This window comes from Phymastichus coffea, unplaced genomic scaffold (assembly GCF_024137745.1).
Source record: "Phymastichus coffea isolate CEN01 unplaced genomic scaffold, Cenicafe_Pcof_1.1 PCOF00059, whole genome shotgun sequence".
Lineage (NCBI taxonomy): Eukaryota > Metazoa > Arthropoda > Insecta > Hymenoptera > Eulophidae > Phymastichus > Phymastichus coffea.
In genome coordinates, this window is record NW_026706870.1 from 1,368,347 (window position 1) to 1,423,380 (window position 55,034).

Here is a 55,034-nt window from a genome sequence, read left to right on the forward strand (position 1 = left end):
AGCAAGGTCATGGAGTGCATCATCCTCACTCGTCTCAACAAATTTGTTTCCAACAAAGACATCCTTCCTGACTTCCAACGTGGCTTTCGCCACCACCATGGCACCTGCCACCAACTCCTCCGAGTTTCCGAATTCATTGCAGGCAACCGCAATCTCGGCAAACAAACCTCCATGCTCCTATAAGACTATCTCCCAGCGCACCAAACTACGTGCCTTCAACGCCATCATCCGCAGTATCAGCACTTACGCTATTCCTGTCTGGGGTACAGTAGCCCATCTTGATAAACTCAATAGCACTTACATAAGAATCCTCCGTAGCTCTCTGCAGTTTCCCTGGTTCATCAGAAACGCCTAAATTCTGAGGGAAACTGGTCTCCCCTCTATCCGCGACGCTGCGGCCACCTACTCGAATAACCTTCGCGCCTCTACCTCATTATACGCCAACCCATCTATCAACTACCTGGCCTCCTAGTTAGCAAACCATCTGACAGGGTCAGAAGACCCTGCTCTCTCCTCACCCCCTCTTCCTCCCACCTTACTTTCCCAGCTGTTTTCTGCTCTCATCGTCCGGGCGCCCTCTCTTAGCTAGGATATCCTGCTTGACTGCACCCGTCGGTGATCACATCAAGAGTGCATCATCATTAGATATGATTAGTCTATCTGCTCGAGATACTAGAGTATCAATGAGATAGATTTCTTCAACAACCCATAAACAAGATAAAATTTGTAAATATCACTTTTAGCGTTAATTTACCATTAAAATATATTAATATTTTAATTTATATAAATTGTAATAATTTAATTAAAACTTAAATATTTATAATTTGTCATGTTATCGTTATTTTTGAAAATGTAACTATAATAATGATATTTTGTTCCTTCATGGTTGGAGAGCTCTTTCGAATCACTTTTATATAAAACAATAATAATGATGGAATCCTGACGTGTTGGAGCAATTTGTCAAACATACAATATACTCGCGGAAGTCCGAGTAAATTGAGCAAGTTTCTGTGGTCCTGTGATAATTAGAAATAATAATTATTATTATACAAATGATTGTAACAGAGATGATAACTATTTATAGAAGTTTCTAATATATTCTTAAAAACATTATAATTCATTAATTCATTGAATAGCTATAAGTATTTTAAAGAAAATAAGGGTGATTAATGCGGTGCTCGAGGATGGCTATTTAAACAATCTTGAAAAACGTTAACTTAAATATTCGATATAGTAATCAGAAATACTCTTCTAAATTTTTTCAAATTCATAACTTGGTTTTCAAGGAAAGAAAAGAATAAAAATCTAGTTTAAAAAAATATAAAATAAGGATTGAAACCTTCTGGGTCATAAATACGTCTAATATCTTAGACTTCTTACAGTAAATATTCTCCACTTTGTTTTATTAAAAAATATTCATTACATGTTGTGGTATAATAAAAAAATGATTTTGGGGGTAAGATTTCTACCTAATATCATTTTATACAACCAAGCTATGAAACAGTTAATTTTTTAAATATGTTCATTTTCATGCGGCTATCGGTCTTTTCAAATGGGATGAACGATTGTTGAAAAACTATCTATCCTATCAGCCTGAAAATTGATTGCATATCTTGAAACATTAATAAAAAGTGAATTAATTCATTAAAACTGGAAAGGGACCTATTCTTCTTCACCCGATGAAAAAAATGTTATTCCAGAAACATCTTTTTCTTCACTAAGTAAAAAAGAAAAAGTCCATTCTCTTGTTTATTCAATTTTATTTAATTAATTCAGTTTCTATTAATGTTTTAAAATCTTTATTTAGCATTCCCTAGGTCGATGACCCTTTCCTATCTGGAGGATGCCTCGGCCCTATTCGTCAACTAAGTCTGTTCTGTGATCAATTGAACGAAATTCGACTTCAAAAAGTATGATACTATTGGAGATTCGTTCTTTTTTTAAAATGAAGCTTTTGTGCTATCGTCAATTACTTTTCGTTCCGTTCACATTTCTTACTTCAATTATTAATATTTGTCAAATTTTCATTAGATTGAGTTATAGCATTCAGTTGTATAGCCTATGTTTCAATATTGTCAAATTAAATGAAAAGTATTACTTTTTTTGTTAATACGATAGATAATTTGCCTCGTAAAAAGCCAAATACCACCATCACAAAATTAGCAACGGTCGTGGCCTTATTAACACATAAAGTTAGCATATGTAGTTTACGTACTTCTATTTTTTACATCAATATTTTTTGATAAATACTCGAAATAATTTTGCTAGTGACATATTTATTATTTATTATTAATATTTATTATTTAACGGTAACTTCAATTGTTTCATTTTAAGGATTTTTTAAGGGATACGTAGACTTCAAATAATTGCGTAATTTGGAAAACGTTTTATTTATTAGCTCTGAAAAAGAATAGCTTAAAAAAAGAGATTCGGGCTATTGCAATGTATATTCGGTGATTGATATAACAGTATTGAAAAAAAGTAATATTACAGTACCCGAAAAAATGATACGTATTTGTTGAAATAACCGTAGTGAATCAACATAGTTAACGCGGTGTGCCGCACAAGAAACTTAAAAACTTCGATATCGATTGTTGTTTCATCAACCACAATTGAAGGGCCGGATTGAATAAGGCCCGAGCCGACTAGCCCCTGAAACTATGCAATCGCTACTGTGCGCGGAACGAACTCTTTCGATTAAGAAAACATTAACAAAATGTTCGGAAAGTGCAAAACAGTCAGCAAGGAAGTTGTTCATAATGATTTAAAGTATCCACTTGTCAAGTTTCGAGAATTATCATCGTGTACTTTTAGCATAATGGATAATTTAGTATCGCATTTACTTGGATTAATCCGAGGGTGGGCAATGCTGCTGTATGTAATAATATATTCAGGCCTAAAAGATATTATTTTCATGCGAAGAATATAATATCCCTACGTATTTTGAGTTGCTGAATATGAATATGTCCGTCGTTTGTCCGTAAAAATAGTACGTTCGGTTCAAATCGTAATTGTTTAAACAAATTATCGATAAATTTATTTTTTAAGCTAAAAAATTGTTTTCAACAAAGCCTAGCTTCTTGTAAAGTGAAAATGTCTCTAGTAACATTTCCGTAAAGGTGCAAAGCAATAAGCAAAAGATTCAAACCGAGGGGAAAAAAAATTACATAAGTAACGAAAAAAAACGTGAAGAGTAATAAGCAAAATATTCAAACCGTACAAAAGAAAAAAAAAACTGAAGAAAGGAAAGAAAAATATAGATGGTCATAATGATCGATCACGTGAACGCTATTACGATTACAAATAATTTTTTATAATTTTTTTTGTAAATAAAAATGGAAATCGTTTTCTGGTAGAGCTGGAAATTAAATCTCTCATTTTTTCCGAAAATATAGCATGCAGATAGTTATAAGTTATATTTTACAGGCATATACTTTGAAGGGTAATGAACAACTTTATCGTTATAAGTTAGTTGGGAGAACGATATTTTTCAAATTAAACAGACCGAAAGTGAATAAGTCAAAGTTGGTGTAAAATGTCAAATTTTTGATCTTTAAAAATTTATAACTTTTTGAAATGTGGACTTTATGAAAAAGTTACTGGAGACGTTTCGTCTTAAAAGATACTAGGCTTTATAGAATAAAAATTTTCTTGTTACAAAAATTAATTTATCGATAATTGGTTTAAACAATTGCGATTTGAACCAAACGTACAATTTTTATGGACAAACGCCGGACACATTCATATTCAGCAACTCATAATACGTAGGGATAATATATTCTTTGCATTAAAATAATATTTTTTAGGGTTGAATATATTATTACATACAGCAGCATCCCCCCCCAGACTAATCCAAGTAAATATGACACTAAATTCTCCATTGTGCTAAAAGTACACGATAAAAATTCTCGAAACTTGACAAGTGGATACTTTAAATCATTATGAACAATTTCCTCGCTGACTGTTTTATACTTTCCGAACATTTTATTAATGTTTTTTTAATTGGAAGAGTTCATTCCGCGCTTAGCGACGATTGCATAGATTCAGGGACTAATCGGCTCGGGTCGAGCGTCGAAGTGGTTATTCAATCCCGGCCCTTCAAGTACCCTAAAGATATTTCGAACCCGAATCTATGTACAGATAATCGTCGTTAGATGTGAAAGTAAATATAAAAAAGAAAGAAAAAAAGTTCATTTCAAAGTATCAACCACTCACAATAAAATACAAAAATCAAATGAAACGATACAAGAAAAGTTAAATAATCGAAAAAAAGCGGAATAAATGAACTGAATGATTATTCATCTAGATCTAAAGTTTGTGAAAATGTCGAGGAAAAATTGATGAGAAAAAACAGAAGTAATAACTATAGCAAGTGTAAAAAAACTACTGAAATAAGAAAAAAAACATCTTAAACGAAAGTTCATGCCGAAAATAAAAGTCTAAATAAGCAACCAAGATGACGAATTTTTAAAAATAGCAGCTAACAGAGAAGACAGAGTGTTCAAAATTCGTCGTTTCAGGTTAAGAGCGTGTGCATATATATATATATATATCTGTGTTCTCTGCGAGGTGCGGCGAGCGAGCTAATTGGTGGGCCGTCGGTTGCGGTATAAGGACGGCGAGCGCAAGGAGCGCAAAAGAGAGAAATAGAGAGAGAAAATTTAAAGGGCCAATTACACCTGGATTGTAGAATAGCGCGCGTCGTCGAGTTTTGGCCCCATTTTCAACAGTTTTAAGTTTTCAGTTTCGGGCGCGGCCTCGCCAGGTTCTTACTTTATACTTTTTCGCGAATACTCGTCTGGTGCGAAGGTATACTAATTTAGTTTTGTGGCAAAATTTGCTCTATACCGATCTATAGCAATGTTAGCTTCAAGAAAAATCACCGCTCACGCTTCAATATTTTCCTAATAACATTTCAGAACTCAGATTCTCAAAGTGTGGATGTACTTACAGATTGTTAATGCAGTAAGGGTGGTTTTAGATGGTTAAAATTAGTTTTAGACATAATAATTATATAATGTTTGCCTTTTTTACGTATGCTGAGACTAATAAATCATATAAAATGTTTCATTTTTAAATTTCACTTTTTTCGTTTTCCGTGTACGTTCCAAACTTCAAACTCACGTCTTTAAATAAACTTATCGAATATGCTTATAGACCTATAGCTGATATTCAGAACATTTTTTCAAATCTACAAGGTAGAATTGAACGCGATCTACTTTTAAATCGACTCATACTAATATTGTCACTTAGCTTTTAAAAGTTTAAAAGCGGTTTGTTCTTATCGAACTTGCAATTCGATTTGGATGTTTCGGGGAAGAACGTGATAATATTGAACATTAATGTTCTATTTTGCGCAGGTCAATGATAATTAATTACCGATTTGATAATTAAATACAATTTTTAATAGTAATTTTTTTTATTAAGAAAATCATTTTAAATAAAAAGGTAAAAAACAATAAAAAAGTATATTTAGGATGTTTGCTTTAAAACTCAGCATTAGTACGAGAACTTTGACTTTGAATAAATAGCCTTCGACTTGACCGCTGAGTATTATTCTCTGTAGTAAAACATAAAACATAATTAAAGTATCATTTTACGTTAACTGCATCTGTAGTAAAGTATTATTCATTTTTTGAATACATAGGTTCATTTTAACTTAATCTAAAATTTTAAATTGATTGTTCCTTAGAGTTTAAATAAAGAAAATAGTATGAATGAATGAATACATATTTTGATTTCTATGAAAGAAAAATGGTTACAATATACAAAAAATTCTTTTAAGACTTCTCTTTATAAGCATGTTATACTCAATTTCAAGTCTTAGAAATATAGTATATTTTAAATATTTTTTGTAAATAATAAAATAAGTTGTTGATTATTATATCATGCCTCATTTAAATAAATTATTGTATATAAAATCTAAAATACATTCAAATAGATCTCTAAAAACCAGAGATTATTTTGAGATTTGGAAATAAGACTTTTTATTTTGTTTTCACTTTAAATCTGTATTTCATAAAATTCTAAAGTTTAAAACAGGTCAGACAAATATGCGCTAATCTTATCATGTAAACTTGTATTTGGAACATTTAATATATTTTCAAACAAAACATATGTATTCTCATTCTCTTTTGGGCTATAATCACTGATACTTTCATTTACCGCCGATTCAAATTCAGGTGAAGGAATTTCTTTTTTGATTGATTTGCTATCTTCCAAACACCTTTTCTTAGTCCTATAATTTAGTTTGACAGAACAATCACTACATAGTCTCAGTTTAACTAATGTATTGAGATAATTTCCATTTTCAAAATATTTGAAATTAACTTCCCATGTTTTCAAAGTTTCTATATTACTACAATTCTTATCGCCACAAATTCTTTCACCTTTTCCTGTGATAACTTCTTTTTTAGTACGCCATCGAAGAGCTACTTGATTAGTTTTATAACCAGTTAGATCACTGATACAATACTCTTTAAAAAACTGGTCATGATATTGCTTCAGTGCTTGGCGTTCTGCCTCGGTCAATTTATCATCTTTTTCATTTAATAAAAAGGTGTGTTGAATAGTTGACGAGCCATAAGGAACTCGAAAATCCTTCTTATCTTTCAAATTCATATTCATTTTAAAATCCAGTAAAACAACAATTGATTTCTGGAAATTCAAAGCACTTTTGATAAGAAGTTGTGATATATAAATATTAATAATGATTAAGATCATACCCGTTTTTAGCAAATATTGTACAAAAGTAATCTCGCATGTGTAGTATAACATTTTTTGTCAATGGTAATTTATTCTTTGTCTAGACAAAGCCTCATTGAAATCGGTAATTCGCAGAAAAATAAGTTAAGACTCGTAAATTATAGAGTATATTATAGAGTATAAAAACAAACCTACACAATAAAAAACATAACCTAATTATGCTGACTGCATTCAGCTGCGTTTCTTGCCACCTATTGGTGCCTTTACAAACAATACGAAACCTAATCGCAGACGAGAATGACGAGAGTCCAGAGCAGCGGCGAAAATGAAATTGATAAGTACAATTGATACGAGCTTACGCTATCAGGTTATTTTTTTAATTTTTCTTATTTATAGCACTCTATTTAATTTATACATTTGTATCGTAAAAAACGTATACTCATTGACACATGAATATCACAACAAGAATGCTGCTCTATATGTAACATATTTAAGGAACTGAATGCACATATATTGGAATTACGCTCCTCAAAAAGTATTGATCATGTACGAACAATTTGATAGAGTATTTATTCAACATTAGATGTATTGAACACTGCACGATATATCTTTTTTAATTTTGAGGAATTATTGTTAATTTTTGAGGAATACCGAGTGTTGATTTGCATTATAATATTTTGTTATATAAATTACCGTTTTCAGGTATTTATAAGTCAAGTATCTTCATGACAGCTTCACAAGAAAGTATTTTATGAAATAATTAGTATTATTCCAATTCATTTGTAACTGCAAAACTTGCCAAGAAAATTGGCCAACATTAGACCAATTAATAGTACGTTACGATACAAGTACGGGGAAGTAGATACTTGTCTCGTGTGGGGTTTACGCCTGAGCAAAGCGAATGGAAAGTAGAAAGTGCGATTTTCAACGCACGTTTTCTGCCGAGCGTGCGGGAAAAACGCACTTTGTGCATGGAGTATCGAAAATAGTTTTCTGAACTCGGCCGTTCTTCACAATAGACATTATCATCTTGATAAGCTGTTACTATCTAAGAATAGCATAAAATATCATGCTATTCGTGCTACATGCAATGTTTATCTGCCACAGTAATATCTTAATGATCATATAGTATTCTATACGAAATAAATATAGTAATAATCTTTCTATAATAGGAAATTTAATATAATATAATAGGAAATTTCTTTGTGATTCTTAATGTACAAAAGAAAGAAATACCATATAAATAACTGAACTATTACATTTAAAGTATTTAAAAATTATTATATTATTAGTATTTAAAAAAATGTTAAACTATATCCCATATGTTATGTTGATTCAATCGTTCGCACGTTAATGCAGGATTTTGCACAATTTAGCATAACAGATTTGATTGCAATTGGTGTTACTATCCTGGTAAGGAAATAAAAAGTAGAATAAAAGGTCATGAAATATTCACTTCTAATAGTGTCCCGGAAAATAGAAATTCTATTGAAATGTTACGACACACGGAAACAATATTTATATCTTCGACACCAGTTTTTGGCTGAAAAAAAAACGTTCGCGCTAGTTCTCATCTTCTTTACGTTGATTTCGTAGATGGCTTTGTGCTAGACGTTTTGCATGACAGTTTTTTAAGAATTGGTCCTCAATTTGTACATTAGTGGTATGAGAAAAGTAGAAATAAATTTTATATAAAAAAAGAAATTAGTTCAATTAATTCAATGAAAAAATTATTTGAAAAGGAAGAATTTTGAGTATTGGATCTTAAGACTGTTTTTAACATGCACAGAATTTTTAATAGTTAGCTGAATAAGAAGTCAGACACGTATAATAGTTCTAAACAGATACAAAATTTTTCATTTAATCTGTTACAACAATAATTATATACAAAAAGATTCTCAACCCGTACGTAAATTTGTCTAACTTCTTAAAAATGGACGGTTAGTAAAATGTACGCAGTGAAAACTCATCTAATATCATATTTTATAAACGCATATGGTTCATTAAAGTTAAAAACCTTAATTGTAGATAGAAAGGATGACAAAAATAAAATAGTTTTTATTGATGCTATATTTATTATCATTTTTGCAATATCATTATTCCTCTTACCATTTTAGACGAATGAATTAAAAAAAGACGAAATAACTTAAAATTGCTTTGTGCGCATTTCAAAACATTATGAGATTCAAATATACAATTAATGTTTGACTTGACTAAGTCTGAACATTTCACACGCTGCTATTAATCATGGATATTATAACATGAAATAACAGAAAGCTATTCAGTATTTCATGTACATGAGCGAGGCAATATTCAATCCAGGAATTTCAAAATGTTACATAAAGTACAAATATTTCATTGCAACAGATAACGATATAATAAATATATCTATTAAAGCATTCAGTAAAACGCAATGTTACTGGTCGGAACAGAAAAAAAACTTTTGATGAGATATATACACGAAAAGAAAAATCTCAATGCCATTACTTTTATAGTATTAGAAACGAAAATACAATTGGCAAAGCACTTAAATTAACAAGAAAATATATCATTTATATCGTTTTTCCATTCCTCAAGAATACAATCAACACTAATTTTAGTAGAGAGAGAGAAGTACATTTCATAAGTTAGACGTCAATCAAAACCCATTCTTGATGTATATAATTCGAGATTGAAACTTGAAAATAGCGAACGCGCTTTTCTCGAGCTTCTTAATCGACTTGTTCATTAGTGCTTTGAGCAACATCCAAGAGTATCTCGAAGGAGAATGGAGTGAAACTGTAGCCTTGTCCAAGGTAGAATTTGCTCTGAAACTCGACCCTATATCACAAAATTTACATGTGTTTTAATACGTTATAGAAAATTAAAGAGAACATAATTAAGTTGTAATTACCAATGAAGCCTAAGAGTATGAAGGAAAGCTGAAAGTCCCTCCATAAGTACAAGAATTCCGATGGTAAGGACAGCCCACATGGCAAATATGGCCCATAAGGCAATACCTCCGATCCAGCCTGGGGCAACCAATCCATTCTTCATAACCATACTCCACAATACCTCAGACAATTCTGCAATTGATAATAACTCAAAGTCAGCAAAGCGAAAATAAAATATTATATATAAAATAAAAAATTCAACAAAACTCACGTGCATGGGCAAGAGATAACGCCCACAAACGAAGATAAGATGCAGTATGCGAGACACTACCAAGGACGTATTCGATGGTGTGAATACCCTGATGAATAAATATTTCACTCATCTCTTCTTCTTTATCATGGCCACCTCTGGCTTGACCAGCCGCTTGAACAGCACCATCTATGTCGCCATTTTCTGTGCCGTGAGTATTCAGCTGAAATGAACGATAGGAAAGGATCAGCAAAATTTATATTTATTTTATTGAGTCACACAGTAAGCCGAACTATTCTACTTATACACATAAAAGAATTTATTTCTGTCATTGATATACATACATTCTGCTCGAAGGCAAGACGGGCCAGACAGAGAGATAGACAGTTAAGAATCGACAATAAACGTCCAACATTGAACAACGATAAAAGAGATAAATATGTTGAGTGGAAAAAGTGTAAAAAAGAGCGTTGAGAAAGAAAAATACGGAAGTGGACCTACCTGTACGTGTTTTTTCTTTCGTTCCTGCATTATCATGATAGGTTTCGCCAAAAGCATCCATGGGATGCAGAGTACGGCAAGGATTACGAGGAATTTCTCGAAGCCTGACTCGCCACCGTACATGCCTGAATCGCAGTAACCTGTTGCATCGTACTTGCGTTCCACGGCCGGTTTGAACAATACCATGTTGATGAAGGACAGAAGTACCGATGGCGCGCAATATGGACTTGTCTTTGGATCTGAAAGGCAAAATGGTAAAACTTAGAAAAATTGCCAAACGTGCACATACGTAAATACTGTGCTTTACTCACCGGTATTGTATATTGGGTGATAAGGTCCATACTTGATCCATTTGATAAACATGAGGAGGGTCATGTAAAAGAAGAGGAAAAGAAGGAAAATGATTTGCGGTATGAATTCACAGACGATGTTGAGTTGGCGCTTGAAGTATGTATGATTGAAGTAGCCAACGATTACGCCAAATAACATGTGGATGACGCCGAAGATAATGGAGATCTTCATCTTGTAGGAGTTAAGAAAGATAATCTTGTTACTGGCGAGCTGCCATATTGGATCCATACCGAACGGATAAGGATCCTGCTTGTAACTCCATGAAGGGTCTAAAGTCATCGGTGTATTTAGCCACATATTTTTTCCTGAGTAGTTGGACGGTGGAATTGTCCAATGCGAGCCAAAAATATTTAGCGACTTTGAGAATATGTCGTTGTAGATGAGACCTGTCGAATGAAATAAAGATTGCTTGTGTTTTTTCCTCTTTTTTCGCGCAATCCAGGTAAAGCATATCCGGCGTACGCACCAGTATACATGGAGAAAGCGCCCATGAGAAAGATGATATATCTGCCACCGAAGAAGATATTCCAGATCTCGTTGTCGCTCTTCCGAGCAGCAAGTGGTTTCTCCTTAATGATCATCCACAGTCCGAAGAGGAACATCAAAAGACCGTGGCCAAAATCACCAAACATTACGGCGAACAGGAAGGGAAAGGTAATAATGGTGTAAGGCGCCGGATTCATTTCGCGATAAGATGCCACACCGTAAGCGTCGATCAACGCTTGGAAGCCCTTGGTGAACTTATTCGTGCGATTGTACGTGGGGGGATCCTCGAATGTCTCCATACGATTCAAAATTGGTGGCACTGAGCTGCCGCTGCGTTCCTATTGAGCAAAATTCTTTCGTTATTCGCATTACCCGATGAATTTGTAGAACTTTCGCCACTCCAAGTACCAATAATACTAAACTCGAGATGTCAAAACTGTCATAAATGTTAAGCTCGAAGCGATACTTACAGTTCCACGACGCAGGGCAAGTTGAATGGTCTCGATATCGAGCACGGGCACCCAGCATTCAGCGATCAAGCATTTTTGGGTGACGTCGAGATTGAACAGATTGAGCGTGTGATAGATAGCCTTGATCTTGCGCACCTTGACGAACCAATTCTTGATGTTTTTCGCCGCGGCGACGAGCACGCGATGCCGGTGATCTTGCGTTTGACCCAGAACCTACGATGAACCGAATCTCAAGTAAAATGAAAGCCTTGAAACGCACGCAAGCGAATACTCACGGTATTGAGATCTTCGATGCGAGTCATGACGCCCATAGCCATCTCGCGACGATCCGCCGGTGCTTCGGGACATGGGTAGAGAGTGGCACGGAATCCCTCGCAGATTTTCTTCACTCGCGTCTTCAGCTGGTCGCCTTGGAAGAAGATGATGAACACAGACTTGTAAACCTGGTCGCCCTGTCAAGCGGAAGAAAAGAAACCACTCGATCACTCGGTGAATTCAAAGCGAAAGCGTGGCTCGCTCGCGGCTTCAAGACTCGGACTGACCGTGGATGGATCCTCGAGCGGAGTCTCGATCTCAGCTTGCCTCAAGAACACATTGCCGCGGCAGGCTCTCCACAGCATGCGCTCGAAGGCGGGAATGCGCTCGCGTAGAATGACTCCAGCGACGAAGCTACGTTAGGTCGTAGAAGGCAATAATGGACACGGGGTTAAATACAAGACAGCAGCGTCGTACCATTGATTAGCAGTTCGCGCGCGCACACACACTTGGGGCTTTGGGAGCTATGTAACGTTGGATATCGGTTAACATTCTTACTAACTACTGCTATTAAATTATATTGTACAAGTTCTCCAAAGAAAAAAAGTAGATTTGGGCTTTAGCTGGGTTAATATTCACGTCCTTACGTTCCTTGTTAATGATTATCAAACGACTTATTTTCTTTTTATTTTTCGTTCAATCTGTATCGACAACGACTTGTGTGCGGTCGAGGAAAGAAAAGAAAAAAACAACAAACATAGATGATTTCTGTAGCCATGGTCTCGCTCTCTTTTTTGGTTACGTACCTTGGCGAGAGTATTAACTTTCAGCGTGGACGTGATTTCGGTACAAAGAACAATAACAACAAATAAAATAAGACGTAACACGTGGGCAGGTAAACGAACAATAGCAAACAAGGCGAGCGAAACTCTTTGACAACACAAAACTCTGGTGGCGTGTTGATGTATGTGTGTGTGTGTGTGTGTGTGTGTGTGAGAGTGTATTTAAAAGTATCCTGCGCGGGGACAGAACACAATTGTTTGCAATCTTGTGGTGGTCTAATAAAAATAAAGAGAGAGAGAGAAAGAGAGAGAGAGTGGAAAGTTGTTTTTGCAGAGAAGAGTGCGAGACGGTAATACAGCAGGCATAATGTTTACAGACTACAACGTATCGGGAATTTATTGACGCGGACGTGTAGGTGTTTGTCGTGTTAATCGAGGGTTAATTGTATATTTATGGGTGAAGCACATAATTAAACAAATTTTTGTTTTGCCTACTTATTCGAGAAAATTGCAAAGGAGGATAAGAGAAAATAAAGTGACTAATAGAGGAGGGTTTACGAGACATACTCCCATAATCAATGTACTTGAAATCACTTGTATCAAACTGTTAATATTCAACTCCGTATGTATGTAGCTAAGAACATCGACTGGTATTAAGACTACAGTACTGCTTACTGAATTTAGTTCATGCAAAATTCGACTATATTTATAGTAAACTCATTTGGTGACGCTGGCACGCGAACGAGCACTTGGAACGTCTTGAAGTGCGATCAATCCTCTGGCCTCCCGGCAGAAGTAGATCAGTTGCATTTTTGAAAATTTCCACTCAACGATGGCCTCAAAGACAGACTTAGCCCCGGGAAAAATTATTCCCTACCAAGTTGGACAAGTCAATCCTGACATGACCAGTCCTTCCAGGAAGGCAAAGCATTGCACTTTTTCAACTTCAAAGTGATCCGTTGCAAAGTCTCGTGTGGAGCGTGCCAACGGTCAAATTAATGAAACAACAAGTTAATCCATACGATGTATATGAGTCTCCTAAAAGAACAAATCACAATGTATTCCAGCATTGTTATGATCGTTGAAATGCGTCCAAGCCACACGAACATTGAAAACCTGCTCTTTTGCATTATTATTGCGATGTGTCGTCCTTCAAAAGTCCTCTGAGGCGTAGAGACGAAAAAGTGAGACGAATATATTATTGCGACGGCTACACGTTAATTGTGTGCTTCGAGGGGAGGACAAGGGTTAAAGATTTCAGTAGATTCTTTTTTTCAGAAGAAGTGTTAGGGGGTTAGTAGAGGATTTCAAACTTATTTCGATTCCCATCGTTCGTCAAGTTTTTCCTTTTGCAAAACAGTTGATTTCTATACTTCTATCTATTTTCAATATTTACAGTCTTACTTGTTTTAAAAACCATCTGCTTTTTCGTCGGTGTTACTTATTACTTATAAAAATTAACCTATGCCCAATAAAATAAAAAAACTCCCACGATATATTTTTTACCCATCATATTAATAAAATTGTATTAAAAAATTCATAAATATAATCAAAAATCAAATCACACCCAAAAGTAGACAATAAAAAAAAAGAATATTTCACGTTCAGAAAATAGAATAACAAAATTATTTTGCGGTAAATGCTCAATTAAAATAAGCAACGCTTAGTGTTAATCATTGGCTAATCATCAATGACTATCTATCTTTACTCCTCGTTATCAGTCGGTATAGATCTTATTGTCAGTAGATCCAAAATAAATAGGCCTTATCACGGAAGTAAAATCTATTTTGGTGCATTATTTTATTTTATTGAATATTTTTCATTTTCTGAATGCGAAATATCGTCTTGAAGAAATGCAGTAACTTTATCATTACATATCATAAAAAATATAAAATGCGACGTTTCCTTATAATGAATCGATTCAAAAATGTAGATTGCAAAAATGGAATCAACGTTTTAGCGATCATCAGAAATTTAGATCAGTAGACTTTATTGCATGACCGATTACTGCACAACTTCAGAAGTAGAAATACAATGGAAAAACAAAGAAAAGGAAAGAAAGAGAGTGTGAGTGGAGTAAAAAGACATACAGACAGAATGAGAGAGATGGTTGGGTGAAAGAGGAGGTACGTACCCGAGTTGTACGGGGCCGAGGGTTGGCTGGCGGGCGATATTATCGTCGCTAATCAATGCGCGTGTCATGGACTCGGTGGAGTTCAAGCCCGCGTGCTCTTGCTGACAAGACACAACAGAGACAAAGACACTGGATTATAACCGCAGCCACGCGAAACACTTGATTCTTATGCTTTTTTTCAAACTGCGACACCTTGCTCGTCTTTGGTTCTCGGTGCGCATCCGTCGCTTTAGACGTTTTTTTCTCTTTTGGTTTTTGCATTGCCGTTGGTCCGAGACGCAGCCATCTCGTTTCAAGCGTGTTGTTTTTTTTTCAATGTCAGAGCAATGCAAGAACGACGCGAGCGTCTTGGACCAATTGCAATTTAGGTTCCATGCTAAATATGAATTGCCAAATTAGTCGATGCATCGGTATGTCAATGTAATTGTTACTTCGAGGCGCTCAGTTCACTGAGTTTTGGACATTGTTCACGATATCAATGCATGATAATGTGACAGACAAATACAATAAATGGTACAAAATGAAGAAAAAAAAAACAGATGCAAATGGCAATTCCTATTTAAAGGATCGAGAGCAATCTGAAAAGAAATTTACAAGTATAAATGAGTTAATGCGAGGCTCCCCCTTTATCGTGTCCATGCTGATTCCTGAGAGAAAAAAATGTATGTTTCTTGTTTGCTTGTTTTTGTTTGATAATAAAACAAAAAAAACAATCTTACTCTCTTTTGGCGCTGGTGAACAATACAGCAAACACACGCACGCACACAAGCCAAACATACGTACAACAACAACAACAACATAGCAGTGAAGCAGCTTGGCACATCAAGACAAAAAAAAGCACAGTAATAGTCCGAGATTTGCGTGTAATGAACATTCCGACAATACAGACATAAAAGAGTTTACATTGAACAGTATACAGCAGGCATAGGCAGACGTGAAGCACAAGCAACAATGACACAGTGTCGACAAGAAGGTGTATACGCAGTAATTTGTTTATACATACCCATGGCCACACCATCATCATAAATGCATAATGAGTATTTAATTATAAAATAATAATGTTGTTATTCACACGACCTAACAGTCTGAGTCGAGTTTGAAATTCGTGCCGTCGTATATCATTGTCGGTCGATCGTTCGATACAGTTTGAATTGATCTATCAATGTATATGCTGGGTCCAACTGTATCAACGGTTACAAGAACTACGGCTAAGATGAATTTTTGGTTATCAACACAAAACAGAAAAGAGCAGATAAACGTTATCTTAATCTCTCGTCAGGGCGATTACGTTCTCTTCGTTGTTTTGCTGGGCAAAAGCACAAACGCCAAGAGAAGAACGACTCGCGGCAGTTTTTTAATTCGACTAACTACGTTATCAAAAACACGTGTGAGAGCACAATCAAAGATTAATCGAAACCAATTATAAAAAGGAAAACGAAACTCATCGATGTATAATTGGCTTGCCTGAGGGGATTCCTATAGTGCGACGCACCGAGCGACTCTGTGATGGTGTACAGGTGCTGTAAACCAAAGAACAAAGACACTTGCCTTGAGCTTTTTTTTTTTGCGTGCTCGCTTTTTTCTTTGTATAATCGCTTTGATCATATAAATACGACATGTATATATATTATAAGCAGCGTTTGCAAAACAGACATTGTCGTAAGCTCAATCGAACAAAAGTGTTGCTTTCGTCTACTTTTCTAATCAAAAGAATGCACATCACAGCTACGACGGTTAATCAAACGTTAATTTGGGTTTTGTTCATCTTCTTCGCAGACGCCGCGAAAAGACGGCGACTTTGCTTCGCGTACAGAGGCAACATCAAACTGCACAGTGCGATTTTGCGATTTTTGTTTTGCGGGTGCATTAGTGACTGTGATCACCGGAGCTTTTCTCATATTTCGCTATAAAATAATCAAGGGCATGCGTTGCTCTTTTTCGCTTTCAGTCTCGCGCAGCTCGCATTCCAACTGTATGGAGGGCAATTTAGCTCGAGACGCATTAAACAAAGTCAGTCGGGCGTGTAATCTAATCGATCGCGATGACAAGCCGACGGCACATCGATCAAAGAAACAAGAAAAAGAATGCGAGCTGCGACGATGAAAAAAAAGAAAGAACATCATTTGTAGGTTCGTGTGTGTGTGTGTCTGGGGTGGGATGGATGGGAAGAATAAGGTAAGTGAGAGAGAAAGAGAGAGAGAGAGAGAGAGAAAAGTTACCCGAGCTTGAGAGCCTGGCCGCCGGCGCGGAGGCCCTCCTCGCCCAGCAGTGTCACCTGCTCTTCCTCGCGGCTTGGGTCCGCCATCTGCGACACGACACTTCCATGCTCAGCCTGCCAACAGACACTAGTCACACATTCTACTTCTGCCCTGTCTCGAACTTCTGTTTTTTCCAGCTTTAACATACTTGTTTCTGGATTTTTTGTTTTTTTTTATGCTTGGCATTTGGAACGAGATAAACAAAAATTAAAGGATAAGGGAGGATTTTCGTTGGATTAGAAGGAAACGTACTACTTACAATCAGAATTTAAATACAATGAAACGTCTGCAGCATAATACATTTTCAACCGCACAAGCTCGAAATTCGTAAATGTCTCAAAAACTTTCTATATTCGTGCGTGGCTCACTGTTATTTCTAGCTGGACCAAAGTATGCACGACAATTAAAAGTCGTTGCGTAACTATAAATTTCGCGACTTTTTCTACTTGTATAGTAGTACGTTCATTATTCGAAGGTAATCAATAGTAATTACAACGAATAAATAAGGAAAAGTAATGTTGTGGAAAAGAACGTATTAATTCACTACTTTTATACATTTATAATTCTACATTGGTGCTCATTTAAAGTCATATGTGGAATGATTAATCATTGAAATCAGATAGTCGGTTTAGCGATTGCAAATTACTTCCATGTAAATTAATTATTAATACGAAACTTATAATCATAGCGTGTTTTATGTTATTATGCAAAAGTGCGATTGATTAGTTTGCTTTGTTAATTAACAAACAAACAATAAATGTAAATTAAATTATAAATAACAGCTGAAATCATAAAGTGTTACAATAGAAATTGCCATTATAATTTGCATACATATGTTATTAAAATAAGATAACGTAAACAAGCTGGTAAAAAATTAAAGTAAATCGCAAAGTAATTCAAAAATATCCGTTATAAGCCATCACCTATGGATTAAGAGCATATCTTACATAAAGCCGTCACCTGTGTGTAGTGCGACTATATCAAGGATGTGTTATGTCACATCAAACGTGCACTTGTCTGTCAAGTGATACACGCAAAGAAGTTGCATAAAACAAAATACCAAGACAAGTGGAAAAAATAATTTTTTAGTTCCAAACAAGGCGAGATGAATTAAAGAAAATTTCAATAACATAATTAATTAAATAAAAGTCGTTAATTATATGTTCATCCAAAGAATTGAAGCGAAAGAACAGAGGTGCAAAACTGAGTCAATTAACACTTTGTGGGAAAGCTACAAGCATGCTGGATGTTCAAGTGTCTACGACTCTTTACAGAATCCAGTGTGTGTAAAAAATTACAAATAATGGTGATTGGTTACACAGTAACAGTTACATATCAGGAGTTGTTTTTTGTGTTGAGAGGAACTTTCTACAGTGGAACAAATCGATGAAACTTTGGAATTTGTCATAAAAAAGAAACATTACCTCTTGTAAAAATAATCAGACGAGAGAAATGAAAAACGCGACTGGAGACAGGGCAGATCTGCGTGAATTGTGTCAGTCGCAGTATCTGCGACTTATTAGTTGACAACACTAATTCATTAGGTATAGAAGTAAAAAAATTCAATAAAACCCTAAAAAATCACTAAATAGTATCATTAGTGACATACAGAGAAAAAAAGGTACACACATATGGTGCCACGAGTCATTACATTTTTTTCATTCATATGAAAGCAGCTTCATTGACTCAGTGAAATTGAGCCTTAGATAGTGAGCTTTTATATGTTATCAGCTCGTTTCTCCCTTATTATTTTTCTTCATCCAGGTTTGGCTTGACTCAATGACTCATAAACACTGCAGAGAGAAGAGAAATCTAGTTTGTTGTTCTTGCAATTTCGCGCGGCAAAGCAAGTGCAGATACAAAATTAATTTAAATGCTTGTCATGCTTCTTTTACTGGCAGAAAAATTTTTATATAGAATGCTTTCATCACAATTAAAAATTTCACTTTTGACTTGTGCTTCGTTAATAAAAAAGTTAAGAAAAAAATATAGATGAATTCTTCTGCCAGAACCTGGATCATTCTTATATGCTCGTGGCTTAATTTGCCTAATTTAGCTACTCATAGCTTGTGCTCTTAATTATTACAGCCAGCGAGACATGTAAATCAGACTTTCATCAATTTCTTTACACTTAATCTTAATTCACCCAAGAATCTCAAACAAAATTTATACTTTTTCTCTTGTTACTCATAATTTACCAGCTGCTTCTCACAATAAAAATGGCATTGATTAGTTCAAAATATTGTTATTGTTAAATATCCAATCAATCTCACTCATTAACTTAGATATACTTAAAGACATAATCATAGTTTTTTTACCTCGTCAAAGAAAACCTGAGTTTTTCTAAGAATATGTTTAAGTTCTGTCAGCTCAAGGAAATTTCTCTTCAATGCCTCTGCATTTTGATTGACTTCTCTCAACTCATTTTCCAACTTCTCGAAGGTCGCCTCTAAATCGATCATCTCCCTGGGTTGAGGAGCTTCAGGATTTTCTCCGGTGTCTAGCATGGGAATTCCATCTTTCTTTATCTCTTTCTCTAAATAACGCAGCTTTCTTTCCATTTCATCACAACGCCTCACTTCATTAACAAACTTCCTTTGGAACGCATTTACATCTGGATTCAACTAAAATTTGAATAATTTTTAACATTTTCCACATTAATAAATTGATTTGAGACCATAGACATCTATGCTCATGGTTATGATCAACAGAGCATGTATAGCAGTGTACATAAGATATCATTTCAGACTTGTGAGATAGGTCTCTGTTTCAATTGGCACTAAGCAAACATTTAACTTGGTAAATAATGGTACGACTAAAGTTCAAACTATAGGTAAAGAATAGATAAGCAGTCAGGGCTGCAAGCCCAAGGTCAGATTCAGTACATCTTCTGACTAACAAGTACAGGTATCTCAGAGACAGACACAAGCCATGAAATCCCCATGAAAGCCAACAAAGATTAGATAAGAAGAAACATTACTTACATCTCGAAACTGCACCAAACCGAGTTCGCCAAGCTCGCTGACGCAAGCATAGGCAGCCTCGCTCTGCAAGAAGAGCTGGCAGAGGGTCATTTCCTCGCTCCTAAACAGTGAACCCATCTTGCTGGTTGTTTTTCTTTCGTGTATTTTTCTTTTGCGTACTCGTAGACGATGATTTCTATCTCATAGCGAGCCTCACACCACGTTTCTTCGTCGAGACAGTCAGATTTGTCGCTGCTCCAGCTCCTGCCCTCGATGCGTCAGCAAAGATAAGAAACTTTCCCTCTTGAAAGAGTTCTACACTCTGCGCTGGCTTGCCCGCGACGATCGATAGGTGGTCACGAAGCAGTCACGAGGAGCTGATCTTAGCGCACGAATGTTGCGCACAATACAGATGGTATTCTCGCCGTTTCAACTTACAACGATATTGCAGTTTTCTTACTTATCATGAGCATTAAACTTTAATTTCTAACTTATTAGCGGCTGCAATAGTAAATTTATTTGTTATAATGGATTCTTTACTTGATGTACTGTTAATATGAATGAAAAGAATAAGATGTTTATTGTTTCAAGAGAAAAATAAGGGATTGAAGACAAACAATGAGGGCGCTGAAAGCAGAACAAAAATCCAATCGCAGACACCAATCATGATATAGCACTGCGTCGGCGCAAAAGGTGTCATATGATCGTGAGCACGGGTTAGGGTGGCTAGTGCTACCTGTGAGGATAGGAGCATTTTTTATCATACTTGTAAATGATAACAGCAAGGATGTTTGCGCGGATCGTTTGCCTTTTTACTGCCCTCGTCGTCTTTGGTAAGTTTTTATCCTCTAAATTTTTCATAAGCTATTCACAAATGACGAAGCTAGAATTGAACATTCACCGGGGGGTGTGGTGGTCGTGTATAAATTTTTAACTTATTATTAATGATGTATAGTGCACGCGAGCGGCGATTTCGTGCTACTTCACACCCCAGACAGCGTAATTTTCAAGGGTAACAAGGAGATTGATCAGAGCCTTCTTAAGGAACTATTCTCTGCTTCTCTTGGATTCACTGTCAAACAGGTGTGGATTTATTTTTAACTTCAGATGAGCCTAGTTTGTTTGTAGTATGTTTAAGTAAATGTTTTTATTTTAGAAATCAGCATGGAATGGAATAGCAATCACCAGTCCATTCAACCTTCCTGAGGCAATTGTGGCTATTGCTGTAGAAGGAGTGGAGTCTTTAGGAGCCATCAAGGGCAAAAAGTTTCCATTGAACGTCGATGAAGTTGAGGAAACTACCTGGCAGGCTTTAAGTGGTCGACTTGAAGAAAGAGATAGTGATAATACTCTTGTGAGAATTTACCTTGGAGATGGTTTAGATGCTGTAAGTACTTTGAATTTGGAGCCGGAAGTTATATTAACCATTTATAAATTCTAATCATGTCCTTTAATTATAGTTGGGTCAATCTGCTCTTGGAGAACTAAAGCCATCACCAATTGATGAATCTTTTCTAAAAGCACTGAGTCTTAAAAGTGATGAAGATCGTAAGTTCTTGGATGAAGTGCAATTACTCCGGGCCATTGCTAAAAAAGTACCAACTGCTATTAGCACTGACAGTAAACCAGATGTTTACTGGTTGGTTGTATCTGGCCTAAAATCTGTTTTTGATGTTCATGGAAAAAATTCTCTGGCTGCAAAAGAAGCACTTACTTTGCTTAATGAAGCTCTCCATGATGTTAGCAAAGCTTTTATGAATGCTTATAAAAATCAGGTATATTTTTTACTATTAACAGACAAATTTTTTTGTTATAAATAATAATTAAAAATATTTAATATATTTAGGTTCTCATTGCTGCCTTTACTAATGATGCTAGTCAAGTTCGTCATACACGCTCTATTTTGAGAGAAAAGAGGGATACACCAAAAGTTGGAACTCCATCAGTTAGTATCAAATTGAAATAAAATATTTTAACAATTAACTCTGAAATAATTTTGAAAGAGTTAAACGTTATTATTCTATAAACATAAATATTTTTTAAATAATAACTATTCTAGAGACTAACGGATTGAAAGTATTTCCTATGAAAAAATGCCATTTAGAATTTGCTGTTTCACAAGCACATAATGCTTTGAACAATATCTTCTACTTACTTTGACTCATTCTATAAGTTACCTTCAAAACTATTTCCGATATTATTTTATATTAACTTCAACTATAAGACTATTAATTTTAAACCAAAGAAGAGTGTAAAGCGGTAATCGCATGTCTTTCAATCACAAAAGGATTATTTAAAATTCATTAGCACTTGGGTCATTTTTATTATGTGTATTATTATGTGAATCATGAAATTATAATAGCAGGAAGGAAACAAGGAAACAGAGAAACTGGAAACTCCAAAAGACAATGATACAGTGCAGCCCGAGGTAGTAATTATAAACTCTTGAGAGTTGTTTTTTACAAGTTTTAATGAATTTATTTAACAAATTTTTATTTGTAGATAACACGTGATTTTTAGTTGCATAAAAACCTTTTTTTATCACAATTTAATAATTGACTATACATTAAGATTATTTGTTGTGATTTTGTAATGCAGGAGGGTTTTAAAGAATTAACTCTTTACGAAAATCCTGTTCAGTTTCAACAGTAACCTTTCGTTTCTATAATGAGTCCTTCCCTATGAATGTATCAAAATATGCTATTATTTTATTTTCATTTCGTTGACTTTTTAAGTAATAGAACACAACTTATTCTTGTTGCTTCACATAGATTTTGCATGAATCATAAAGTATGATAAACGGAATTCATTTAACAATTCAAGCATTTATTAAACGTAATTCTATAGTTTGCATCTTTTTAATACTTTAGATAATTGTTGATAAATATTTTATTTAAAAATTATTTTAAATAACAGAACGAGAAAGACAGTACTAATAGCAAGGAAAATTTACTCAAATCTGAATCTGCCAATTCCGATGTTGGTGATTCACAAAACTCTAATAGTAATGACCAAACAAAAACGCATGAAAATGATAAAAATAGTGCAGATCATTCACAAAACCCAGAAACTAGCAATTCCGCTGCTAGTGAAACACAAAACACTAACACTAATGGCAATCAAGGTACACATGAAAGTAAAGATAGTGAGGAAAATATACGTAAATCAGAAACAGGCAAATTATATGATACTGATACACATGACACTAATACTAACGGCAATTCAGATACACAGAAAAATAATGCATCCATCAAGGTAAAACTGTACATGGAACATATAAACAAAATTTCAGCTTTGCTTGGAATGTCGTATCATTTCTACATGTATTTGTATATTTTCATATTTATTAACAAGATGACTATTTCGGCTTCAATATTTGATGATCCTACCATAAAAACCTCCATTTCGAGTATGGTAAATACTACATCTTGATTTCTACAGTGTCGAAAACCAATCTTTAGTGTTTACTGACTTAAAAAGGGTGTAGTTCTATATTCAATCCGAATTATTTATGTTCGTGCACATCTCAGAGCGATTCAATCGATTTCAAATGGGGGCAGGACTCGTTTGAAAGTGTATGTTTCTGAGATGTTCCCAATTCATTATTAAGGTGATTGAAGCATAACTTTGCGAGTATTACCAATTTTGGAATCGGTTTTTTTTTGAAAAAATTAGTCTTATTTGTTAATAGTTCTACCATCTTTTATTTTTTATGATGTTCATGTGTTTAATTTATTATTTTTCAGTTATAGCCAGTTTGTTTATAGTTGTTGGCAGCTAGAATACATCCAATATGAACCACATACAGATTCTGCTTAATTTTAATAATCTACGTTTTTTTACAGCCTGACAAGATTAACCTTGCAAAGGACTATGATGATAATTATCCAGTCATCTTTAACATTATTCTTTGGTTTGGTGTTGTATTCTTCTTTGCTCTTCTTGCAATCTGCAGTAAGTTTAATCTACTTGTTATCTATATAAATATTTTAAATAAACAGTAGATAAAAAAATCATTTTTGTTCTAGTCTTCATTGCTGAAATGGATCCAGGACGTGATTCAATCATCTACAGAATGACATCTAACAGAATGAAAAAAGATAACTAAATTTTATAAAGAGTAAAATGTACAACTTGAACTATTGCTACATATATTTTAATTTGAAATTTGGTTACAAACAGTTAACTGTATAACTGTTTTTGAGTGTTAATACCATCAAGCTGGTTCAACCAATGTTACTTTTAATGTAAATACACCTGCAACAAAGACGTTTATATGTATGAAAAAGATATACGTTGCAAGAATGTGTGAATGGTGTTGTGAGACGTAAGAATACACGTGTATATTACAAAAAACAACTTGTATTCAAGAAAAACCGCACAGAACTTTGTTGAATTATGAATATTCATTCCTATGAGTTTCTTTCCTCTGTGCTTCAAGGGAATACCCATATATAATATATTTTAAGTGTTCTGTAACTACGTAATTAGAAGAATAATTCCCTTTGCACGGCTGTGGATGAAACGTATCTTCAGTATTTTCAAAGGGATTTGTCACATTACAGTTTAGATCGCTCTATGATGCGTGAAAGCTTATGTTGATTCAAATTCTATACTTACGCCTAAAATACAAACCTGTAAATAATTGTTTACGTGCTGTTTTCATTAGGAAGAAAAACGTACCGTTAATAATATTAATTCGAGAAATGTTGATTTATGAGCTGTCTTATAATTGAAAAAATGTATTATTTTTGGTTTTTAAAAATAAAGGTCTAAAATAAATTGATAAGAAAAATTAACGTGATCTGTCAGTGTAAAATCCATTGAAAATGTTCAATATCGAGTAATCATTGTAGAACATTGATTTCGGAGTTTTGTTTTTGACCAGTGTTTACAGTCACAGACATTTAAATATCAGCTGAGCAGGATGAGCACGCCACTCCCATTGATAGTTGTCAAAGTCGCTTCGAAACAAGACACATCAATGGTCTGTGCAACTTGTACTATATCAACGGAATGAATAAAAGTTTCTTATCAATATAAAAGTCGCAAAAAAATCATACGTATAGTCTCATATATCCTCTTGAATAGGTGAAAATAAAAAAAAAGATTGTAAAAAAATTATTCGTGATGCTACACGATTTCTCTCGTGTGACCTCTGGCTCACTCGAAAAGGGCAAAACAGCATTCCAGTCTGCTATTGGTCGGCCGCCAGCGCTTCTCAGTCCAGCGTTAGCAGTAGAAAGAAGAGTGAATACTTATTACTTAGCTCACGCGTTCCTGTTAATATATTTATCTTGGAGTCGAGTGCACACCTATCACAGACCAGCAACGAAATAAAAGAGAGATTTTAGTTTAAGGAAACGAACCAAGGATAATACCTAGGTGAATTTGATTTTTAAGGGCAAGCTTCTCGCGACGAACATAACCAATTTTTTATTCAGACACATCGTTTGCTTTAGGCGAGGAATTCGTCAACTGTGGATGTTAATTTTTGGATAATAATTATTCGACAATTGCGTGTCTCTATCTATCTGTCAAGTATGCCGGGGTAAGCATACGTCTATACACATGACATTTAGACACGCATAATTCGTTTATCTATTTTTGGCTCTGACTCACAATGCGTGCAGTGCACTTACACACATTTACTTATGAGAGCCACCACCTTAATTATTTCATATTGATCTCACGGTCATATATTATCGATGCGGCTTTTACAGACTAATGCTTCAAGGCACAGGTGAACTTCGCGTTTTAACGCTTGTTAGCAAGCTGCCAACTGGTTTTGGTATTTTCCTCACCCCACCCATTCCTCTTTCTCTTTGTAAACTGCAAACTCAACAGAATACAGAACTGTACAGTACTGCAGTATTGTTGAAAACTCCACTCCAGTGTTTTATCTCTGGTTGGTTTTTGTTATCTATTCACACGCACACTATTATAGCATATCAGAAGAACTCAAGTTCATTTATGTCATTACTGTGTTGGATCCCATAGTGATTTATTACAAATTACAAGTGGTTTTGTGTGACTCACACCATGGTTGATAATTATGGAGTTGCTCCCTTTCCTAAATCCATATCATTACTGTCGCTGAGTAGCAGCAAGCTATATAATAGACGTATGGCTAGTTCTAGAGATAACATGAATTCTTCTCAAGATACTCATAATGATTCTGATCATTTGATCCCTGCCACGCAGTTACTTGATTACGAGGAACTGGAGTGGCATGTTGTAGAGAAACCTTCTGTGTCTGCTAGAACTTTTCAGAATTATTATGGCAATGATAATAAGACTAAAAGCCATTCTAACAAGTCTGGGTAGTATGCATTTGGATATTTTTATTTTTATTTATTCTTGTTAGTTATGTATCAATTAATTATTAATGATAGTTTCTTTTTCATTAACATGCAATAGGTTCAAAATATATTCTGTGCAACGACTAATTTATTATTCATTATTTTAGTGTCATCAAGAACATCAGTTTCAATATGTCACTGGACAACATGTACTGCTCAAGATGCCGGGAAGGCTTTGAGCCCAATGAAAAGATTGTCAACTCTAATGGAGAGTTGTGGCATCCTCAGTGTTTTGTGTAAGTTGAAGTACCTTCATACGAAACTAAAACTTTGTTAAAACTAAATCAATGATGTGATTGCTCTATAGATGTGCCCAATGCTTCAGACCATTTCCAGAGGGAACATTCTATGAATTTGAAGGTCGCAAGTATTGTGAACATGATTTTCAAGTTTTGTTTGCTCCATGCTGTGGAAACTGCGGTATATTTTTTATAGCTTTCGACTTGTAATAATTGTTTTCAAAAAATAAAACAAAAAATTTCAATCAGGTGAATTTATTATTGGTCGAGTCATCAAAGCTATGAATGCCAACTGGCATCCAGCGTGCTTCCGCTGCGAAGAATGCAATGGCGAATTGGCCGACGCTGGATTCATCAAGTGTCAGGGTAGAGCTCTCTGCCACGAATGTAACGCCAGATACAAGGCTGGAGCTTTTGGAAAGCCCATTTGTTATCAGTGCCAGTGAGTTTTTATTCATCGATTTCATTGGAATATATTTGAATTTCAACGGTATTTTTAATCATTTGCATGAATTTTACTCAGCGGAGTGATTGACGACAAGCCTTTGAAATTCCGTGGCGAAGTCTACCATCCATACCACTTTAATTGTACTGCCTGCGGAGTCGAGCTCAATTCCGACGCGAGAGAAGTTCGCTCGAGAGCTGGATATGCGGCTAATGAAATGGTATGTAGAACTCGTCAATCATGCCATTGTCAGCGCATTGACACATCTGATTGATTCAATTTATTTATGACAGAATGAACTTTACTGTCTGAGATGCCATGACAAAATGGGTATCCCAATCTGCGGTGCTTGCCGTCGGCCCATCGAGGAAAGAGTCGTTACTGCTTTGGGCAAACATTGGCACGTCGAGCACTTCGTCTGTGCCAAATGTGAAAAACCCTTTTTGGGTCATCGTCATTATGAGAAAAAAGGTCTTGCCTACTGCGAGACTCATTATCATCAGCTCTTTGGCAATCTTTGTTATGTATGCAATCAAGTAATAGCCGGCGATGGTAAGATTTTTGTTTTGCGAAATTTGTTGTCGCATTGTTTATAAATAATATTTTTATAATTTCAGTGTTCACTGCATTAAATAAAGCTTGGTGTGTACATCATTTCGCTTGCGCTTTCTGCGATCAGAAGATGAATCAGAAAACTAAGTTTTTCGAATTTGACTTGCGTCCTGCTTGCAAGAAATGCCACGAAAAGTTCCCGGCTGAGCTGAAAAAACGGCTACGACGCATGCATGATTTCGCTCCCAAGAAAATACCCAGCTAAGCTTAATATCGTTGATTTATTTGGTAGAGATTTGATAGTAGTATTTGTTTATTTGAAAAGTCAGTATTGCCATTAAAGTCAATCGACAAATAACTTTATCGCTTCGAAATGAGAAAAACCTGCTTTGTATAATTAATTTAATGAAAATACCGGACGTAGAGTCGTTAACCAAAATGTGATTGAAATAATTATACACTGCCTTACCGATGTTGCCAGATAGTTTTTTTTCAAATGAGCTTAATACAAAATAATGAAATACTGCTTTGCAGTGAATCTCATTACAGAATATACTGCTATAGTTTTTAATTTTTATAGTAGATAAAAAAATGAATATATAATTGATCGCATATCAAATTCAAAATGCTTTCTGTCTAAAACTTTTTTAGAAAATTGAAAACATCTTTGTAAACCAAATTTTTTTCCAATTTTATACTAATTTATACTATTTAAGCATTAAAATTTGAACGTATCAAATTACTACAATATGAGAAAATTTTTAACAGTTTTAAACTAATTCATTCTTAAATCTATACATCATATGATTAGTAATACTTCGTATACAGAGTATTTTATATATATAACACTATTAACTCATACCGGGTTGGATAATTGGAAAACCGATTTATCGGTTCACTTTGTGACATGAACTTTGTATATAGTTGATACATGATACCAGATACTAATTTGACCAATTTTCAAGGGCGATTGCAATCCTTAAATCTCAGCCGTTTAAAGGTTAACAGCGTACTTATGTAAGCAACTAGTGCCTTAGTATACTAACCGACGAATTTTATAAGAAAAAAATACCATATCTAAGTACCCACTCCAATGAAAAACAAAGAAGAAATATTTATTTTGTTTATCAAATAACAATAAATGATAGACAGGCTTGGTAATTACTCGAGTCATCAGAAAACGAAACTCACTATTTTTTGTATACTGGCCTCTTACTAAGAATGTACAATTCAGCGCTTCCACTCACTACTTACGATATCGTTTTTATTATTCTGTTTGTAGGTTTTCAGTTTTTAACCATGTACAATTACACATGTTACAAATAAAATAAAATAATAAATAATCAATCTTTTTTTTTGTCACGAAAATGTTCTGTACAGTTTTTCACTGTTTAAATGTAATAATTTATGATCCATATCGTTATTTTACGTTGTTCTTCAATATTTATCGTGTCAAAAATTATGAGACAGGTCGATAAAAATAAAATTCATTTAGCAAACTTTCAGCCTGTTTCAGTTATCTTTTTTCCAAAGTTATACTTAATTTTCGATAATATCGATAGTCGAGATAATAGACTAATATCAACGACCCAGATTGATGAAAAAGGTACAGGTATATTATTAAAGCTTACATACAAATTTGAAAACCAATGCGCCCTCGGAAAAAAAAGCGCGCTTATAAAAGAAATCTCATTGCAGTAGCTTGTACATTATCAAAGTGAAAAAAGAATAGCAATGAGCAATAAAAAGAAATTGGTGCGCGATGGCTTATCTGCCTTATACATACGCATCGGCGCGATAAAAAGCTTTAGAGCAGCTCGCGCAAACCGAAGAAACCGAGCACGCGCTGCTCGCGTTTTCCGTATACGCACCATCAATAGAGAAGTTCTCAGTCTCGCGGTGGCAGCCTTCGCGCGAGGAGCTTCGTCCGCGCAACAAGACAACTCGCCGTGTGTCTTTGCCCGTGACGCCGATGACGTGATTATTATTGCGTTCGCCGAGCTGCGCGTTTTTGCGCGTGTGACGTTTCTGTGTTGATGATGGATCGGACGAGCTCGTTTATCTAAAGAGGTGCGTGCAGTGCAGATTTTTCTTCTTTCCATTCATTAACGTAACTCTGCTTAACTCGGTGCCATTGTTGTTGCTGTTGTTTTTTCATTGTCGATTGTCTGGTTCTTTCATGATTCATCGAGCGAATGTCGCAAATTATGTAACGATGTGTTTGTTTCAAAGATACAACAAATACACCTGCAACACACCTCATTACCACAGGCGATCTATAAACCATCGCTTTATCACACTAAAAAAAGAACTAGAACCTCGCGGTATCGAATCATTCAGGCGTTGTAATACGCGAACAAAAAATAACGTTCGTCGTTATCAAGCCTCCCTCGTACAACGCCTTTATAGAAGTGCGCACACGTGCGCGCCATGCTACGTAAGCTTATCTATCTCTCCGCGGCTAATGTATGTCGAAAATCTTTGAGGCGCACATCCACGAAAATCGTGCTTGCACCATCAGACATCCACGATGATAACGCTTGAAAGCGAGAAAGAACCGCTTTGACGGCCTTGACTGACTTTTTTTTTCAAATCTCTCTCAATTGCAATTACGCGTAATCGAACGTGGAATTAAATAAGACGTTGATGATATATCGATGAAAAATAAAATAAGCATCTCGATAATCGATACGCGTGCATTTTAAATTGAACGCGATGACGAAAGACCACTGTATTTTGTTAACGTTTGATTAGCGTGAAACAATAATACTTCGCACGACCAAACGATTTCCATTGTCGTACCGCGTGTATTCGGCAGCCTTCGCGACAAGAAAATGTTTTGCGCGGCGCGGCAAAAGTCGAGCAGCGAACGGATTCTAAAGAGGCCTAAAACAATAAGCCCACTCTGCGTATCTACTCGCGAGCTAACGAGCGCAACGAAAAATCTAGGATGCGCACTTTGAATACAATTCCCGCCGGCGGATATAGATTTTTCAACGGGGCGTCTGTCTAGACGCGGGCCGCCTTTCACTTTCCGAAAAATGAAGAAAGCGATCCTCGAAAGGACCGCGCTTGTTGTAAGAGAAAAGAGCAGCGGCCGAAACTCGTCTATCCGGCTCGTTAAAATTCGCGTTGCCCCTTCCCTTCCCCCCCGCGCGGGCGCGCGCGAAGCGGCCGATCAGATGCGCGCGCGAGTAATTGCGATGATTGTTGACGCGCTGCTCACAATATGCGAATGTTACTCGCAGTGAGAGAGAGAGAGAGAGAGAGAGAGGATGGACGCCGGCGGCAAGACCCGTGGTAGCAGCAACGCCAACAAGCCGAACTCGGCCTACGTGCCGCACAATCGGCTCTCGAGGTACTTGGCCGCTCTCTCCAGCCTCGCGCTCGTCAAGTTCAAAAGGTGAGTGCCGCCCATGCGAAGCCCATTCGGCGATACTCGCCACGGCGACCTGCCCTCCTTTTGCCATTTAAACGCGATTCTCACGCGAATCTCAATGCCGACGATCCTGCAAACTTCGCGAGCCTACGCTGACGCGCGATAGGTACCTAGATTTCTCTCAAATTGACGAGTGATTGTTTTCTATAACAAGCCACACTCTCCCAAGCAACTTTCTCATTAACAGATCATTAATCGAGCAGCGCCTCGACTTTACGTACGGCGAGCGTGCATCGCGGCACTGAGCGCGCATCGTCGAAGATTCACGGAGCGTACATTTGGGAAGATCCTCGGCGATAATTATCCTCGAAATCCTATGTGTACGTTACATGATTCACCGAGCAAACGTTTGCCTTTCGTGATACGAGCAGGTAAAACGTGTCAATCGTTGATAACGAATACGCGCACGAAACGTACGAAGTGAGATCATCGCGTCGACGTTAGAATTGCGTAAAAAAGAAAAGCCACGATGGCTGCGCCTTCGGTATCGGGGGTTCAGAGGCTGCTTTCAACGAAGCTAAGTATGCCTGCGTCGCGTAGTCAGCGATCCACGCCGGCAGACACGGCCCAGCGATTGTCAAGATCTGCATCGTGACGGCGCGAACGCTATCCAAATACAAATAGCCTCGGCGCGGGCTGTTTTCGTTTTCGCTCGATTGTTCGCGCGACGATGATTTATCTGAAATGCCCTAGCGCTCTGGGTTCGGAGCTGCCGCTGGACAAGATCGGCCTGTTCTCGTCGGCGTCGTTCAGATGGCTCAACGAGTACCTCTACGCCGGTTACAAGAACGGCATGAAAGACAAGACTCTGCCAAGCTTGTCGCACCGAGAAACTTGCAATGTCAACGGGCCCAGGTGAGCATCCAACACGTCAATTTTGTCGCCTATCGCACTTACGATCGAGCCGTCGCACGTTTTCACGAGCTAATAAATCGCTCGTGCGTTCGTCGCAAAGTTACGCCAGCTGTTTTTCGGTGATGTTTTCTGAGAAATCTCTGATGGGAGGAGAGAAACAGAGGTCAGAGATTAATGCCGGGTAATTACCGTTTCATTAGAGGCGCTCTAAACAGAAGTCAGCGCGTCGATCAATGGCAATTAAATTCAAATGCGGTATACGTTACTAGACGACGTATACCCATATATGTTTACAAATAAAACTATACTAGAATATCACGTTCGCGAAACATTTAACGATTTCACCAAGTTTGTAATGAATTTATTTTTACGCGTTTTTGCCGTGTAGTTGAGTTATCCTTTTCTACAGTGTGTTTTGTAATGTTCAGTCTCACGATGAGTACTGAATTTGTCAAAATCTGATAAGATATTAAAACTTGATTAAAAAACTAAAAATTTAGAAGTTATGAAAACTTATTATCGTTCACAATAATGAAGGTAACGTTATGGAGAATCACTGTACAGCCAGACATTCTTTCTCTCGTCTTATTGTACACGCTCTACTACTCGGAGCTCCAGATGGCCTGAATATTGAAAAAAAAAATGGCGGCAAATTACCTACTAAATTTGTAGGCAATTTGCTTTTATTTCATTAAGCCAGTCGATCGTTTTGTTTTTGTAAGTAAACCGCACTTGCAAAGAAAGTATAGCAAGGTAACGTCAATCTTTGCAGATTGGAAGGTCTGCTGCACGCACAATTCGTCGAACGTGGCCAAGCAGGCGCATCGATGGTCGTGGTCGCTTGGCAATTCGTGCGAACGCGATTGATCGTCGGCTCGGTGGTGCATCTACTCGGAACCCTCGTCTCACTCGCTGGACCGGTAAGTCCCTCGAACGTCAGACGCATTCGTTCGATCGGTCGCGCCGACGTCCTATTGCTTGTTGCAGATATTCGTGCTGAGCGAGATAATCCGAGCGACGCAAGACCGAAACGCGCTGAATTTGGCAGCGGGCACGCCGAACAGAACCGCAGGGGCGAGTAGCAACGCGAGCGACGTGACTCGCTCGAGAAGCAAGGAAATCATGATCGACGAGCTCGTCATTTTCAGTCACATTGGCCTCCTGATCGCCGTCGAGATCGTCGCGCAATTCCTCATCGCTTGGAGCTCCTCCCTGAATCTGAGGTACCCGCTCGGCGAAAGTGCGCGCGTGCCTTTTCACCTCGTTATCCGCGAACAATCCGACACTTACTTCTGCGCAAAAAATGGAGCAGACGAAATGATAAACGTCCATTGTTCGCGCGTTGCAGGACGGCATGTAGATTACGCTCCGCTTGCCTCGCGGTGGCTTACAAGAAGCTGCTACGATCGTCGCTCAGGTGCTCCACTGCCGCCCAACAGGTAACTAAAAGCCATGTTTTCCTTTATTTTTTCTTTCTCATTGTTCGAGACTCTATACTTCACTCGGTTCGCCTCATTTGTTCCCTATTGATTAGTCATCGTCTTTGATCTCTGTACAGTACGCGGAGCGACGTTTAATTAGTCATCGAGTGCGGCGTTGATCGGATTCTTCGCTCGGTATGAAATTTGCTTTGATGGTTATCGAAGGAGATAATTACGCGTTGATGTTTGTCGCGACTGTTCGAGTGCAAATAATAAAGGTCGGAGCAGAGAGACGCGACGCTTTGAGAGCAAATAAGGAGCTCGGTTTTTCTGCTGGTTAATACGAAGGCAAATCTCGGGAGAGAGCGAAGAGTGCGTTTTTTGTTTCATTTTTTAGCAATCGCTATGCGCATCCTGGCAACTCGCGATTTCTCGCACCAGGAGGTTCGGCCACCAGGAGAGTCGGAAAAAAAAAGCGCGGGAGATCGCCCGTTGCGGGGACTTTGTGAACGCTACGAATAATCGGACAGCGTGTCTGTTTCAGACCCTCACCTACTTTGTTCCAGACAGCGAGACGCTGCACGAGCTCATCGGCATGGGTCCCCTGGCGCTCAGTGGCCCAGCCGTTCTCTTGATCGTTTCTGCTTACACCTGGTACACGCTCGGGAGATGGGCATTACTTGGCATTATTGTTATTGTTTTGCTCTATTGCTGCATGGTTAGTTCCTATACACGTTCTCCTCATTTATTCACCAATTTTATCGGTTGACGTAGCAAAAACGAAAATTTTCGTCTGGCAGTGGGATGCAGCATAGCGTAAGAAACATATTTCTCTTGTTTCCCAATCATAGAACAATACTTTTCAATATTTTAAGAAGACTGCTGCACTTCTTTAATGTAATAACAACAGCTTTTAAAGACCAGGGTTAAATATATTGTTAAGAAAAAGTTGTTGTTACAAGAGGCATTTCGACTCAAAATAAGAAATCTTTTTAAATCGTTAAGATTGATGATTAATAATGCAACCAATAATGCAAAATAGAGCAACTAAGATAACGTTACCACTTTTTATAATATTCGTATTCCTCAAACATAAATAATTATAAAGTCGGGTGAAAATTTTGCGCTGGAAAGCTGAGCGTTTCATCAGCTCGGTATGGCAGGTTACACGTTGATAACGTTATCAAGAGATAGTAAAAAGATTGATTTTTTCGATTGATAGACTCATTCTTTTTTTCTTCTAGATTAAGCGCGTTCGAACAATATGTAATGCAATCGATCTCTAAAGCCATTATTAACGAAAATAATATCGACACAAGTTACTCAATTTATTTAAATATTACAATTTTTAATCGTATTATTTGAAAAAAAGTCGTCTTACGCATCACGCAAAGTTTAATATGTTAAGGGCAGTGCGACCTATTTATGGATCACATGTTTTTGGTTCTTTTTAATTGCATAAAAAATTGTGTCTACATCGCAAATATATTTATTTCGGAGACGTATCTTTTCGAAGATAAACTTTTTTCAATATACGGAATATTCGTTGAGTAGCAATAAAGAAATAGAGCAACGTTTGGAATTAAAACAAAAATGCACCGCTACCCTCAACGCGTTGGTAGAGAACAAGGTAGAGACAGCATTGAAAAGAAAAAATGCCCATACTGAAGCTCTAATTTTGCACAACGACAGATAATAGCCGCATATTTCAACAAAGCATTCGCCGCACGAGCGATCGAGTACTCGGTGCGACGAATGTCGCTCGTCGAGGAATTCATCAATAACATCCAGCTGGCAAAAATCACGCAGTGGGATCGTTACTTTCAAGACAAAATCAGAGGTACGACTCGAAGGCCGTAGCAAGACGAAAGTAAAAAGAAAAAGAAAAAAGCAGGGAAGAATTACGACTCGTCGACGGGCTTTGTTTTCTCAGATATTCGCAACCGTGAGCTAGCGGAGATGCAGTTCGGCAATTTCAGCGAAGGCTGCGGCCTGTCGATGGTCCACACGATACCAATCTTCACCGTGTCCACCGTCACACTGTTCGCCATCGCTCTAGAAAAGCAAGTGTCCCTGGCCGAGGTAAGCGCGAAAAGAGAGCCGCCGAGCGCGCGATTCTAAAGCGCCCGACGTCGTGCGTGCAGTGCGTGCCGGTGCTGGTGCTGTTCCTGATCAACCTGAAGCAGTGCATCCGCGCGAGCTGGACCGCGCTCAGCAGTATCTCGCGGGGCCTGGCTTTCCTCAACAAGCTCAAGGTACGTAGATCGTGCGCGCGCGGATGCTCTTACACGCGCGCCCTTCCTCGTTCCAGGCGATACTCATACTGCAGGAGACCGAGCGCTATCTGGACAAACCGATCGACCGCAACTTCGCCGTCATCGTTCGCAATGGGCACTTCACCTGGGCGAAGAGCAAGCCGCTCGCAGGGCAGGCGTCGAAACGCGCCTCGCGGTACGCCTCGTTCCGTTGTTCTATTCCGCGAGCGTCGCGGACTCGCCGAGGAGAGTAACGTAAAAAAGCTTGCCCCTTCCCGCTCAGCTTCTACGTGGACGGTCAGCAGGGCAACGCGGTGGACTTCGACTTCCCGTCGACCGACGTGAGCACGATATCGGGAATCGAGTTCTACGTGCCGAAGGGCAAGCTGGTCGGCGTGTGCGGACCCCAAGACTCAGGCAAGACGTCCTTCTTAATGAGCATCCTCGGTCATCTGCAGTGCGTGGGCGGCACCGTCGCGATCGATGGCACTCTCGCCTACGTGCCCGCCGAGCCTTGGCTCATGGACGGCACCGTCAAGGAGAACGTTTTGTTCGGGGAGAGCTACGACTCCAGCAGGTACGGCTCGAAGCGCGGACACGCGAATGAGACCGGCTACACGGGTGGCGAATTGGCGCAGGTACTACCAGGCGATCCGCTCGTCGAACCTGCACAGCGAGATGCCGCGGCTGGCCGAGCTGGACGACACCGAGGTGTCGGCGGCAGACCTCGGCCCGGTGCTGCGCCAGAAGATCGGCTTGGCTCGGCTGGTCTACGCGCAACGCGATATCAATCTGCTGGACGAGCCGCTTGCCGATCTGTCTTACAAGGAACGGCTTGAGGTTTTCGACAAGTGCGTCGTGCAGAGGCTTGCCGGTAAAACCGTCATCGTTGCTACCGACAAGATCGAAGTGAGTCTCTTGATCGTTGCTCGCTCGTGGTCGAGTCGCGAAAGCCACTACAGGCATGTTAGTCTCGATTCGGATCTAACGAATCGGTAGACTTCCAATACCTTCAGAACAGACCTGCCGATTAATGATTTATCTTCGCACAGCTACTTAGCCAATGTCACGTAATCTACATGATGAGAGACGGTAAAATCGTGGAGAACGGGAAGCACGAGGAGCTCAATCAGTCGAGTTCCGAATACGCTGAGCTAGTGAAACAGCAGATTGGCAGGCATCAGCGATTACTCAGGTATCGAGCACAGCAGAGCGCAGCAGCGATCGCCGTAATGAAAAACTCGCGTGTCTCCTTCAGAAGCGGCGACTTGACGAGCGCATCGCCATCCCGCATGACGCCGTCGTCCCCGAAAGACTTCTCCTCCAGCATCGCCGCACTGTCCCTCGACAGCATCGACACTCGCAGCGTAAGTATTTGTCGTCCTCGCCCCCCGCGGCGATCCTGCCTGCCTCGATGATCACAGCCGCGCGTGCGCTGCCTCGCAGGACGACTCGCGGCCGCTGTACGGGCGCGCGTTCGAGTTCCCGACGCTGCGCGCCCTGAACGAGAGCAGGCCCAAGTCGGGCACGAGGGTCTACCTGAGATACGCGGGCGGCTGGCCGGTCGTCGGGCTGCTCTGCCTCCTCGTGGCGCTCTACGCCTTCTGCGTGGCCGTCGCGCCCGTCTGCATCGTTCACGTCGGACTGGTTGGCACACACACACACACACCCGCGGCCGCGCTTGGGTAGGTAGCGCGCGCGCACGCGCCTCACGCAGCGTTCCTCCTTTCAGAGGGCGGCCGACCTGAGGCTCGCGGTCGGCGTTCTGGCGACGCTCGTCGGCCTGCTCGTGGTCGCCGGCGCGCTGCTCACGGCGGCCTACAACAAGGTACGCCACGCGTCGCGGCGCGCGCGCGCGACCAAAGCACTGACCGAACGAGACCGTGTTTGTCGGCAGACGACCATCGGCGCGGCGAGCAAGCTGCACGAGCACTGGATCGAGAGCCTCGGCCGAGCCCGGATCTCGGTGTTCAGCAGCGCCACGATCTCGCTGCTCCTCAACATCTGCAGCCTGAACCTGCAGGAAGGTACGGCGTAGCCGCTCGCGCTCGGGCTGCTCTCACGCAACGCGAAATTGTGCGCCCGCAGTGGACTCGGTGCTGCCCAGGGCCGCGATAGCCGTGCTCGTCAACGTCGCCGTCAGCCTGTTCAGCCTGGCGATCCTCGGCGCGCTGTGCGCCTGGCTGCTCGTCCCGGCGCTCGGCTTCGTCCTCGCGGCCGCCCTCTTCGGCGCGTACGTCCGCGGCGCCGTGCTCGGCCTGCACGAGCTGAAGGTCAGCTCGGCGACCCTCGTGCTCGACCACATCGGCCACACGGTGCGCGGCCGCGCCACCATCCAGGCCTTCGCCAAGGAGAAGGACTTCGCCAAGCGCTACTACCGGCTGTTCAACGAGAACTCCACCTACGACCTGATGCTGTACGCCAGCCGGCTGTGGACGGAGTTCCGGCTGAAGGCGCTGTCGGCGCTGGTGCTGGGCGCGGCGGTCCTCGGCAGCGAACTCGGCTGCGCCGGCGGCGAGGGCCTGGCGCGGCTCGGCCTGGCCTACGTCTGCGCGCTCCAGCTGACGCTCAGCGCGCTGCACGCCGCGGGCGCGCTCGGCAGCGTCTACACCAGCCTCGTGGCGCTCAGCAGCGTCCACCACTACGTGAAGGTACGCGGCGCCCCTCCCCCCCCCCCCTCCCCGACCCCGCGAGCAGCTCGCCTCGGCGGCTAACCGGCGACCCGCTTGTGCGCAGAGCGTGCCGAAGGAGCGCGAGGGCACGGCGCGGCTGTCGAGCCTCTGGCCGATCGACGGCAGCGTCGAGTTCCGGCGCGTCTGCCTCCTCGACCGGGAGGAGTCCAGCTGGCGGCCGCTCAGCTTCTCCGTGCTGGCGGGCGAGAGCATCGCGGTCGTGACCAGCCGGGCGGACGCGAAGCTCGCGCTGGTGTCGGCCCTGTTCCGCTTCACCGAGCTGCCGGCCGGCGAGATCCTCGTCGGCGGCACGAGCATCGGCCAGGTGCCGCTCGACACGCTGCGCCGCTGCTTGTGCTTCGTGCCCGGCGAGCCGCAGCTCTTCCACGGCAGCATCCGGCACAACCTCGACCCCGCCGAGCGCCACGCCGACCAGAGCCTCATGAAGGTGCTGCAGAAGGTCTACCTCTGGGAGAAGGTGTCCAAGCTGCCCGACAAGCTCATGAGCGACGCCTGCCACCTGTTCACCGCGACGGAGAGGGTCATGCTCTACCTCGCCAGGGCTCTGCTCAGCGAGCACACCAAGGTACGTTGCGGCCGCTCTCGCCGGAGCTGCTCCCTGCAGCGCATCCGCAGCCTCGCTCGTTTCAGATAGTCGTGATGGAGGAGCCGCTGCTCGACGAGCGCGACGAGCACCGCGACGTGCTCGAGCTCGTGCTCGCCACCGCGTTCGACGGCCACACCCTCATCAGGCTCTCGTCGTGCAGGATACGCTCTTGCCCGAGATTCTTAGCCCTCGACGACGAGGTGACTATGCCCCCCGCGACCCGCTCCTCGCCGCCTCGATCACGCTCCTATTGTTCGCTTTGCAGTTGGAAGACTTCAACTCCGACCAGAACAGCTCGACATTGTCGCAGCTCACGCTCACCACCGACCTGTACTCCGCTGCGATGCCTGCGCTCAGCAGTGTCGGCCAGTCGAACAACGCCCACCTGTCGCGATTCAACGGCGCGCCGCCCAACGACATCTACACTCTGGTGCCGATGAACCTGCTGGCCGACAGCTACTCCACTGATTGACCGCGATTCCACGAGTTTCGCGAGGCCTTCGCCTAGAGGATCACCTACGTCTTTTTAAGTGCATTGCCGCGATGACTCGCCATGTTGTCGTGTTGCTGCTGTCGAAGAGTAATGTTATTAAATGATAAGTTGCTTAAACGAGTCACTAGAATAGTTAATGACAACCAATCAGTTGTTTATTAATAAGATTTCTATTGCAAAGAGAGAGAGAGAGAGAGAGAGAGAGAGAGAGAGAGAGAGTCTGCTCTCACGATGAGAACAGAATATTTAAGTACTAATATTAAGATAGCTTGCATAATATTAAGTATATAAGAGCTAAAGCTTCCTGGCCAAATCCGCTTGTCGCGTTATACGAGAACAAGCTCATAACCAGTTGCCAAATACAAAGTACCGAATATTTGAGTGAAGCATTGTATCCTCTAAGTCATGTTCAAAGTATGTATATACATGAAATATTTATATATGAAATACATAAAGTATTGCGGCGCTCAGTCGGAGAAGCTATTTCTGTATAGTTGCCTTGTATAAAAGACGGACAATGTATTATTGTGCTTACAATAAAGAGCTTATTTTCACACGAAACCGATGGTTTGATTCTCGTTAGTCGAGGGGTCCTCTCCCGTTCGCCGGCATACACGTATAATGACGGGAATCGATGAAATACCGATTGCTAGATTGCGTGCTCGTCTTCAGGCTGATTAATAATTAATCGCTTCTCCGACAGATCTTGGAAATGAACTTGTGATTACGGCATTTCAGGTAATAGTGAAATTTTTCTTCGTTTTACGGCTGTGAATTCAGGTATCCGACTTGAACAAAGATAAATCGATGGTTGAGTTTCAGTGTTACGGCGAGGTGAAGGTACCACCGAAGCCGACGGGTTCAATCTCTCCTCCGCCCTTTTTCCATCCCCTCTTCAAGGGCCTAAAGGCCGGGGCGTGGCGTTATACTCCGACAGGCTCACTATATCTTCGGTTTTATTTCTAGATGCCTGTCTGGTGACTACAGACTTGCTGTCTTTAAATCGAGGGATACTCCTTCTCAATAGGGTGCTCTTCCATGGGAGCGGAAAGCGAACAGCCGATTCGAGCGGACAAAAAGAGAAAGTTTTGTCCGCTAGCGAACAGACGCTCTCCGCTGCGTCTTGCGTGGTGCATCCCTCTTCCCCCTCTCCTCTTATTTGTAGCGTCCCTTTCTATTATTCTAAACATGCTATAATTATAATTTTCTCGACAATATTAATTTATATGTCGTATATGTATATGTTATATATATATGTGTGTGTGTGTATATATATTTTATACATATGTGTGTGTATAGATATGTATATATTTGTATATATATGTAATATGACAGACATTTTAAATGATAGCTTCTCTTCCTATTATTTTATTCATGCTGTAATTAGAATTTTTTCGATAATATTTATTTATATGTCGTGTGTGTGTGTGTGTACATATATACATATATATATATACGACATATAAATTAATATTGTCGAGAAAATTATAATTATAACATGTTTAGGATAATAGAAAGGGACGCTACAAATAAGAGGAGAGGGGGAAGAGGGATGCACCACGCAAGACGCAGCGGAGAGCGTCTGCCCGCTAGCGGACAAAACTTTGCCTTTTTGTCCGCTCGAATCGGCTGTCCGCTTTCCGCTCCCATGTAAGAGCACCCTAACACGTGTTGCGTAAGCTGCTGGAGGAGAATTTTTCCCCATCGGCTCAAGTGCATGCCGGCGACTATTAAAATTGTCAAATCACAATCATTTGTTCGCTCGCTGTTTACATTTACCTGTTCGCTTTCGAGGAGGCTAGCGACAGTCGTGGGCCAGGTAAACTACATATGTAAATTCAAACCCCATTTACTAGCTGAGAGTGACCAATTTCCCTCTTCGTGCTCGACCTTTTTTTTAACAATTATGAACAACGCGTCCGAGCCAGCTGCGCGCATCATGTTCTATCGTCTTTCTTTTAATTTTATGCCGTGTTGTCCGAAACATTCAGAATTTTATTGAATTCCAATAACACGTATGAAAAATTCCAAATACCGAGTGGATTCAACAAAGAATTTATAAATGATCTCATTGTTATTGAAAAATGTAAAAGCTAACGAGAGCATTAGGATAACCACTAATTGCGAACAGCCGATGTCTCGATCACATCAAATTGATCGAAATCAGTTCAATTATTTTGTTTTATCCAAATCCTACGTATAAAATTACGTTTCTTTTTCAATGGGTTGAATGTTTCCTCTAGTCGTTATATCGGATAAACTACTTAAATTTTTTAGTGTAATAAATAAATAAAAAGTAAATGAAATTCTGGTACAATTGCATCTTCAATGTCGATTACATTTAACGCGTAAACGCACATTATAGTTTACGCATATAGGAATTTCTAATCAATCAATTTTAAATATCGTTCTTATACACGAATTTGCTACTTCGGTATTTGAATTTGATGCTGTATATCAATACTGGGAATGAATATAATAGAATGTGAGTAGTTTTTAAATTTTATTTAATAGGTCAATATTACATGTAATATTCTAATTATATTATTGTTATTGAGTTTATTAATTATTAAAATACTGCGACAATTACTTTATTATACAAATTTAAAGCTTATTTTTTACTATAGGAACTTTGAATCAACAGCTTTGTTTTTACATTCGAATTATTTAGCTTACATCGTAAAAAAAAATTTTCCGTTCAAATTCTCTTTTGAAAGTGACTGAAATCTGTATACGAGATAATTTTTTTGGACCACAGAATTTCAGATCCATTTGAATTTCACCAAAAAAAGTACTATTGAGAACACAATAATTGACAGATCAGCAAACAGGTTTATCTTTCGACATGGACGTTTTCCACTGGGCAAAGTGTGGAGCTCGGAAGAAAAGCTTAAATTGCATGTTTTCGGTTAAAAGAGGCAAATGCTGTAAAGTTAAATCAGTTGGAAAAAAAAAACGAACCTGGTTACTTTCACAATTTTCAATTTTCTATTTCGAAAGACCTCGTCCGTGACGCGGATATTGACGATATTGACAAGTACGCGTTGTCACGTACCCGTATGCATCACAATTTAGCCTCTAAGCCGTCGCATGCACGCGCAACAGACTGACAGCTCGCCAATAATAATCGAGCTGAGGAAACTAGGTATGTAGCGTGGCGTGGCGTGCGACGACGAAGCAGAGCGCGGCCAGTAGAGAAAGCACGTCGACCGCGAGCGAGCGAGCGGACGAGTTTTGCCACTCAGCCTTCTTCGGGGCGCGAAGGTCGCTGCTCGGTTTCTCTCCGGTCAGTCTCCTCGGCAGGTTGTGATAAACCAGTCGGTCGGACAGCGGCTGCACCGGTCGGAAGTTGTGCGTGAGCTTGTGGCCCTCGGAGCTGCTTATGTTGCGGAACGCCGCCAACTGTTCGACGGGCGGAAATCGGCTCGAAGTCAGCTGACATTGCGGGAAAAAGAGAGATAGAGAGATACGATGGGCTGCATTACCTGAGCGTGAGACAGATAGAGGGGGTCTTTGAAGTCTATCCAGGTGACGACTTCGGAGCAGGGCGGTGTGGTGAGCGAGCCGTTGTACGTGAAGTAATTCTGCATCCTGTCCTTGGCACCGTCGGCCGGATTCAGCAGACGCTCGAGCCGCAAGCTCTCGGGCAACTCGATCTCCGTGCCAACTTTCTCGATCTTTGGCAAGCCCGCCACCAGCAGGTCGAACACCGGGTTGGCGTTGCCGTCCTCGTCGAACTGTCGGCCAACCAGCAACGACCGTCGCTTAGACTTGCTCGCGCTCTCGGATCTCCGTAGTCTGCGTTAATCACAGAGAAAGCGCCGCGAGCTTATCGACGGCGAGCCGTGCTTTCTGGCGCGAACATCGAAGCGCGCGAGCGGCCGCGACGGCACGTGTGCGCACGCGAAACACGTCGCGCGTGTACAGCTGTGCTTCCGGCGTATCGTAAAAAGCCACTTGCGCGAGGAAATCGACATTGACGCGCAATTCGCAGCTGCGGAGTTTGCGCTCCGTTCCTTCGGCAACGTCGAGAGCCAGCGTATTGCAATTGTGAGCTCGCCGTGACGCGATTTACGAGCAGTCGTCGCGTCGCGCATCGTCCGACCGCGCGACAGCCATCAACCTGTTTTTCGATCTCTCGCGCTGCGCAATGCCGATGCCCGAGCGAAACGCGCACCCGCAACTGCCGAGCGGAAGGTCTGCTTGGCGCGCCGTCGCTAATTGCTCCGCCGACGCGAGCGTCAGCTGCGCCTTCGCGCGTACGCGAGCGACGAAACAATTGGCACGCGCGCGCGCGCGAACGGCCGAGTATAATTAGACACAGGTGCGAAACGAGAGGCAGGGAGATGAGCGATGATACTTGTTAGATACATACAGATACGCTGGCGTACGACGAGGGGGGTACCTCGAAAAAGAATGCGATGACGGCCAGGCCGTCGGGATGGCGTAGCGCTTGGCCCATCGAGTGGTAGTCGTCCTTGTAGAACACGGCGTGCAGCTCCATGGCGAACGAGTGGTTGTTGATGAGGTCCTCCGAGCCTTCCCAGTCGTTCTCGCCCCAGTGGAAGTGCAGCTGCTCGAACGCGTAGCTGCCGTTCAGCGGGCCGCCCGACATGAGCGCCTTGCCGGCGTCGGCCGTCGAGTGCAGCATCGCTTCAAGGTGCAAGCTCGTCAGCGTCGTTCGCTCGCGGCTGCTCGTCCCGCGCCGATCGCTTACCCGTGTGGCCGTTGTTCGCCATGTACAGCCGCCGCGCGAGCTCGAGCCCGTCGAAGCGCAGCGTCGGCAGCTCGACGTCGCGCACGTCGTGCTCCTCGATGTTTATCGGCGACTGATGCTTGCCGAAGCAGCTGTCGTAGTCCTCGGCCCAGTGCTCCGGACCTGCGGAGTCGTTCGCTCGTCGCTTCTCGTCGCCGTTTTCGCGCCCCGGCCGACGATTGTTCTTGTCATTGGCAGAGGCCGAACAGCGCGCCTCGTTGTCGCGCTTGCGTCGCGCAAAACTAACGAACGTCGCCCGAGAATCGGCCGCGACTTCGGGCCAGCTTTGAGCTCTGCCAGTGACAAGCGCAATGGGACTTACCGTGCAGACCGTTGTAGCCGAAGTCGATGTGTCCTTTACTGGCTGCGGCCGCTGCCGGGTGAAAACAAACAAACAGCGAAACAACGTCAAGAGGAGATGCGGAATGCTCGGGTGTGCGGCAAAAAGTGGCCAAGTCCAACGGCGGAGTAGCGCGCATTATACGGGCGTGCGACGCGAAAGATTCGGATCTCCTTTCGCGGTCGCTGCGCCCAACGTACGAATGCACTGGTCGCGCGGACGTTGTCGTAACGCCGCTTTCCCATTGTTTGACTTTTCTCGGCGCGCGAGCAAGTTTCGGCGATGCGACCTTGCCAGTGGACTGTCGACGCGTCGGCCGTCGTATACGGTACCGCAAAGTCGTCGGGCTGTCCTTTCTTCTCCTCGTTTTTTCGCTTGACCACGTGAAAGCCATCGAAGCGAAAATGTTCCTTTTATTTTCTTGTTGCGCGCGCGGACATCGGTGATCGATGTACTTTCTCTAACGACCGGCTCTCGCTGAATCTTAACCGGCGACCGCGAGAGTCGCAGTCGCAGCCAGCTAGAAAACATTAATTTTCTACGATGAAAACTCGCGTGAATTGGCGCGATGGACAGCCAGTTGGAAATCAGCAACGTTCCATCTCGTTGCCATCTCGTCCGCGAATCCGTCTGCTGCCGGCCGCGCGCACGCGACGCGAATCGAAAACGAAGACGCCGGACGCGGCTGCAAATCGCGTGGGCGCTAATTTGTGAAAGGACGCGCCTGTAAAAATAGCTCGCGAGCTGTCATTGAGCTGACGACGCGCGTTCGGTCACGCTTTCGACGGGTGACGGGTTAGACATCGGCGACTTTACACACAGGTACAAATTCCGTTGTCGCGCTTGTCGCTAACGGTCACGCGTCACGAAATGCTCTGAAACTTTACGAGGACTCATTGATTGCCAATTGAGGTCGAGCACCTTCTCCTGATTTTTATCCGGCTACGCTACTTTAACTCTTGTCTTTTCCCGCGAGATTGCAGCCGATCGAACTAAGACTTCGATGGCCGAGGACATTGTTTCGCGATCGACGAGACGTAAAACTTTTTACATGAATGTGAGACTTTGCACCGAAGGTGGGTAACTTTTATGTACGTAGCACATGACGAACATTATTCGTTTAACTTACACTCGTCGTTAACTGTAAGAAAGAACCATATAACTCGAGGCGTAAATATCGTTTAATAATTCTATTTTTAGTTACTTGCTATTAGCATCAATTAAAATCAAAGTGAATAACCTATCATTTTTGTGCAATAATCTTATTTCTAATTATATTAGAGGTACGTGAACGATATATTTTTTATATAAATATATTATCTGACAAACTCATTAGTTTTGTACAATAATAACTTTTAATTGGAATCCAATTATATAAAATTTAGTTTGTTTTCATTTCTATCAGGAGTAACGATTTTTTAATATGTTTGAACATTTAAAAAATAAAGATATTTTTCAAAGCTAAAGGCATTTATATAAATTCTTAATCATTAACAACAGATATGCTTGTGTTTATTTGTAATTTCAACGTTTCAATCTTATGTTATATTTTTAAATGCAAATCGTAGGTTCTTTTCTACGCGACTAGAATTAAATTTATTACGTTCACGTTGATCATAAAAATGTAAATTTTAATTTAGTGCTTTCTGTGTACGTACATACAAATGAATTAAAGGCCATCGGCAGTTTCACCCCAAGGCTCAAACCGAAGAATCAAAACCAACTTCCTTATTACTCTTATTTTCGAATCTATCGATACAACTAATGGAAATTTTATAAAATAAAAACGTTAAACTAATATACTTCCGTCACAATAATCGATAAATCGTTTCTGAACAACAGACTCGATGACTTAGTGCAGCCTGCTCGTTAGGCGACTTTTTTGAGAATAATATTTCATACAACTTTTGCGTTTATGCGCGGAAAAGTGAAATTTATTATCGCTCGTTCCCAGCACATATTCATTTTCTATGCCGACCATCAGAATGCGCACGTGAAAAAGAAGTCGAGTAAGTTCGGTGTATCTATAAACTTTTCTCAAAAAGACTAAACACATAACTCATACATCTGTTTGAGCGGTATGCAATCACGGTTCGTTGACTAAGTATTTTGCGAGAATTTCAACACTTGATCACCACTAGATAATAGCGTTAACCGTTTTATTTTTTATTTATTATAAGCATCTCGATCAAAGTTATTGATCGTTGCGTTTTAAAAATCAGCGGAATATGTCGTCCGGTTTTTTCCAAGCTACAAATTAAAAAAAAATGTCTGACAGTTTGAGTTACAGAGCATAATTTATTAACGATGTCCGTTGAGAAAGTTGATCACTAACGTCGCCAATCTTCTTAGCGGCTTCACTACAGGCACTTAAGTTACGACAGGTAAGTATCGCGAAGAATCATTACGAGTATACCTTGGTCTGCTATCAGATTGTCGCGTGCATGAAGGCTTGTCTGTCTAAATCGCTGCAAAATCCTGAGTGGCGAAGTACGTTCACGCAATGAAAACTGCACGAGCAGTCGTGATTTTGTTTGTTTTTTTTTTTTTTCATCGGGTTCTTACGAAATTTGCATGGTCGCAGTATCAACAGTTCTTGAACGCAGAACGGTGTTTAACGGATTACATCATGGTTTATTAATTTATTTTGTTTTCATGACTTGCTGCGTTTAAAATTGAAATTCCGCGTCTGCAATTTGTTCATAATTTGAAACCATTACTGGCCTATCGCTATTCTTAATCTACGCGAAATATTTTCAATTATACTCAACGCGATAATATGCAGTTGCTATTCTCGTCGAGGCAACCCAATAATTCAACACCGGCAAATCGCGGCAACAGAAAAGCGCTTGGCCAAGAAAAACTAGAGAGAAACAAAAAGCTAACGATTTCGCACGAACGTTTGGCAATTGTAATTGTGAGTTGTGCGCACGTGGGACGGCATTTGGCGCGTGAGAAACAGGCCCCGCGGAAAAGAGAGAAACGAAGAAAGTGCGAGCGAGAGAGAGAGAGAGGGAGAAAATTACTCACCGAGGGACAAAAGCGCCTGAAGCACAGCGCAGCTAATCGCGGCACGGCGGCGATTAGAAAGACCGGCAGAAGAATGAACGGCCGGGTGAATCATGATTTCGACAGCTGCAGGCGCTTGCACCACTTCGCTCTCCGCTCACTTCACAAACCCATGCGTACGGGAGCGAAACGCTCGATCTGACTCTGCGCGCCCTACACACGCACACTTCCCGTCAGGGCGGACGCTGTACGGCGAAGGGGGGCCGGGCAGCGCGGGGGCAAGGAAAAGTAGCGCGAGCGAGCTGGTCGAACGTCGGGACGCGACTGGCACGCGGCGTCGGACGAGCCGAGTATTTTAAAGACCACAAGCTATACCGAGCTGCTCGAGGGAAGGATGCCCGCGACGCTGCCGTCACCAGCCGTGGCACGCGGCTCGTGCGATCCTTTCGCGCGCGGACCGCAGCTCCGACAACGAAGCCGCGAGCCGTCGCTGCGCCGACTCTACGCCTCTTACGCCCGATCACGCGCTGCTCGCAGCTGCCAAATTTTCCTTTTCCCGAAGAGCCCGCTTTTATTGCCGCGCCAGTGCCACTCGCTCTCGTGCTTGCGTTCTCCTATACGCTCGCCAATACACAATAAGGCAACACGGCGCTGCGACTGGCGGGACCTTGACAATTTTCGTACTTGCAACGACTGCCTTATTCCGAGCTGTCGGTCTTGAGCTAGCTTCTCAAAATCATTGTTGTGCCCGCCTTGAAAATTATTCAACTTTTATTCAAAGTACGCGCGACTCTTTTTTTTCTTTTTCACTTTTCAGTTCGCGAGTGCGATCTTCCAACTTTGCGTTCAACCTGTGCTTTTATTGACACGATCGTTTATGACATTATTCAGGGATAACTATTTGAATAATTATTTTTTTAATGTTTGTTCGACATGCATTTTTCAAGCCACTATCATAAAACAAATTGTTGCACTGATGTTAAAGTTTAAGGACGTGCGTATATTGTTTGACGTCCCAAGAATTGCAGTCATTACCAATCCCTTTGCGTGCTAAGATATATACACTGGGAAAACTAACACAACTCGCAACATCTAAAACGAGATATTTTATCGCTGCGTTTCTTCCATTGTGTTGTCGCTAACCTTTGGGATTATCGGACCTTTGTTTCTATTGATAAATACCCTTGAGGGCGAGACTCACTCTGCAAGGCACGCACTTTTAATAACGATTATGTTAAAAACTTCGTTTCTTTTCACTTGATTTCATTCTAAAAATTTTAAAGCCTGCAAAACAATTGCAACAATTTGTTTGTTGTAATCAGTTCTCTTCGTTAAACATGAACACATGGCCGAGTATTGTCTTATCGAAGAACGGAAAATTTTGCATTTGCGTTTCTGTCATTAGATGCAAAATCACCTGTTCAAATTAATTTGAATACTCGTTACTATGACAGTAATAGCAACTCACTGAAACTGGAATTCTGTCTAACGGGATCACTTCTAGCGGGCGTTTTTTCCAAATAAAATGTATTATCGATAATTGGATATTGTATCGGCGATGATGTTTCAAGCTAGCTTTCAAGTTTTCAAACTCAACGACCTGCTGATCTCGTTTTGAAGCCAGATGAGTTGACCATTCGAACAACCGAACGCTATTATTTCTCAAACGCTCCCCCACTTTGGACGCACGATTAGCGAGCGTCTACCCCCACGCAGATTTTCATGACTGCACGTATGAAGAATTTTCCGCGCGTTAGCGTGACGGTTTCACTTGTTTTTTCTTCTCTCGCTGTAACGGGATTTCAACTTATACGTAAATGAAAGTTATTCTTCTTGCCGGAAACGATTGTATCGGCACGCGCTGCAGTCTATAAGTGCGACCTCGGCTCCAGAATAGCCATTGATGAACTACAAAATAAATATTTTTTCACGGGAAAATTTGTTGTATTGATATCGGTGTACGCATGTTAGGATCGATGTGTAGATAAATATCCATCTTTGTAATTACGGCTGGTGATTTACTACGCTGTTCATTACATAATTTAACGACACAAGATATCAATCAAATCTTGTTCATGCGGTCCTATTGAAGTTTTTAAATTACTGATTATAAATGCTTTATGTTCTATTGAAATCTTATCATCACCGGAAGAAAAATATAGAGTTACAAGTAACAGTTAGAAAACTTGTCATTTCTTTAAAAATAAATATCATTTTTTATATTCCAAAGCACTTTCTAAGAATATGTATTGTTCGTTATGTATTATTACGAATGAAAAAGTTGCATTGTTTTCGATCTTAAACAACATGTTTTTTACATTCAGTTAAAATTAAAAATATTTGACGGAGCGTCTCCTAGCATGAAAATAAGATAACGGACTCTTTTAAATTAGCAACAATTATATTTGAAAAAAGATTCTCGTGACAAGAGATCTTTATAAAAAATGCCGCATGATTCACAATAATTTTTTTTCATTTTATCACGGAAATGGATGTACCTTATTACGTGACTCCAAAAATAATTCAATTTCCAAATAACAAATGATGCCTCCACTTGTGTATGAAATGATGAAAAAGTTTTTTTTTCCATAAGTCATTTTCGTTCTAAAGTCTGGAAAATTTGGTAAAGTTCACTGAAGCATACCGAAGCTTCGATTTGATTAGAATTGCCAATGCAGAAGCACAACGGAAGATTTTAATAAATTGTGAGATTAATCACAAATTAGTCGTTCATCCTAGAACTTTCACGGAAAGATTGTCTTAAAATGTTTTATTATGTAGTTTAAATTATAATTTTTTAAGGTGTTATTTACATCTGAAAATTTACGCAGCGCATATAAAATTCCGATTATAACAATCCACGAAATTACACATTTCAATCATTTCATACATTTTTTTCCAACTGAATTTGAAGATTTCTATGATCCGCACGAATGTCGCTTACATAATCATCGCAATCTCGGTGCAAAAAAATCTAAGGTAGGTAGTATTGTGTACATCTCGTTCCACCTATTTAACGTTCCTTTTTTTAAGTCAGAAACAGTTTTCGCTGCGGCTACTTTTTCCAGAATTTTGTGCAATATCCTTGGTCAAATTTATGTACAATCAAGGCTGAGTCAGATGATTTGCTACGGCACGAATCACATGAGCAATTTCACGACAATCCACGTGCTTTTTTCTCATTTTCACTCAACTCTACATGTCATACTCTTGATTTTATTAACCGAACAATGTTTAACACAGATAACGCACGGAAACATACGTAACGTAACGTAGCGACTCGGTACGAGGGACCGTAAGGCTGGCGGAAGGCTCAGCGAGTTTTTCTTAGTTGGCCGAAAAACATCAAGACTCATCTGTTGGAAAATTGCAAGGGAAAGGGAAAAAAAACTCTCCCACGGAGTCCGACGGGAAGGGTAGCATGTGCTGGAATCATGTAGCGTGCATCTTGGAAGTAAGGGCGTGGTGGCATTGAAGTTTATTACGGTCGACAGGTACGAAAAGGCCGAACTCGTCGATAAGGTGCTGAACCATTTCAAGGGACCTTAATGGCTTAACGACTGCAGCGTGCTCAACTCAAAATACAAAAACACATGTCGAGCAGACAGTAAATGCGAGACTTTCTAAGATGCGCGCTACAACTATTACGTGCTCTATATTCAAAATACGAAAACATAGATCGAGCAGACGTAGTGAATATGAAACTTCCAAGATACACGCCACATGTATATTATAATTTCAAAATATTAATTAAAATGTTTGCATTATTACCTCTTTTGTTAAGCTTTGTAATGAATATAGCTTGCAAATTGAGCAATGTAGAGCTTTTAAGATATTACCAAATGAAAGCTAACATCAAATCCTTTACTTAACGTATGGTAACTCATTCGAAAATTGTGCACTATCGAAATTTCTATATCTTACCAAGAGTGTTTTTCGACAAATTATATTGGCGATTTCGTTGGCAAATTTGAAAACGGCCTAACTTTTTTCAGCAAAATATTTTTCTGTCTAAAGCATTTGATTCATTCTTCATCAAGTGTATTGTTAAAAGCTCTAAACAGCTTAATTTACACATTTTTCATTGTCAGTAATTTATCCTAGACGTGAATGCCTTTACGAGTATTACGCCGGATGGTTATGGCTTCTTACACATTTTCATATAGGAAAGTTTCGTAAAGTTAAGAAGGAATTGGTAACCTAAAGATGTGGCACCTCCCTTATTGGTGAAGATCAACGTAACGAGAGAAAGCTTGCAACAAGGATCAAGGAGTAATCAAGCATGCGATTCTATCGCTTTTTATAGATAAAATAGTGCCTAGAGAGCTATTTGCGAATTAGATAACTTTGTTTTGGTAATAGAGTGATATCGGTGAAGATAATTCACTGAAGCTGCTGAAAACACTGCTAGAGTGCAGGGTCTGGGAGAAAAAAGCACGATTGTGTTTTTAATCTCAATCTACGCAGTGTTTTGTCGAGATTAAAAATTGGTATTGATTGTTTCTTGATAAACAGGTGTGCATACTGTGACGATGGCTTTTTCACGAAAACAAAGGTAACTTAGTCAAAGAAATTAGCGAGGGCTGTGGATCATGTATAGGATTTAGATCAAACATTTAATGCCTTTGTTTACTGTTATAACTTATATTGCTAATGTAGCTGAGTATTCACAAAACTTTTTCATCTAGTATCAATATTATAAAAAGGTAATTGATAAATGTGAGAATAAATAACAGATAGCAGCGATAACATTTTTAATGCGGTAATCATGTTCCAATTTTATGTATAGTAAAACAAGTTATATCTCATCATATTCGATTCTCCAAAAAATTTACACTTTTCAATTGATCGAGTGGTTGTCCTTAGTACAACCACTCGATTGAGACAGTGTCTTTATTCTGAAGTATTTTCGAATAAGCAAAAAGTATAAACTAGGTATAGCTACGAAATGTCGCCAAGGTGTGACTACAACGGTATCCTGTACTTTGTAAAGTATGGAAAAAGTCGGCCAGACACCTTTAAAAAAATGTATTCATAATCAAGAAAAGTGTAAAGATAGAAGATTCAGGATAATTTTCTTTTCAAGATTAAGAAATTCAAACATGTTTGTATAATGTCATCGCCAAGGACGTATATCTATTATCTATGCATGAATCAACAGTCCAATGCGAAAATAGCCCCACTCACTGATATCTTTATTAGAAAGAATATCGGATTTTTTTTTAATCTGACGAGATGCCGACATCATCTATAGAAAACGAATTTCAAGCACATCTACTAAGTTCGTAATGTAAAGGTTCTGGCTTGAAATAAATTTCTTGAAGAAATGTGCCATCTGGCTTGGACTATGTATATGGATTGCTACAATAACTTGTACTACAGCTACTCTTTGAATGATTATCTATTTGCAAGAAAACAATCACTTTATGTCGGTCATAAATATAATTTCTGAATTAATGTAACATATCTTGTCTTACTCATACAACTGTCCCTTATTAAGATTAAAGTCTTGTTGATGACTTCATTGATTATGAAGAGATTTATTTATGTAGGGATATCCTATCAGCATCTACGTGTTTGCTGATATCTAACGACAGGTATACTTTCAAATTCATTGGATTTAAATCAAATTCCGTAGTAAAGATATCAACGAAGATGTTTTTACAGCTCTCGTGTACCTAAGTTGGCAATAGATCGTTTGCCGTAGTGCTGCTTTTTTAAATATAACACTGGCGATACGGAAAGTTTTAATCGCTGGTTTAGTGCCTCTAACTATTTGATATCTTATTATCTTTTAGTCTTCTATTTGATGACACGATTAATCAACTCGCAATTGTTAACTGCTAATGTTGTTTGAGAGATATTTCAATATTAATGCTAATTGGCAGGAACTCGATTCGATCAATGACAATCTCACTTACTTATTGTTGAATATTGACTTCAGAAGAAGAGCGATTTCGCATAAATGTTAGCCACAACTTGGATAAGCGATCTTTTGGAATTCTATTGATTTTGATGACACTGATAACAGACATTGTATCGAAAGCACATCGAGTTGTATTACTGCTATTTAACTAATGGTTCGAAAGGTAACAAAATTGAAAAATCAATATGAATATTTTTTTGAACTCATAAGTTAACGCTATGATAACTTAATTATCTTTCTTTTGATTTTACCGACAATTTGTTAACTGATCGTTCGATATGATCGTAAAATGGATTTTTTTTCATACTTGATTGTATTAAACTTGTAAGATATTCAATTTCGACGATTCTTTTTTGCAATATGAGTTGTAAGCAAATGATTTAATCAAACGTATCACCGTTTATTATTATTATTATTGTTATATACCGAATTTATTATTATTGTACCGACTGTCGTTATTAGTATATTTTTCAGTTACGTAAAAATATTAAAGTATCATTGAAGTTTTTTAGCATTTTTTTCAACAGCAGTAATTAAATATTGAAAAATACAAATACGTAAGAAGAATAAACGTGACGTAACAAGGAGTTAAGTTACAAAAATTAATCGATTAATTTCAGTATTCAATGTTGGTATAATTTCGATTAACTATATATAAGAGTATATTTGGGCATCATAAACTTGTCTACAATTTAGAGAAATTCTTTACGTAAAAATATGAAAAAAAAGCCGCGAATTTGCAACTTAATACTCAACATCCCCGCATCAATAGTTTAAAAAAATATTTTAGCAACACTTGGAACGCTTTGGTGAATTAAATTCTGATCTGATGTCTAAAATTTTATGATAAAAATAGTGTGATTGGCTAATTTAAAAAAAAGTCATGAATAATTTCAATTAATATAATCTATTATTATATAACATATTAATCATAATGTAGAAACATATCAGTTAATTCGAAACATAGTTTTATAGGTTTCACGACACGTTACAAATTACACATCAGTCGGTTAAAATAAATATATAAGGTTTAAATATAAACTCCTACTCAAAAATCAGCCCGAAGATTATAAATAATCTGTACAAAACGTAATTTTACTCAATACAATGTATTCCGAAAATACGATTTTCTCGCACACTTGGCGGAAAACGTATGCTTAAATTCGTGCTTTCCACGAGTTATTAATTTACTTTTTTATCATGTATGAGAGAACTAAAAGTAAAAATGATTTAAAAAAATTAAATAATCGACATATTCAACAAGACAAAAAATCTTGCTGGAAAGAGTTGAAGTATTTTAAAGTTATAAGTTATGAAAGTTAATTTTTTTTTTTATTTATTAGAATGAAAGTTAATTTGATAACAGTAAATTAATAACGTACCCATGCCAGGAAAATAGTGGTATAAGTCCGTAGTACGCAAAACTAACAGTAATATATTATATTAATTTCTAGCTGATAGTTGGAGGAAATGTCGAATAAATTAGTAAATCGATTGTTTATTACGTATAAATGAATTACCTTCAGTCGTAATTTAGAAAGTTTTTTCGAAATTTGCCGTTTGAACTTATATTATTTGACCCATACAATAAATAATTATATAAAAATAAATAAATAAAAATATTTAATATTTTCA

General features: G+C 39.7%; 5 protein-coding genes across 17 annotated transcripts; 3 read left to right on the forward strand and 2 right to left on the reverse strand.

Annotated features, from left to right (window-relative positions):
- Positions 1-8,748: 8,748 nt before the first annotated feature.
- Positions 8,749-20,384, reverse strand: LOC131666650 (V-type proton ATPase 116 kDa subunit a 1). 4 transcript variants are annotated; one of them, XM_058939489.1, is made up of 12 exons: positions 20,050-20,384; positions 19,384-19,689; positions 14,808-14,908; positions 12,179-12,305; positions 11,912-12,088; positions 11,637-11,849; positions 11,147-11,504; positions 10,641-11,066; positions 10,330-10,568; positions 9,850-10,051; positions 9,599-9,770; positions 8,749-9,525 (listed from the first exon to the last, which is right to left on the reverse strand). In XM_058939489.1, the coding sequence occupies exons 1-12, from the start codon at positions 20,164-20,166 to the stop codon at positions 9,417-9,419; spliced, it is 2,547 nt and encodes an 848-aa protein (XP_058795472.1). In that variant the 5' UTR covers positions 20,167-20,384; the 3' UTR covers positions 8,749-9,416. The 4 variants fall into 4 exon arrangements, with proteins under 4 accessions (XP_058795472.1, XP_058795475.1, XP_058795471.1 ...); XM_058939492.1 differs by lacking the exon at positions 14,808-14,908 and adding an exon at positions 16,272-16,327; XM_058939488.1 differs by lacking the exon at positions 14,808-14,908 and adding an exon at positions 17,027-17,139.
- Positions 20,385-20,729: 345 nt separating this feature from the next.
- Positions 20,730-24,827, forward strand: LOC131666569 (ATPase H(+)-transporting accessory protein 2). Of its 3 annotated transcripts, XM_058939355.1 has the most exons (8): positions 20,730-20,861; positions 20,984-21,111; positions 21,185-21,415; positions 21,489-21,803; positions 21,875-21,973; positions 22,391-22,456; positions 23,874-23,982; positions 24,057-24,827. In XM_058939355.1, the coding sequence occupies exons 1-8, from the start codon at positions 20,801-20,803 to the stop codon at positions 24,134-24,136; spliced, it is 1,089 nt and encodes a 362-aa protein (XP_058795338.1). In that variant the 5' UTR covers positions 20,730-20,800; the 3' UTR covers positions 24,137-24,827. The 3 variants fall into 3 exon arrangements, with proteins under 3 accessions (XP_058795338.1, XP_058795339.1, XP_058795336.1); XM_058939356.1 differs by lacking the exon at positions 22,391-22,456; XM_058939353.1 differs by lacking the exons at positions 23,874-23,982; positions 24,057-24,827 and adding an exon at positions 22,945-23,863.
- A 150-nt stretch (positions 24,828-24,977) lies between these two features.
- LOC131666570 (LIM and senescent cell antigen-like-containing domain protein 1) lies at positions 24,978-29,110 on the forward strand. Of its 2 annotated transcripts, XM_058939358.1 has the most exons (8): positions 24,978-25,413; positions 25,473-25,579; positions 26,498-26,626; positions 26,698-26,810; positions 26,879-27,071; positions 27,153-27,294; positions 27,368-27,626; positions 27,692-29,110. In XM_058939358.1, exons 2-8 carry the CDS (start codon positions 25,572-25,574, stop codon positions 27,889-27,891), a joined length of 1,044 nt encoding a protein of 347 aa, XP_058795341.1. In that variant the 5' UTR covers positions 24,978-25,413; positions 25,473-25,571; the 3' UTR covers positions 27,892-29,110. The 2 variants fall into 2 exon arrangements, with proteins under 2 accessions (XP_058795341.1, XP_058795340.1); XM_058939357.1 differs by lacking the exons at positions 24,978-25,413; positions 25,473-25,579 and adding an exon at positions 25,591-26,351.
- A 411-nt stretch (positions 29,111-29,521) lies between these two features.
- Positions 29,522-39,917, forward strand: LOC131666480 (ATP-binding cassette sub-family C member 5-like). Of its 5 annotated transcripts, XM_058939182.1 has the most exons (22): positions 29,522-29,696; positions 30,875-31,029; positions 31,759-31,920; positions 32,693-32,840; positions 32,908-33,143; positions 33,269-33,359; positions 33,886-34,059; positions 35,034-35,181; positions 35,275-35,423; positions 35,486-35,596; positions 35,653-35,792; positions 35,880-36,173; positions 36,235-36,505; positions 36,649-36,791; positions 36,855-36,963; positions 37,043-37,243; positions 37,329-37,424; positions 37,494-37,623; positions 37,685-38,247; positions 38,333-38,854; positions 38,920-39,075; positions 39,141-39,917. In XM_058939182.1, the coding sequence occupies exons 2-22, from the start codon at positions 30,902-30,904 to the stop codon at positions 39,345-39,347; spliced, it is 4,179 nt and encodes a 1,392-aa protein (XP_058795165.1). In that variant the 5' UTR covers positions 29,522-29,696; positions 30,875-30,901; the 3' UTR covers positions 39,348-39,917. The 5 variants fall into 5 exon arrangements, with proteins under 5 accessions (XP_058795165.1, XP_058795163.1, XP_058795164.1 ...); XM_058939180.1 differs by having other exon boundaries at positions 36,649-36,963; XM_058939181.1 differs by having other exon boundaries at positions 30,879-31,029; positions 36,649-36,963.
- Positions 39,918-41,867: 1,950 nt separating this feature from the next.
- LOC131666574 (carbonic anhydrase 2-like) lies at positions 41,868-48,136 on the reverse strand. Of its 3 annotated transcripts, none has more exons than XM_058939364.1 (6): positions 47,495-48,136; positions 44,447-44,984; positions 44,086-44,247; positions 43,744-44,021; positions 42,854-43,105; positions 41,868-42,770 (listed from the first exon to the last, which is right to left on the reverse strand). In XM_058939364.1, the coding sequence occupies exons 2-6, from the start codon at positions 44,856-44,858 to the stop codon at positions 42,510-42,512; spliced, it is 1,365 nt and encodes a 454-aa protein (XP_058795347.1). In that variant the 5' UTR covers positions 44,859-44,984; positions 47,495-48,136; the 3' UTR covers positions 41,868-42,509. The 3 variants fall into 3 exon arrangements, with proteins under 3 accessions (XP_058795347.1, XP_058795349.1, XP_058795348.1); XM_058939366.1 differs by having other exon boundaries at positions 41,869-42,770; positions 44,447-44,497; positions 47,495-48,129; XM_058939365.1 differs by having other exon boundaries at positions 41,869-42,770; positions 43,774-44,021; positions 47,495-48,123.
- Between the last annotated feature and the right edge of the window lie 6,898 nt (positions 48,137-55,034).

Excerpts from the sequence above, each read along its gene's own strand:
- LOC131666574 (XM_058939364.1), bottom strand. The coding sequence starts at position 44,858 with ATGGCTTTCACGTGGTCAAGCGAAAAAACGAGGAGAAGAAAGGACAGC. Across the intron at positions 44,022-44,085 it reads GGCGAACAACGGCCACACGG|CGATGCTGCACTCGACGGCC; the intron begins GTAAGCGATCGG and ends TGCACCTTGAAG. Across the intron at positions 42,771-42,853 it reads TCTATCTGTCTCACGCTCAG|TTGGCGGCGTTCCGCAACAT; the intron begins GTAATGCAGCCC and ends CCCGTCGAACAG.
- LOC131666570 (XM_058939357.1), top strand. The coding sequence starts at position 26,071 with ATGGTTGATAATTATGGAGTTGCTCCCTTTCCTAAATCCATATCATTA. Across the intron at positions 26,811-26,878 it reads TCCATGCTGTGGAAACTGCG|GTGAATTTATTATTGGTCGA; the intron begins GTATATTTTTTA and ends AATTTCAATCAG. Across the intron at positions 27,627-27,691 it reads TCAAGTAATAGCCGGCGATG|TGTTCACTGCATTAAATAAA; the intron begins GTAAGATTTTTG and ends TTATAATTTCAG.
- LOC131666569 (XM_058939353.1), top strand. The coding sequence starts at position 20,801 with ATGATAACAGCAAGGATGTTTGCGCGGATCGTTTGCCTTTTTACTGCC. Across the intron at positions 20,862-20,983 it reads TACTGCCCTCGTCGTCTTTG|TGCACGCGAGCGGCGATTTC; the intron begins GTAAGTTTTTAT and ends AATGATGTATAG. Across the intron at positions 21,974-22,390 it reads CAAAAGTTGGAACTCCATCA|CAGGAAGGAAACAAGGAAAC; the intron begins GTTAGTATCAAA and ends AAATTATAATAG.
- LOC131666650 (XM_058939488.1), bottom strand. The coding sequence starts at position 20,166 with ATGGGTTCACTGTTTAGGAGCGAGGAAATGACCCTCTGCCAGCTCTTC. Across the intron at positions 12,306-17,026 it reads GGCCAGGCTCTCAAGCTCGG|CTTCGTCGCTGGAGTCATTC; the intron begins GTAACTTTTCTC and ends GACCTAACGTAG. Across the intron at positions 11,505-11,636 it reads TTGCCCTGCGTCGTGGAACT|GAACGCAGCGGCAGCTCAGT; the intron begins GTAAGTATCGCT and ends TTTGCTCAATAG.
- LOC131666480 (XM_058939180.1), top strand. The coding sequence starts at position 30,902 with ATGGACGCCGGCGGCAAGACCCGTGGTAGCAGCAACGCCAACAAGCCG. Across the intron at positions 35,793-35,879 it reads GCGTCGAAACGCGCCTCGCG|CTTCTACGTGGACGGTCAGC; the intron begins GTACGCCTCGTT and ends CTTCCCGCTCAG. Across the intron at positions 38,248-38,332 it reads GCGTCCACCACTACGTGAAG|AGCGTGCCGAAGGAGCGCGA; the intron begins GTACGCGGCGCC and ends GCTTGTGCGCAG.